Source organism: Myodes glareolus, chromosome 7 (genome assembly GCF_982192425.1).
Source record: "Myodes glareolus chromosome 7, mMyoGla1.1, whole genome shotgun sequence".
Classification (NCBI taxonomy): Eukaryota; Metazoa; Chordata; class Mammalia; order Rodentia; family Cricetidae; genus Myodes; species Myodes glareolus.
In genome coordinates this window covers 2,057,279-2,110,180 of record NC_142032.1, presented here as the reverse complement: position 1 = coordinate 2,110,180, position 52,902 = coordinate 2,057,279, and the positions used below count along the sequence as shown (strand labels likewise).

The following is a 52,902-nucleotide window of genomic DNA, read 5'->3' as shown; positions in this document are numbered from 1 at the left end:
CAAGGTCAGGTCCACAGAGTTGAAGCAAAGGTTCATTAGTGGGGATAAGGGAAGGGCCCTGTAAGCCTTGAATGAGACCATGTGAGATATGTAGGCAGTCTGGTACGAATTCGAGGCTTGTAAACACTGTAGTGTATCTGAGAGCATCAGAGGTGCATCTGCTGTCTCTCTGTCCCTAGCTTCTTGAAGAACTTTCCTTTGTTCAGAAGCCGGCTCTCAGCCTGCCTGGGTTCGCTTTCTGACTCTGCTGTGAGCCCTGTGGATCTGGCCAGGATCTCTCTTTGCCTCAGTATCTTCTTCTATGAATGGGCACATGATTGCATAGGCTTCCTGAGCATTGAATGAAGTGTGAGGCTTAGCATCATTTCAGGTCATCATGGCTATGCTTCACTGGGCAGAACTGGTCCCCCAGCACCCTGCCTGTCCAGAAAAGAGGACTTGTTCTCTCTCTCTCTCTCTCTCTCTCTCTCTCTCTCTCTCTCTCTCTCTCTCTCTCTCTAAGACAGGGTTTCTTTGTGTAGCCCTGGCTGTCCTGGAACTCAGAGATCTGCCTGCCTCTGCCTCTCCAGGGATAGGATTAGAAGTGTGTGCCACCACCACCTCACTTGTTATTTCTCTCAGTAAATTCATTTTATGTGTCAAAACCAGAGCAGAACGTGAGGGTAGGGTCTGTGCTTCGGAAGAACAATCTCTGAGGTGCATGGTAAATGAAAACCCACCAAGTTCAGGGTTTTTAAATTAGCGTAGCCCCCAGCCCCTAGGTCTGAGAGTTGTATTGGTCTGGACTCCAAATCCCACCATCCACTGCACCTGCACCTAGAAGGCACAGGTGAGAGGCACCAGGAAGGATGTCCAGGGAAGATGTCCATGTCCAGGGCCAAGGAGGATGTCTTCTGTGACTCAGCCCCTTAGTAGTCACATTTACTCAGGAGAGTATTTCTGCCTTTTTTTTCATTTGGAGCACACATTATCTTTTCAACTAAAAACAAAAACAAAAAAAAAACAAACACAAATTCAAATATCCAACTCTGCCTCAATCAGTGATAATTATGCCATTTTGTAAAAAGTCCAAATTTTGAAGGGATCACATAAAAATATGGTGCTATCCCATTGCTGGGTAGTGGAAGACTAATGCTCCCCAGGAAACAGTTTGTTCCCTAGTTCAGTGTTTCTGTGTCAACATTTAGGCACCTGTAAGAATATAACTCAAGCAGGAGGAAAACGAAAAAGAGGCCATGCGTTAGGTGATACACAATACCCAATGAAGAAAATGTCACACACACACACACACACACAAACACCACCCCCAATAAAATAAAAGGGTTCATGGTTATATATCCAATAATCAGAATACTTTTAACACCCACACCAATAACCAAAGGGTGTCAACACACACACACACTCACACACACACACACTCACACACACACACACACACTCACACACATGAAGGGATTCTTCTAGATATCCAATTACCAGCACTTCATACCCCCACACCAACAACCAATCATAACACCCCCAACAAACACAGCATTTCACAAATATACATGCATGCTTTCCCAACACAAGTGATTCCACAGCCCCTACAAACCTCTTCATTCATGCACCCCACCCACCAACACAACTCTCCGGGAGACACCCTTCACCCCCATCCCCAAGCTCCTGGATTTGCTTGCTGCTGCTGCAGATACTTGAACACCAAGACATTAGCTGCGACTTTCTTTTCAGATTAATGAGCAGAAAAAGATTGGAAGAGGGAGGGGGCGAGAATGGTGAGAGAGAGCAATTACACCCAAATCTTTTCTCTGTTGATTAGGGATTCCTTCTCTAGCCTGCTTTGGCTCTGGCTAAATCTTTTTCTAATGAGATGTGGCTTATCCAGATCAGGGCGCTGAGAAAAAAGTTGCAATTAACTTTAAGAAGAAAAGGAGTGAGTGAGAAAGAGAAGGAAATGTAGTGGGGGGAGGGCCAGGGAGTGGGGGCAGGGACTGGTACGGTGGGCATGGCCTGTCATAGCCACTGTAGAGCAGGCTCCTGGGCAGGTGGAGTACCCTGGCTGGCCTCACTGAGAGCCCACAACTTGCATCTTGGATTCTAGTGTTTAAGAAGGACCCTTATGAAGGTTCGCAAAGCCTGGATCGGGTCTCTTGGCTACTTCCAGTTCAAGGCAAGGGTGGGAAGCGGTCACCTCTAGTCTAGGGCTTTTCCCCTCATTGCACCAGGTTTTCATTTGTGCACTCAGCCTTGAAAAGATGTAAGTCTCTGACCACTCATTAGATAGATCAGGTCCAAGCCAGTTCTTGTCTCAGGAGCTTCTGGGAGACAGCTGTCTACTAGCAGCTAGGAACCACCATTCTTAAGTGGGCTTCAGATATGAGAGCTGAACTCTAAGGTCTCCCTGGGCTGCTTCACTCTGCCTACATGGGTCCAGAGCCACTTAGAAGGTCAGAGAAGAGGAACTAGAGAGATGGCTCAGTGGTTAAGACCACATACTGCTCTTACAGCACCTGTGTCGGGAGGCTCATGACTACCTGTAATTCCAGCCCCAGGGAAATCTGAGTCCTCCGTCCTTGGCGGGCACCTGCTCTCATATGAACATACATACACATACATGTGCATGATTTTTAAAAATTAAATAAATCTTAAAAAGATGGAAAGGGACACTTTACTCTGACATAGAAAGAAGCACCCAGGTCTGACGCCCTTTACACAATTGTGTCTCTAGGTTAAGATTGGCCAGGCCAGTGCTACAGCCTAGTAGTTCCTCCTCTCTGGGGACCCAATGTTGCCTCCTATTAAGGAAAACAAAGGGAAGGATGGTGGATTCCAGGGCCTTTGCCCTCCCTGGGTCCAATGGAAAGCACAGACATTGAGTCACTGTGCCTCTGTCCCCTGAGACTTTCACTCTGCGCCTTGGGCAGCCACAGGGCTTGGTACCTTCCTGCCAGACCTCACAGGAAGATCCTTGTCAGAGTGATGGATATACAGCAAGGCCTGCGGGCATCTAGCCTGGCACTTGTGTGTGGAGGTCTCAGATGAACAACTTGATATCAGTGCCAGCCAGGCTGGAAACCTTGAGTGTGGGTCAGTTGGGGTTAGGAAGAGGGGGTGGAAAGAAGGCCAGGAAGGGGTGTGGTTCCCATTTTCTTTGTCCCTGACAGATACACACAACCACATAGACTAAGGGGCCCAGGAAGTTCCTGCACAGCCATGTTCATTTATTCTGTCCAGTTCATACTGCCTTCCCAAACCTGAGGGATTCCCTTAGTGAACCAAGGCTTTTGGGGCACAAAGTTGCTGAGAAAGTGAAGCTGGACCTTTCTAACTCTTGCCTTATTTGAGTTGCTTATTTGCTGCCCAAAGAAGAGGGGCTTCTGCATTGAGAGGCTACCCAGTGCTTTTTTCTGGAGGGGATGTGCAGGTGATCTTTCATCAAAGAAATCAAGGCGATGAGTGGTACTGGGGGACAGATCGACTAATCTTTCCTGTCCCTAAGTTCCCGAGACGTCACCTTCAGGCCTTGGGAATCTTTTCGGAGCCTGCTACTAGGGTCCCAAGCCAGTTTTTCATCCCCCACCCCCCGCATCATATTAGCCCCTGGGTACAATCTGGATCATCTCATGTCTCTCTCTGCCTGCTGCCAACGGAGTTAGCATATGTGCTAGACACCTTAGCTACAGTGCTAGGTTAGACATTCTTCTTAAACATATAGTAAGGTCAGATGAAGGGAAAAAATAGAAAACAAAACACAAAACCCCCGAAACCAAAATTGGACACAGAAGGGCAGCTGTAGACTGAACAGGAAATGCTGGCCCTAGGCTAAATGAAACAGCTGTCACCATTGTTCTGGACCGAGAACTGCCTTTGCAAACTCCATGTGAGCCGGGCTCAGAAAGCAGATGTTAATAATTACAGCACATGAAACCGAGGGCACAGGATTAGGAAAGTGACGAAAAAGAAATGGTACCAGTAGATTTATAACCGGCCCAGGCAGATCTTCTCAGGTCAGCAGGGAGGGGGTGGGCGGCAAGCCAGCCTGGCTACAGATGCCCCCACCCACTTCCTATCAAATATAGCCTCTCCGCCGCCTCTCTGATCATTCTAGAATTGAGGACTTGTTAGATTATTTAATGATAGTAGTCTAGAGACGTTGCTTCAGGCTGCCTTTCCAGGAATCCCATGCTTATCATCACCAAACGTCTCTGACCTATAATCTCCAGGACTGGAGATGTTGCGGTAGGTAAAAGTCCAGGCCGCACAGGTACTGGGACTTGAGTTCAAATTCCCAGAACTCACATAATGAGGCATAGCGGCATGTGTCCACGACTCGGGTGTTGGGGATGAGACAGGCAAATCCTGGGGGCTCGATGGTCAGTCTGTTTAGCCCAAACAATGAGTTCTAAGTTCAGTAAGGGATCCTGTTTCAAAAATAAGGTGGAGATTGCCAGGGGAAGATGTCTGACATTGATCCCTGGCTTCCACGCACACACATGGGCAAGTGCATCCCCACACACACACCTAAACAACACACAGAAAACCCCAACTGTCAAACGAGGTCTCTGGACAGACAAATGGCCAGGAGAGCGGTTGATCTGCAGAAACTTTGGAGGCTACAAAGCTAAGCAGCCACCCTCAGAGCTTGAACTGTGACTGCCAAGTTCACGTTTAAAATCCAGGAGCTGTGGGCAACTGAACTGGACTCACTGTCAAGTTAGCCAGCTCCTTGTGCTGTGGAGAGGATAGGAAATCTGGGAGGGTGTAAGGACCTCTGCAGACAGCCAGCGAGGCAACTCTCTTGGGCTAATAACATAAGGAGAAAAAACAGCATCCACACATTTGCTGAACCTCCCTCCATGCTTTCCCACTTGAGCTTGAGCTGTAAAACCAAAGAGAACAGAGTACTCACATCCAAAAAAAATCAAACACAAAGCAAACAAACAAACAAAAAAAGCTTCCCATCCTGCCGCCCGTCAGAAAGGACGCCTCTCGGAAAGGTTCGAAAGAAGGTAAAGAGCATGTGTTTGCCATCTTTATGCCTGATATGGAAACCATATGCTGAAGTACACTAGCAAACACACTTAATATAACACTCTCTTTTATTAAATGTGGTTTTATAAACGCTCTCCCCAGCCAGGGCACCTTTGCCGTGCTGGAGGCTGGAACTTGGCAAAATACTCTTCCCACTGTTACATCTATTGATACACATTTTTTGAAAATGAGTCTCGGACCCTCGGAAAATAGGCTGGTTCTGATTATTACCGCGAGAGGCAAGGGGCACAGGAGGGCATCTTTTTCCCTCTGATAAATTAAAAGGACTGTAACGGGTGCTTTCTGTAACCTGTAAAAGGGCAGAGCCATCTGTGATTCATTTAGCAGCTCCTTACAGAAGATTTATTTGATTAATTCGGGCAGAAGAGAGAATATGGATTTTCCCCTTCTCGAAAGGCACATACACCCTCACACATGCACACACGCACCCACCCATGGGCAGATATCTTAGGAATGAAAAATGACTAATCTTGTTGTTGGAACTGGTGGATGTGGGGCCTCCGTGGTGAGCGGTTAGCTCACAGGCCCAGGCCTGGTGCCACTGAGGACTAAGTGGAGAACAACACCAGGAAGCCGGGTTGCTTTGATGAAGAAGGATCACTTAGTGCCAGGTACTCCCCGAGCCCCTAGGATGGGTTCCTCATTGCAGGGTCTCAAGGACCCCTCCCGGAAGAACTTACCCTCAGTTTACTGGCAGAGGCACTATACATGTCCGGTCTGCCTTTGCCTCCAATTCCATTTGCTTTTTCTATTCTTGATACCGTTGAGCTACATCCCAGGCCTTCCTTGTCATTTTGTTTTTTAGTACATGTGTATGTACAGGTATGTTCACGTCTTGGTACATGTGCCCATGTACCCGTGGAGAACATGCATCTGGTGTCCTCCGGCAGGTGCTATCCACCTTGTTTTGAAGTATAGTCTGTGACTTGGCCTGGAATTCACCAAGTTGGCTAGGGAAGATGTCAAGTGAGCCCCAGGGACCCTCTAGCTGTCCAGCGAGCTCCAGGGGCCCTTCTTGCCTCTGTCTCCCTGGCACTTGGATCTAAGCATGTCCCACCACACCTGACATTTTTACATAAGTTTTAAGGATCCAACATAGGTTCTCATGCTTACACAAGTACCTTAGTGGCTTAAGAAGCTCCCAGCCTTCATTTTTGTTTTTCTAAAGATGGAGCTTGCTTCCTCAGTCCTCCCTGATCTGTCTAGGTGGATGGAGACAATAGCATGTGCTTTTCTCACAGTGAACAACCTGATGATTGGCTAATCTATCTTAGCTGCTTCATGACCTGCGAGATTCAGCTCTGTGTTGATTAGCCTTTCAAGCTAATTTCTGATCTCTAGGAGTACTAGCCTCCTTTATCCTGGGAAGTCTCTGACTTACGTAACACAGTAGAGGACTGTCGCTTACCGGTGGATGGAAGCAGCCTCGGAGAAGACAAAGAGAAGAGCAAAGACAAGAGGAATTATAAAATCATACAAGGTCTAAGCCCAAGAGAACCATGGCCAGTACTGTCAAGAGCTGTAATACGCAGGAAGTTGAGGTGCCCTGGCCTTTCTCCTTTGCACAGAGCAGACATTGCTAACTGATCCCAGATCAAAATCTATTCAACACAGCTCTCTAGACAGCCTCTACTATTGATTCATAGTCAACATATGAGTCAGACGTAGTTCACAGTGTCTTCCAACTGAAGACTTCACATTGGAGAGGGATAAACAAGAGCCCAGAGGAAGCCAGACCCACGCCTAACCTCTCTGGTTTTCCACCCACTACTTTTCATATTCATCAGCTGGGTACAAGGGTCATAAACCCCAGTATTTCCATAACTCCCGCTTCTGCAGCAGAGTCTCATAGACCCTTTTACAGTTGGATAGAAGGGGCCTCCTAAGAGATGGCAGAGGATCAAACCGGTGTGGGGCGGGGTGACCTGAACCAGCAACATTGCAACACAGAGTCAACAATACTAGAAAGAAGCAAAAAGTTTCTGTCTGAAAACTTGGACCATGAATAGATACTCCCCACTCTCACTTGCAGGACCACAGGAAATTCCTGGACTAAAGGCAACCAGGATGTCCTACTAGTTTTAAGTATGACAATTTGTTTCCCTCTGCTTGGCTTTAGACATTGCTGCTTGGCGGAGTTTCCCGCATAGAATTTGTGAATGGAGGACTTTTTTCCCCCCAAGTTCCTGCTGGTTCCTAGACTGCTTCTCAGCCTCAGGTGGTTCCAGGGGTGCAGAGAGCCTCATTCAGTTCTGCTGAATGTTTGCTTGGCTGAGAACCACCTTTCCATGAAAGGAAACTGTGGTCCAGGGCTCTGGTCCCAAGAACCCAGGGTGGGTCTGAAACATGGTGCATTTTGAAGGGAGGTCATTTCGGCTCCATACTAAGGCATACTAAAGACATTTTCAGTGCCCTGCTTAGCAAGTCTGTTGAGTCTGAGATAACAGCAGCTCCTGGATTGGCCCCGCTGCCTCTGCCTGTTTCTGCTGCTTCTTGTGTATGGATGTGTGCATATGTGCATGTATGTGCAGGCGTGGCTCCATCTGACACTCTCTCTCTCTCTCTCTCTCTCTCTCTCTCTCTCTCTCTCTCTCCCTCCCTCTCTCTCCCTCACTGACCTGGAACTTGGGAAATTGTCACTGCGTGAACCCAGGGATAAACCTATCTCTGCTTCCTCAGATCTGGAATTGTGAGTGTGTGTGAGCTCTGGAAACTTGGTACATTTACTTACTGTGATCTCTGTCCAGCCCTTACTTCTGTGACTTCTGAAAGCACTTTCTTCAGTTCTGTTTGAACTCTTAATGCCCACTTCATAACAAAAAAAGATTACAAACAAAACCATACTGTAGCTCAGTCTGGCCTCTTGATAAATGCATAAAAATAGCACTGTTGGGGACCTAAGGAATGAGGCCTTTATGGGCCTCAAACTATATCCCTTCTTAGGTTTTATTAATCACACATCATTTGTTGAATAGAGACATTAATCTGCATTTCAGGAGAATGGTTTTCTGGATTGTCATTCTTGATGTGGTGTATCTATACGGTGAAATGTTATTCACCTGATGATGTGTGGATACACTCTGCAATGCTTATGAGCTTGGACGATATATTAAAGAAGACAGACACAAAAGGCCACATGTGTGCTTTTGTTCATGTGAAATGTATAGAACAGGTAACTCCACAGAGATAAAAAGCAAATTAATGGTTGCTTCGGGTTGATGGAGGGAGGGCAGGAGAGGGATGATCACTATAGGGTACTGGCTTTCTCTTTCAGGTGATGGGACTGTTCAAGGGTTGGCTGTGGTGAGGTTTTCATACACTGTGTATTGCAAACACCACTGGCAAACACCACTGGCTCACACTTTGTGTGACTTTTTACATTGCTATGACAAAATACGTGACTACAGCAACTTAAGGAGGAAGGAAGGAAGGAAGGAAGAAGGAAAGAAAGAAAGAAAGAAAGAAAGAAAAGAAGGAGGAAGAAAGGGATGGAAGGAAGGAGAAATGGAAGAAAGAAAAAAAAGAAGGAAGGGAAAGAGGAGGAAAAGATGAGAGGAGTGAAGGAAGGGAGGAAGGTGGAAAGGAAGGAGGGAAGGAGGGAAAGGAGGAAGGAGGAAGATTTACTTGGGCTCATAGATTGAGGGTTTACAGTCTGTCATGGCAGGCAATACATAGTGGGAAAGAGTGAGGCAATGGGTCACATCAAGATCACAGGCAGAAAACACAGAGGCAAATGATGTGCTTAGCTGGCTTTATATGTTCTCGTTTTCTTTCAGTCTAGGACACCAGTTCATGGAATGGTTGTAGGAGGGAGGCTGCTTGTTGGTTCCCAAATGTTCAGCCCCAAAATGATCACACAGAAACTATATTAATTAAATCAGTGCTTGGCCCATTAGCTCTAGCTTCTTATTGACTAACTCTTACATATTAAGTTAACTCATTCCTATTAATCTGTGTATCGCCACGTGGCTGTGGCTTACTGGCTCAAGTTTCAGCATCTGCCTCTGGCGGGGCTACATGGCTTCTCTCTGACTTCACCCTTCCCAGCATTCACCTTAATCTTCCCCACCTAGCTTCATTCTACCCTGTCACAGGCTCAAGAAAGTTTCTTTATTAACCAATGGTATTCACAGCATACAGAGGGGAATCCCATGTCACCTCCCCTTTTCTGTTTAAATAAAAAGGAAGATTTAACTTTAACATAGCAAAATTACATACAACAAAGCAGGTATCAAGCGAGAATTACAGTTTTTAATCTTTTATCATGACTAAGGAAAACTACATTATTACTATCTATTCTTCAACTTCATCAAAGACTCCAGAAGGATACAATATTATCTAAATAGACAGAAAGTACATTGTAAGCAACTTCCAAAACTCTAGAATTGACAGACATCTCACTGCCTGTCCAGTCACCCAAAGTTCTTCTGTACCATTGGCGCATCTATCTTCAGCCTACAGGCCCGTAGTATCCAGCAGACTTTTTTCATGAAGCAGGAAATTTCAAAGATAGTTCTTCCTATATTGGCAGTTTGTCAGTCACTTTCTTCTATGTTCTGTGGAATGTTTGACAGACTTTTTCATGTAGCAGAAACCCCAAAGAACCATCTCACCTTGAGGCAAGTTCAGCCGTCATTTCTCTGTGGGTCCTGCATGTTCAGTTTTTACAGCATACCATGAAGCAGTCCAGGCAAGAGCAGTTTCTTGCCCAAATGGCTAACGAACTCTGTGAAGAGCCTCTTTGATGCCCATCATCCTCTTGAGGTATCTTGGTGCAGCCAGGAACAGATGCATCTCACTGTAATAAAAAGTCCTAAGTTCTTAAACATTTTAAATGCCATATTCTGTAGTCTTTGAAAGATTTTAAGAATACATATCTAACTGTAATATATCTCTTTAGATCTAAGAAACCTAAAATGACTCCAAGCTTGACTATTATAGATGACTCTCTATTAACCTATATATCTTAATTATACATTACATTTTTAAATGAGCACAATACCTTAAGCAAGAGCAAAAAAATATATATAACAAAATTGACCTAAAACTTGTATCAATAGAGCAATATCCATACAAATGCAAATCTCTATATCATATCCCCCTTTAAATGTAAAGAAACATTTATAGACAATATTTGGGAATTTGGGTGTAGGTCTCTAGACTACTTCGTGCTGATTGGGGCACTGTTAATCAGGTCTTTCATGGTGTATCCTGTGTGCTAGGTTTATCTCAGTCAGCAGTTGGGTGAAGTAATTTTTTGGGGGTGTTCATGGGGACCTTTCAAGGGATCTTGGTTCATCAAACCATAGTAGTCTGGAAGGAATCCACAGGTTCTCATCTTCTGTGGAAACAAAAGAAGAACCTCTTTTCCAAAGCAACATATCCTTAGACCCATATTTTGAAGGCAAGATACATTTAAAGTATATATGTTGGTTACTTAGCTTCTTCACAGTCAAAAAATTCAAATAAAACACAACAATATACGTAATCTAGACTGTCTTGTATATTCCATCTTTACATGGCTTATTCTTTTTTACTTCTTTTAATCTATGACTGTCTGTACTCTGTCTCTTTAAAGACTTTACCTTTTTTAAAAAACCATTTACTTCTTTTTATAACTTCCTATATATTTTTTCTTTTCTCTCCCAAGCCTACATAAATTTATTCAACACTGTGATGCATTTAGAAGTCTTTTCCATCTGACTTTTCCATTTGCCTTTATTGTATATCTTTAATTCTTTACTGTCCAGGAACACTTCTTAAAATGCTAAGTGCTTCTTATGAACTTAAGCTATGCCGTTGCTAGGGGAAATATGACACTTCCTGCTTGCCCTGCCCAGCCCAGCATGGTGGAGCTGCTCACCACCTCTGAGAGCCATGCACAATGCCCCATCTCTAGGTACAATAGCTAGTCCATGTTGCCACCAAGCAAGCCATAGCATATTGCTCACAAATCCTATTCAAATGCTCAGTCTCCTGAAAGAACCAGAGGCCATGGTGGCAGCATGGCCCAGAAAGCCAGCATTTCAAAATGACGTGGCTTTATGTCTGCTGCCACTGAATCAGGAAAACCTCTCTTAAAGGAGCTGCAGCATGCTGCCAGCAAACATCAAGAAGCTGTGTTAATCTCTGTATTTTTGTGTCTAGAGTTTGTTTCCAAGCTCTCTCAGGTTTTAAAGTAGATTTTAGTTGCCCATGTGGGTGCCAATCTGCAGGAGAGAGGGCGTTTGTTGGTTCCTGACTGCTCTATCCTGAAATAATCACAAAAAACTATATTAATTAAATCACTGCTTGTACCATTAGCTCTAGCTTCTTACTGGATAACTCTTACATCAGAATTTAACCCATTTCTATTAATCTGTGTATTGCCATGTGGCTGTGGCTTACTGGCTAAAGTTCTAGCATCTGTCTGTCTCATGGCTTCTCTCTGACTCCACTCTTCTTTTTCCCAGTATTCAGCTTAGTCTTTCCTGTCCAGCTTCATTCTACCCTATCATGGGCTCAAGACAGTTTCTTTATTAACCAATGGTATTCACAGCATACAAAGGGGAATCCAATTTCAAATGGTGCCACCCACATCAGAGCATGTCTTCCGCTCAGTTAAAGTTTTCTGGAGCACACTTACAGACATGCCCAGAGCTGTGTCTTCTCGAGAATTCCAAGTCCAGGCAAGCTGACAGTGAAGGGTTTTCACACAAACTTCAAATGGATACCCAATGCAATATGTGGATATCCCAAATGATGTTATTTTATGAAGAAATTTCTTACTTTTTGCAATGAATGTCGCTATAGTGGCAAAGGATGATGATACCATGACAACTTGTCCCACCCAGAGGTATTCTGGTGAGAAAAAAAAACACATAACTGTAATATGATGGGCCAGCTTGTTGGGGTTTCTGTCCTGCCCAGTACCCCAACAGCCGGCAAGCAACAAAGAAAATCACACATAAGACTCCATAAGGTTATAAACTGATTGGCCCATAGGGTCAGGCTTCTTGCTAACTCTTATAACTTATATTAACCCATTATTCTGATCTATGTTAGCCATAATGGCTCCATACCTTTTTCAGCTGGGCAGGTCACATGCTGTCTCTTCGGTGGTCTGTACAGGAGTGGCTGAGAGAGCTTCTGCTTCCAGAATACTCCCAGTCTCTTTGCTCCACCCCTACTTCCTGTCTGGCTTTCCCGCCTATACTGCCTGCCTGGCCAATCAGCGTTTTATTAAAATATGATTGACAGAATACAGATAATTCTCCCGCACCACATAACACCAGTAGACCAAACTTTCAGATTTCTGCTTGGTAGAGGGGAAAGAACTTCCTCTATCAAAGGGCTGTTGTCAGGGGAAATAAGATAAGGTACAGCCAGCATTTAGAGTCTGGCATGTCACAGGCTCTCAAGAGGTGGTAGTGGACATTGTCCTTATATGCTAGAATATTGGAATGGAATGGCCCTGGGGTAATCTGGTTGGAAAGAGTCACCGGAGGTCACGCCTGAAGCTGTAATATTTGCAGATCACCTTCGCTGCATCAGCTTAGGTCCTGCGTGACAATAAAAATATATTTACACTTCTCCAAAGATGCTTTTATTCACACCTCTCACAAGGCTGTGAACATATTTATGTCAAATAACAACAGTGTTATTGTTTTTGAGCAATCTGAAGTATCTTCAACGAGTGGTGGCAGAGGAATTAAAATTTCCCTGATTCTTGTAAATCACCCATAAGCGCTTTTAGAAATTGGAATGTCTACGTATGAGGGACACTGGGCAGAGTCAAGGGCTGACCCTGGATCTGTCTCTGCCACTCATCAATGGTGTAACATAAGGAAATGATTTCTTGGGGCTTCAATATTTTCACTTATAAAACAAGAAGGTGGTGATGGCAGTGGTGGGAGCTGTTTCTGAACAGCCTGTGACAATGATGCAAACATTATCACCAGCCCAGTGAGCAGGACCAGACATCCTGAAGAATCTCCTACACACTAGATCTGCTTCTGTTCCAAAGATGTGGAAAGAAGCTGGCAGCAAACCTGCTGGAGAAACAGCTTGCTTCTTGTTCCATCTAATTATCGATTCTCCACATGATTCTGGGTCTCCAGCATCTCTTTTACCCCAAATTTACTTGTGTGAGTCCTGGCTTGGAAACAGCAGCCATGGAGATGTATTCCAGTTAGTATGAGACCATTAATACAGCTCTCCTCAGGACAGGGATCCATGGAGATGTATTCCAGTTAGTATGAGACCATTAATACGCCTCTTCTCAGGACAGGGAAATTTTAAAATAGAGACAGAGAGAGGAAAACACCCTGTGAAAATGGAGGCAGAGGTTGGACCCATGTTGCTATAAGCCAAGGGACACCAGTAACTGGCAGAAACTAGGAGAAAGTTTGGCAACAGAGTCTCTTTCAGGGGCTTTCAGAAGGAGCTAACCTTGGCTTTCTAGCCAAGGAGGTACCAGTCCCATCTTCAGGGTTGGTGAAGATAGTCATGTGGCCGAGATTGTCATGTGTGTTGGAATGTTGGAACGTGGACACTCCCAATGAGGTTATTTGACATCTGACACCTCCTTCATTTACAACGCTTTGAAATGTTACCAGCTGGACAAGATGGTGGTTCTCATTCTCTTGTGATGATCAGAGCTGCCCAAATGATGGACCAAAAGCTGTACTTGGCTTTTATAATAGGAAAGCAGGGCATATTAAGTGTACTGTCATATGAACTTTAAAACAGTTCTTGAAATGCATAAACACATGTGTCTGTGCATGTGTGTGCGAAAAATAATTGAACACATTCTCTGGGAGAGGAAAACCCTTTGCTTTCAAAATACCTTTGGATACAACCTCTGCTAAGACCTGTGATTGGTTCTCCTAGACAGAGGAGGTCCACACTCACTGCTAGAGACAGACAGTGCATAGGAACACAAGATGATCCTTCTTCCTGTAATAATAGTAGATAGCATCAGGAAGCATTTTAAGTGTCCTGCGATAGGGACTTCTGACTGATACCCAGACTGGCCAGCTCAGGGCTCTGCAGGAACACAGACCAGCCAGTCTTTCTTTAGGGCCACTGGAGGGGGACTGATGCCATGCACCCTGTGTTGCACTTCTCAGTGTATATCACTGTCGCTGTGCCTTGCATGGAATATTGGAGCTGAACTCCCTAGAAAGTGCTTTTGCCTGGTCTGGGCTGTGTCCTGCCTCTTAAGACATGTTTCTGTTGACTGACTTTATTGACCTATGAATATAAAGTGTCTCCACCGAGCAGGTCTGAAGACATCTTGAAGACCTCCAGTGTGGGTGGCAATGAGCCTACAGCCACTAAGAGTGTGACAGACAGCACCATGCAGAATCCGTGAACCACCCAGGACGGGAGAGCAGCAATGCCTGAGCATGGGACTGAGACCCAAGAAGCTTCAAAGTAGCAGTGGTCTGGATGAAGGAGGGTTTGTATTCATAGAGTCCTTCCAAATCCTTATATCCTTAGCCCTGGAGTGGGGAGATCTTGCCAGGCCTGGGGACCTAGGACTCTTCCCTGCAACACAGGTTGCGGTGTCCCAGACCTTCAATGAGGCCCGTCCATCCACACAGTCACAGGAACGATATGGAAGCCGTCTCAGAGGACCCTGCCCACTTCTGTTCCTTGTTGGAACCACCCGCCTACACCCCCTACTGCTTTTGATCTTCCTCCCACTCGGCTTGGCCCAGCTCGGAGGTCTCCTGCTGCGTTGCCCCAGGATGGGTCCCCAGCTCACAGGGTTTCACTCCCTCTATCACAGCTCAGATCTGACCTCCTGCCTGCTGCACTGTGGCAGTAGGAACCCTCTGAGGTCCCCAGGAGGGAACAAAGGAGAAAGGTAACTTGGGGCTGAACCGCGGAGGGGTTTGTAGGCTAGGAACAAGTTAGGTAGATGTATTTTGATGGTCAGTGAGAATTGCCCCGTCCCTGGCCTCCTGAATTGCACAATAACGGAGTGATTACAGACAGTGGTCAGGGACTCAGGCTCTGGTCACTTCCCAGCTGAAGCCATTTCCTGCCAAAGAGGGCATGGCCGAATTCATTAACCTCTTGGTGCCTCAGCTCGCCCATCTCTAAGATGGCAGTGGTAAGAACAGCTTGTTACTGGGTTCTTAGGTGGCCCGATGTCATCACGTGCGCGTGAGAGCTCCCGGCTCTGTGAATCTGCCCTGAGCCACGGCTGTTTAGGAAGCTGCCATCAGCTAGCGTTGGAAGAACACCAGCAGCCTGCTGGATGCGCAGCTGCAGTGAGCCTCCAACGCTCTTTCCTGCCTTCTGCACGACAGGCCTCTACCTCTCCTCTTAGCATTCATCTTTTCCTTCCTCCGCTGGCCCCTGGCCCAGTCTGGCTCTGATGACCTCAGAGGGACCACTGTAGCTGCTTCCCTCAGCTTCCTGCTCATGCCTCATTCTACTCCAGCTTCCCTACTTGCGGCTGCCCGGGTCCCTTCCTTTAGTTTTGAGACCCTCTGTGATCTGACCCTTGTCTGAAGTTCTCAGAAGAATGAGAACCTGAGAAGTCTGAACCCAGGTTCAAATGTGAGTCACACTACATCTGAGTGGTGAAGTTTTGATTTTTCTATTTATGGAAAACAACAACAAACAAACAAGCAAAAAAAGATGGACCATACCTGCCTTGTCAACCAGACAAGAATGCTTGAGGTGAGGTGTGGATGGTTGTAACCCAGACAACAGATTGCTGTTTTGGGACCTCACTGTCTTCCTTTCTTCAGGGATTGGTCCATGCTTTTCACTTCCCTGTAGGGTCTTTCTTGTCACCCTGAGTCACCATTGTCCAAATTAGTTTTTCATTTAGAGCTGGTCACACGCTGTGTTTTGAGAATCTTCCCTCTTTCCTCCATTGGAAGTCATTTTCTGTTTGTATTTTCTGTGTCTGATGCAACCCAACTCTCAGATGCGCCTTCCTGGGTCTGCATTCAAACCCCTCCTCCATTGGAGTTGCCCTGTATTTCCCATGCATCACCCACCCACCCACTCAACGGGTGCTGAGGAGCCCTTGCTCAAAGGGTGGGAAGGTGTAGATGGATGAATGCCCTGAGGCAGGATGGGTATAAAGGGATGGACCTGAGATGGCAGCTATCTAATAGCCCCCCCCTCCCTCTCCCTCCTCCTCTCCTTCTCTTCTTCCCTCTCTCTTTCTTGATTGCATATTTTCTTGCTTTTTGTTGTGACAGAGACTTTGTAGCCCTGGTTGGCTTCAAACTCAAAATTCCTATGTAATTGAGGATGGCCCTGAACTCATGATCCTCTTGTCACTATTCCGGAGTTCTGAGATTATAGGCGTGTGCACACACCGGGTTATGCAAAGCACTGAGTGCTGAGGAGTAAACCCAGGCCTTTGTGCCTGCCAGGCAAACATGTTACCAACTGAGCTACATTCTCAGTCTCTGGGTAGCCATTCTCAGCATGTGGCCCAGATGTTACACACAGGATGAATCCAGAGTACTTAGAGAAAAGGGATTCTGGTGCAGAAATGGAAGGAGTGGTCAGAGAGGGGCCTCGTCTAGGCCATGCGCAGACCAACTGTTTACTTAAAAATGTATATGTTGCTCACTCCTTCAGGTGAGGACAGGAGGTTGACATGCTCCCAGGGGCATGACACTCCTGCTGGAGATTCTCAGAAAGTGCCTTCTAGAATGGGATATGGAGGCTGGGATCCCACCGGAGCAGAGTCTCTGACACAGACCAGGTTCCATACATAGACACACACAATGAGTTGTGGGGAACTGGAACACCATATGGAACAAAAGGCCTTGGGGACATTTGTGATTCCATAGCTCTCTCCCTGGACACAGTAAAGCCCATGGCCCCAGCAGGTCTAAGGTCGGTGCATCCTGGAATGAACCCTCTTCACTGTCCCCAACTCCTATTCCTAAGCCACACATTCCTCCAGCTGTGCTCTATCCGAAGCAGTTTAATGCCTGATGTCTATCTCCATATGGAGCTCTGTTTTACCATGAGGCCTTTGGAAAATGATTTTCTTTCTTTTTTGTTATTTATTTATTTATTTATATCTCTTTGAAACAGATGTCAGCCAAAGCTCCCAGCCCAAAGGGCAGGTTCAAGGCTTCGAGATGGGTCTGAATGTCCCTTTAACATCATTCCCTCTAATACCCCAATATACCTCAAGTCATTACCCTGTTTTTATAAGACGTTCTGAACCATATGTTCGGGAACTAATTAGGCATACAATTCAAGCCCTGGGATCAGGTGGCACTCTGTTGAAATATCTTAACCTTTCATGATTATCTTAATTTAGAGAAAATTCAAAACACATTCGGAAGTCTCAGAAAATGAAGCAAGTAGGAATTTACTGGCTGCTTTTCTTGATGTTAGGATCGTTTCTTTACAAGCGCAGCCCAGGTCTCCCGGGAAATTGTCAGGACTCACTCACAGCTTGCAGAGATATGACGGGGACTAGGCCTCCGTGACTTTTTCCAGCTTGTGTCGAGCAATGCGCAGTTCCCAGCTCCACTGTCATCCATGCATGAGACAGAAGGAAGACTAAAAGAGTGGGAACAGCGCTTGGGAGCTTTACCTCCTTTTCTGATAAGGCATACAATACATTGATGAGAAATATCCCTGTAGTCTGTATTGTCCGGGAAGATTCATAACCTGCACTCACAGAACTATTTTCCCATTGGCTGTGGGGAATGACAGATAGGAGATTCTATATATGGAATTCTAAATCCCAGGTTTGTTCCGGAACCTCTAGGAGGGCTGGGGTTCTTGTATCCTTTGCCTCTGTGTGGTGTGACTGCAATGTATATCACAACGTATATCAATGTATACCACAAGTTCTTTGAGCTGTTTTCTGGACCCATCTTTCCAGAGGTCTGCTCTGTATAGCCTATGCTTTAAAGAACTCCTGACAATAGAGGCCCAGATAGTGCTGGATGACTGGGTCCGCTCCCAAAAGCCACTCCTTTTTGATGTTCCTTTGACAGTTAAACTTGTGGAATAAAGTTTCCAGCCAAAGTACCTGGTCAAATTTAAATTTCTGATAGGTATGCGTAAGTCCTTTTATAACTCCAAGTGTATTCTAAGTACAGAAAAAGAGACGATTCCACCAAATAACTGCTGGCTACAATTCTAAATCTCAGGTTAACTGGGAATCTTGTATTTTATTTGTTAGGTCTTGTAGATAAACTTCAAGATACAGTCTAATGGAGATGGTAAGTTTTGAGGTTGCCAACAAGAAGCAAAATTGAATCAGACCCTGCACTGGTGATAATTCCTCGTAGACCTCAACCCAGCTCCATGAAGTAGGGCCTGTGAGTGACCCGAAGCTCAGAGATGTCAAGTGACTCCCCTAAAGTTTCCCATCTGCATGGCTAGCCCAGCTTTGCTAGACTTCAAAGCCAGGACCCCTTCGATGCTACCCCAGTGCCAAGCTGATGGTTATCTTTCCTGAGTTCTCATTTTCCCAGCTTGCTCTGGCTCCTCTCAACTTCTTCCCCATTTTTCCCCCCCACAAATGTTCAAGGAGAGATTCACTCCCGTCAGATCAATGTCACTGTTGTAATGAAAACCACCACCCAAGCCCACGGAGGACGAGGTCTGTGAACCCTAATGAGAATGGTTCCGATTATGTAGAAAGCAACCTCGTGGTTATTCTAATGTTACAAGTAAATATAAAACATTTAGAAATACTTGGCCTGGCCTTTTTTTTAAGTACAGATGTCTGAGTCTCTGCCAGTTTGTTGTTAAAATTGCTACGGTGGTTGGGTACAAAGATTGCTGTGGAAATAAAAGCTGATGCTCTCCGGACACCTGTTTTGACTTTGCAGAGAACCTGGTGATGATGAGGTCAGAGTGGCTCTCGCTCAGAACTCCGATATTCACAACCCAGTCTCTGCTCTGCTGAAGAATCACGTGGCGCGGCCATTGTCCCCTGAACCTCCAGCCTCAGCTACTGCCATCCTTTCCCTCACTCTCCAGGGCATCTTCCAACTCACCCTGCATGTGCACTTGCCAGACCCTTGGTTAGGGGCTCGTCCCCTGCTCTTGTTCTGGCTGGTAGCTCCTCTTCCTCCCCCATCTTCTCCAGCTCCAGTCACGGATGTTACACGGCTCCATTGGATTCCTTTATTTCCTGCAACTCTCTGACCCCCTCTTCTTTACTTCAAGTCTTGCCACCAGAAGGTAAACTCTACCAAGGTGGGGACCCTAATGTTGTGCCCATCTGCTTTGTCACCCAACACCCAAGGCAGCGTAGAGTAGATACAAGTTGCTCCGTAAACATTTGCTGAACAAGTGATCCATCCGGGCACCCAATGTCCTGCACTCCTCATCTCTTCTGAGGTCATATGGGGAAGTAACACCCTCCATACACCCACCCTCCACACACCGCACTACTCACTGAGAACCCCTCCTCCAAAGAGGAGATGCCGTATTTCTGGGGGTGTGCTCAGAACCACATCAGGGGACTCCTCGTCGCAACAGGATTTCCCTACGGTAACAGGTTAAGCAGAAGTTTCAAGGTTCACAGGCATCAGTGTGACCCTAATAATCTTCCCATTGCAAGCGGATGTGTAGCTGAGACATGCATGCAGAATGCAGGCACTGCTGAACAACTTTGCTTGCTCCGTGCAGGTCCTTCCCTCGCTGCAGTGGTTCCTCTCTGTGCAGCTGCCTGCCATTGGTCCTTAATATTTTATTGCACACATGCTGTGTTTCCTCCACGTTGTCCCCTCCCTGCCTGTTATCTGGCTATAGAGAGCACCCTGCCCTGACAGCACACCCTCAGACACTCGTCAGACATCCAGCCTAACATGGAGGTCACCATCTTTCCCTTCCAGTCCTGCTTTGGCTGCTGCTTCTGTCACCCTGGAACGCCTTTGTTCTTTGTCCTCATCGCCTTCTGCATGAGTCTGATTTTGGGATGCTTTGAGAGAAAGTGCTGGGCTCGTTCCTCTCTCCCCAACAGAGTGCTGTTTGCTAATGTTGTTGAACTGGATACAGGATCTCATAACTTCAAGTCTTCAGCTCTGAGCCTAACACTGCAGTGCCCGGTGCTATGGGTGATAAAGCTATACCTTCCCTACTCCACAGGGAGAGGTAACATGGTTCAACATGGCTACTGGATCAGGCACTCTAGTGTGTGTGAGAGAGAGAGAGAGAGACAGAGAGAGAGAGACAGACAGAGAGAGAGAGAGAGAGAGAGAGAGAGAGAAAGAGAGAGAGAGAACAAGTCCCACCCTGTATTGTAAATGTGGAGGACAGAGGACAATTTGCAGGAGGAGGTTCTCTCTTTTCATTACGTGGGTTCTGAGGATGAATTCAGATCATAATGCTTGGTTGCAAGCACCCTTACCACTGAGCCATTTCTCTGGCCCCACCTTGTATTTTGAGATATGGTGTCTCTTTGGAACTCAAGAAGTAAGTTAGGCTGGCTAGTTCACAAGTCCCAGGCATCAATCAGACTGCCTGTCTGGCAGCTCTGGAATCTAAGCTGTACACTATCTTGTCTGACTTTTTACATGGGTTCTGGAGATGAACCCAGGTCTTCACACTTAAAGGGCAAGCTTTTCACCAATGAAGCACCCAAGCCAGTGTCTTCAGGACCTTGCTACTTTAAACACCCAGAAAACAGCTCTTTCCTTGTTTCATTCAGATGTTTCCCTGTTGGGTGACCAAAAGCCCAAGACAACTATTCTTAGGTTTTCTGCACACATATCTCCCATTCCTAACTTGCCTGAATATTTTATGCCAAAACTCAGTTCTCAAAATTAAAAAAAAAAATCCTTCAGAAATTCAATTGCTAACACTGAACACATGAGTTGGAGAACTGGAGATCTGGGTGGAAACAATACCCTGCTTTTGCCAGGTAAAAGCTGCCACGTACACGAACACGCATTAACATTTATCTCAGGCGGGTCGTAATTAGAGCATGCCACTCACACAGGGTCCTAAGCCACTTGGAAAAGATGGCAACAAGGCCTGGAGAATCACACACATCGGAAGCCAAGGATCCTCTCTTTCTGCGTGATCTCGGAGACTTAGAAGTATTCTGCAAGCAATGTGGCTTGGACCTGAAGCCTGGGGCATGCAACACAACTGAAGCCACAGGCTAAATTTAAACACGCCTCTTGGGTGCAGAATCTGGACCCATTATTGGAGACACAGATATGTGTCGAATTTCTACATCTGTGACACACGAGGTGGTAAGCTAAAATCTAGATGGCTGACAATCTTTCTAAGGCTACTATCTCAAATAGAGCCTTGGTTAGTGTTGGGTCCGTTGTCATGTTTTCAATGACAGATGACTGTCAAAGAGGGACTTCATAAAAACGTTTCCCCAAAGCCCTCGTGGAGGACAGCAGCAGGAGGAAACACTCCATCACTAGCAAAGTGACACTAATGTATTCTATTAGATTTGCTTATCATGTTAAAGAGCGTATTAAAAGGAAATGTTTGGAAATAGGATGCCAAGCCGTGGGGTGATGGATGGAGAATTCCTAATTTGGAAAAAATGTGCTAAGACGACATGATTGATGGGAGTGACCTACTTTATTTTATAAGAAAGTATGAGTTGCCTCAGGCCCATTGGTACACATATTTGGAAAAAGTTGTGTTTTTTTCCACATTAAGTTTTTATTAACATTTTCAAAAGAGCAAAAGCACCATAGAAGGATGTAAGTCTCGACTTGTCAATGCAGATGTGTTTGTAGTGACTTGCTTGCTGGAAGCACTTCCCAGCAAGGCACACTCCTTTTCAACAGAACACCTGATGGGGAGAAACGTAACACCCTTTCCCTGATAAAACTGACAAGGAAGGGGTATTATTTATTTGTTTATTTATTTTATTTGACGTTCAGACAGATCTTCCGGTCTTTGGGTACTTACAAGTAGTGATCCTGGAGTGATTTACATCTCCCCAGGGCTGAGACACTCTCTGCTGCAAGCAAAGATCATGGCTGAATTAACCATTTTGCTTCATCCTTAGATGTCAGACCCCAGAGCTGAGGATCAGTCTTCATTAAACAGATCTTCATTTGGGAAGCCGGAACCGGGACTCTACGGTTTATTTCAGGTTGTGGGCGGCCAGAACACAGCTGGTGGCAGACAGACACACTGCTACCATTGAAGTATTGTCGCCAGCTGGTTTGAGAACCCAGGAGACACCTTTGGTGTAGTGAAGAAGGCAGAATCTAAAGGAAAGATATCCATAGTAAGAAGTGGAGGTGGGAGACTTATGGCTTCTCATCTTTATTGAGGGCTTTTTATCAGCTTGTAACAAATGACTGGGATTGCTGGATGCCTCAGGTCCTAGAAATTTCACTTCTAGAAACTTCTTGTAAAGAAATCCTTTAAGAAGAGACACAGTGTATCAAAACTTAAATGATTTACCTGTTTCTGGTTGGAATGGCTGACCATGGAAAAGGCTACAATTCTCTCCCGAATTAGCCCATGCATTTTACACAATTCCAGTACAACTCATGATTAAAATTACTAGAAGACTGGTTCTAAAAATTATCTCAGAGAATAGATGCATGAGAATAGACAATTTTTCTAGAATGAAAAATGAGAGGAAACTGTCTTAATTGATTTAAAAATATATTCTATGTTCCATTTTGCTTGCTAACACGTCTGCTATTTCCACAACATTATTTACTAATGACTTTCACTTCACGATCCTGTAGTAGGTCAAAACAATAAAATACAAAATCAAAAAGGAGGTAGAGGCTGTTTTCCTACAATACAAAAAGGTTAGATGGTAGCAACATGGTATTGTAATAACTATTTACTTGTTTGAAGGGGAAGGAATATTTGTTTTGTGCTTTGTGACACATTCACAGAGAAAAAAATCCAAGTGCATTAAAGATGAACACACCGCTTACGGAAACAAAATGTACAGAACAGGTTATGGGGTGAAATAAGTCCAGAGTCTGAGAGTGAGGACTTAAGAAAAACAGACCTCAGACCCCATCGTAGGCACTTGCCGCCTGGTCTGACCACTTGAGTTTGATCCCGTGGTGGAGTGACAGAACTCCCCTTGCATCAGTCAATCAATCGATCGATCAGTCAGTAAGTATATTAAAAATGGAATCTTTTAGAATAAAAAGACCATCAAAAACCAGAGGCCCAGAGTCACAAAAACAGAGAGTAAAATAATAAATGAAACCAAAACAAGCGCCACCACTCCAAAAGAAATGTTGGAAAGATGGAAGCAAGCTTTCTACAAAGAAATATAGAGCAGCACTAAGCACAGCAGTGATCAAACAAGCTAAAACCAGAACAATACATTTTCACCCAATTCTAGTTTCTGTCTAACAATTGTGTGTGCATGTGTGTCTGTCTGTCTGTCTAACAGGTGTATGTATTCGTCAACAGTAACAGGATGGGAGAGGTACCTTTTAAGCTTGACTTTTGGCTCTTCTATCATATTTTTTCTGATCATATAATTGTTGTTGTCTTTGTTGTTGAGACAGGGTCTCATGCGGCTGGCTGGTTTCAACCTCACTCTGCAAGCCAAGGAACTACTGATCCTCCCTGTCTCCACCTCCTAAATGTTGGGTTTCTGGTGTTCACTGCCGCAACCAGCTTACATGATCCTGTGGCTAACCCAGGGCTTCCTGAATGCTGGGCAAGAACTCAACCAGCCACACCACTTTCTAGACTCTCATATATTATGTTTATAATAAAAACATTATACGCACATGGCCATTTTGCTTGGAAACGTAGGGCAACCTTTTCAGAGTGTCTGGCATAGAAGACCCAGAGCTGGGTCTACTGATGCTCAGGCTCTTGGGGTCTCCTAAGAGTCTAGTCTTTCTACTGAGAAGCTCACAAGACCACAGCATAGCCTCTCCACCAAAGGAGACCCCAGTGCCCTGAAAACCCCATTTCTGGAACACCTCACATAACTGACTTGATCAAGAGTGTTGTGGAGTCTCCTGCCACAGTCTAGGGTGACTTTTGGCCCCAACTCCTCACTTGGTGTCTGGTGTTTCTGGACTTTTGTTACTGGGATCAAGATTGGCTGGGCCAGTTCTCTGGTGCAAGGTTTGAAGACTCTCCCAGAGGGGACTGTCTTCTCTCAGGAACTGTCTACCCTCTACACACTTGTCAGTCAACTGCAGGTGTCTTTGGTTCCCATTTGTATCCCACAGTCTACTAAGGGCACAGACGGTGAGCATATGACAGTTTGCTGAATCAGTGGACTGGCCAGGGAGACCTTGAATCCTGTCTCTAGTCCTCTCAGATCTAACCCCAGGCCATTTCTGTTCCCACCCGGGGCTCCTTCTTCCCTTCTGCAATATAGGTGTGATGTAGTCCATAAGGACACGAAGCCATTTTGCATGGAGAGGAGCATTGCCAGGCTTCCTTTGAGAACTAAGGCACTGAAGATTAGAGGCCAAGAGTGATACAAATAGTAGTATTTGTCCTCTAGAACCGTGTAAGAGACAAACTTCTGGGCTTATCTCCAAGGGAGTTTGTATATGACTAAGTTGGATGGGAAGACCTACCCTAACTGTGGGTTGCCATCTTCCATAGAGTTCAAGACTAAATAAAAAGGAGAAAGCAAGCTGAGTACCAGCATTCTTCTCTGTCTGCCTCCTGACTGCCCCCATGATGATAGACTGTACCCTTGACTCTGAGCCAAAATAAATCTCTTCCTCTTTAAGGAGCTTTGGCCGAACACTTTGTCATAACCATGAGAAAAGAATCTAATGTGTGGGGAGATCCAGAGAAAGATTGTCGGGGAGTGTGGAGGAGCACATCCATGCTTCTGTTCTGGACTCATCTTCATCAGCTTCTGGCAGATGCCCAGGAATGAATGTATGGATGGATGGTGACATCTTCCCATAATTTTCCATCATTGAAATCAGAAGTGCGGGACTAAAAATGATTTTATAGGTCACACTGTCCTATGTCTTCTCTCAGAAACCCCGGAACAAGGTTGCAGAGACCACGCTTTAGAACAGGTTGTATGCGCTGGCTTGAAGACATCAGCCAAAGCTAGGAATAACTGACTTGGCATGGTTTGAGAGACAGGGGAACCCTGGGGAGAACTACCCCTCATCTAAAACCCACACCTTGATTCTTCCAGCCCAGTCACTCCTGGGAGAGGTCTGATACTCTTATAATGAAGTCATATCTATCACAAAGATCCTTGGGGCGACTTAGCTGAGAAATAATTACATGTGTCTCAGAACTGGGAGAGCAAGGGTTTCCATCCAACAATCCATGATGCTCTTTAAAAAAGGGTTTCACTATAAACTAAAGCTGGGGTGGGGAGAGGCAAGGTTTCCAAGCCAGGATGCCATGTTCTAATTCCTGCTTTTATGTCTTGGCATCATCTCATTTGTATGTCTATATCACTGTGTAGACATATTAAAGCAACATTAAAGGAGATTAAAAGAGGAACAACTGACATCCATAACCATACCGCTGTAACTAAACTGGTCACATGCCTGTTCCTCCTTGCTTAACTGCACAGGCAGGGCGTGAATGCTTTCTCATTGTCAGCAATTAAACAATCAAGAAGTACATGGCGTCACCAGGAAAGCTGCCCAGTTTACCGCGGACTCTCTAGGTCCCTTTTCCTGTACTAGGGTCACTCTGCTGCCAGCTTAGTGCAAATCTCTCCAGAACGTTTCTACACGCTTCCATCCAGGTCTGTGCATGCCGCTGGGCACGCAAGTGGTATTTGCATTAAGCATTAACAGAATCATATTATGTATTGTTCTAGAATAGTGGTTCTCAACCTTCTTAATGCTGTGGTCCTGTAATACAGATCCTCGTATTTTGATGACCCTCAACCATAAAATTATTTCTATTGCTACTTCGTAACTCTAAATTTGCTACTGTTTTGAATAGTAATGTAAATATCTGTGTTTTCTGATGGTCTTCGGTGACCCCTCTGAAAGGGTCATTCAACCCACAAAGGGGTTGTGGCCCACAGGTTGAGAATGCTGTTCTAGTGCTTGCTTTTTCTTCCCTTTAATCGGTCTTAGAGATCTTCCCATGATACTTCAGAAAGCTACTTCCATTTTCTGTCTTAAGGAAGGATCCTTACTGTTCATGGAAAATCTCCCATTAGTGGATATGTAAGTTGCTTTTACATTTTCAGTCTCTGAAACTGACTCCATGGATCCTGCAGCCTTGAGCTTTCTGCTTCTCTGCCAGAGCCGGTCCTTCATGAAGTCATCCCACTGATCTGCTGTAGAAAGTCATGAAGAAATTTCTCCTCTTACATTTCCAGTGCCCAGAACTGTGCCTCATGCAGCACTTTTATGCAGGAAGCATTTGCTGAATAAATAATCGACCATTAGCAGGAAGATATAGTTGCAAACTACTTTTACAGCTGATGCTTGTCAGAGGCCCACAGCTTACAAAGACATTTTGATTTCCTAATCATAACCAGCCCTCAGAACTACCTTATGAGGTCATGACTTCCTGATGAACTGTGGCCTGAAGTCAGGGGTTGGGAGGCAAGGGTCAAGGTTCAAATCCTTGTCCTGAGATTTCCTGCGTCAATCCTTGGGGAATCTACTTAACCTTTATGGGCTCCAATTACTATTTTTCAAGTATTTATTACTATTATAATTTTGTGTGTACAGTCTCTGATTCTCTCTGTCTCTGTCTCTCTCTGTGTGTATGTATGTATGCACACAAACTACAATGCCCATGTAGAGGTCAGAGGATGGGCTTGGGTATCGGTCCTTCCCTTGTTTGAGGCAGTTTCTCTAGCTGTTTTCCTTTATGCTGCATTTTCCAGGCTAGCTGACCTGTGAGTTTCCTGTGGGTTCTCCTGTGTCTGCATCCCATGTTTCTGTCGGAGAGCTGGGATGAGAGACAGGTACCACCACATCCAGTTTTTATATTGGTTGTTCCAAGGATTCAAACTCAGGTCATCAGGTTTGTGCTGAAGGGTTTTTATGGGATAAGGCAGCTCCCTGGTCCCAGTCCTAATTTTTAAATACGCAAAATAGGGAGGGCGAACACACAGATACACACATAACATACATGTACACACATATACACATATGTACACATACATACACACACCACACTCTTTCCCTTGAAAGAGACGCATGATATTTAAATGTGACATTCTATACCAACTACCTCATGCCCAAAAAACTCAATAAATAATTGATTCCCTTTGTCCCTTGTCCCACAAGTCCTTTCCACCTGCCTAGAGTCAGTCACCAACACACTTAGCACCAAGTTTGGCGGCCCCTGAGACACCCCACTGCTTTCCCCGAAGAATCTCCTGAATAGCCTTGCTTCATCTCCAGGAGTGTCTTGGAAATGCCACAGGAAGCATCTGCTTGCCTTGAGTCATTGAGATGTAACAGCGGCAGCTTTCTCCTGAGTGCTTTTCATCTGGACACCGATCCCATTAAACAGCGGCTGACTGTCTAGTTCCCCAGCTCGCTCTTGAGGGCCAGCACTGTGATTGACTAAATTTGTTAATTGCAGGTCAACTACAGATTTCCTTGTAAATGGTAAATGCTTCATTGGTGGAGTGAAAATGACCTAAAACTTCTACAAATATCTGATTTTTAAGTGATCCCATGCTTTCATGTTTCTAAAGGTCCAAGGCCTCTTAACCCAGTCTGTTCTATGACACATCCTGGACACCCTGCCAGCTTCACTATTCGGCATTTTGGGGGGGGGGGGGAACTGGCCTTTTCTTTCTTCCCCAGAGCCTGGTTTTTGCTTTTCTCTCTGCCTCTCCTCAGCAAGACCCATTGCAGACAGTTCTTTCGGGTCATAGTCATGTGGCCTTTATATATTTTTTTCCTTTTTCCTTTTGTAGAGGCAACTTCCTCACACTACTTTTCAAATAGTGCAAAAGTAAAAGCCATCAACATGCCCAGCAGCCTTGGAAAAGGAAAAATAGCCGTGGACAGCAGTGACAAAATGTGGCCTCTCCCACCTGTGAGGCGGCCTCTCCCACCTGTGAGGCGGCCTCTCCCACCTGTGAGGCGGCCTCGCTTACTGTGCACCAGCTGGGTCTCCTCTGCTAGGCAGTGGTCTCCTCAGAGGTAGAGTATGGGAGTTTTCATCCTGAATTCCAAATGCCAGCCAATGCCTGTCACGTACAGATATATCGGGTGGGGGGCAGTGAAGGAATGTTGCTTTCGCTTTTTTCATAGTTTCTGTGGGTATGCTTGTGCTCCTATCAAGCTTAAAATTCTGTAATTTATAAGGAGATAATTAATGGGCCCGTAGTGGATTTCTAACCGCTTGATGTAATTTGTTTTTATGAAGGACAACACAGAGTATGCCAGGTACTGACTACAAAGAGGTCTCTGGAATCCTTAGCGGTTAAACCCTGTTTTCCTTCTTGACCCGACTTGGACTCTGGAGAAGTGCAGTGCGGGGTGGAGGGTTTGGGGGAAGAAATCAAAGGAGAGGGGGGTCTGGCAACTGTGTCCCTTTGAAGGATGCAGCCTAGCTGCCTGCCCTCTCCATAACTGCAAGGGTGGGGTAGCTTTCCAGAGCCCAGCATCTGACTGTCTTCTGGTGAGTCCTTCCTTTTCCAGTATGTTCTTTTGCTACAGTATTTGTCTAAGATTCTTTTCTTTTGCAAAAGTATAAAAATTCGCACTAAAATACTTTAACGTCTTAAGTGTGATGAGTTTTGCGTTTTGGCAACTGCATGCATCTGCTACCATTACCCGAATGAATCCAGCTAAAAAGTGTTTCCGGGCCCTGAAAAGTTCCTCCAGAAGTCTTCCCGGTCAGTCCCATTCCAGAGTCCCATAGCACTGGTGGCTGTGCTGGGTATAAGCTTCATGTAAGCAAAACAACTTGTTCCTTCCCCTTCCTTCCTTTTATCCACTAGAACAATAGCAAAGCATGTAGACATAATCTAATTTATTTTCCAAAATGTCAAAAGTTAACAACCTCAAATGTAGGGCAGTGGTGGCTTCTGGGTAGGGGGACTTTCAGAGACTCTTAATGATTTCTTTATTCAGTCTCGTTTAATGTAAAACTATACATCTAATTTTAAAATAACAAAGAGAACAGTTTTTCTCACAGGGCCATGGCTCTTGTAGAAAAGTGGGCACCAAAGTACATCAGCCCCTGGTCAGATAGCTCTCTGCTTCCGGTTGGGGTTCTTGATTTTGTTTTTGAACACAGAACAGTTTGACCAAAAGATTCTTCCTACCTCAAACTTTTTACTTGTGAAAAAAATTATATACTCACATATCTTAAAATCTTGGCTGTACATTTGAGTTCTAGTGGTAGCAGAGTCAAACGGTAGCAGAGAAAAAGATGCAACTGTCTATCAAACCGATAAATTCCCCTGGAGACCAGCTGACACAGGTAAGGGGTGGTTTCCTCTCCTGTGTCCTTGTGACTGCAATACAGACATGTACACATGGAGAAGGGGCAAAGAGGAGAGGCATAAGTACTTTGCAAGTTGGGAATCCTGACACAGTGTTTGTAGGAACACTCAAAACATGAAGGAGGAAAAACAGCCTCCTGACTTCTTGGCAGAATGGGAAGTACAACTCCATTGGTTAAATGGTCCCATATGCGGTAACCACCAAAACTGGGGCGGGTGGGGGTGCTTGACACAGGCTGCAGGGTGATGCCAGGACTCTATATAGCCCGGCTAGACGGTGGGCAAGCTGAGAACCTCATTGAACCTGTCTCCACTTCTCTAAAATGGGGTGATGATGGCTAGTGGGAAAGGGGATACAAGTAGTATACGCTGTTCATGGAACAACAGCTCACTGGCTATTCTGGATTAGGAGTAAGCGCTCTGGGATCCAGGCTCTGTATCTTAGCATTACCCACTTTGTTTGGGGGAAGGTCATGAATTGGAATCAGGTTACTTTCTTACTGGGGAGACATGGACATTTTGTAAGTGAATTAGAGGAATGGGCAGGAATTCCAACTCACTGTGTGTGTGTGTGTGTGTGTGTGTGTGAGAGAGAGAGAGAGAGAGAGAGAGAGAGAGAGAGAGAGAGAGAGAGAGAGAGAGAGACCTGGGGCCAGTGTGACTATCAGAGCCTCAGTTTTTCACGTGGAAAATGGGAGTAGCCTCCAATGGCTTTGATTATTGTTTCAATGCATTGTTATGTGTATTTTGTGCTTAACTCAGCGGCTGAGACAAGAACTATCATTGTTAGGAATGGGTTATCTCTCATCTGAGATGTCCTAGCAAGGACAAGAAAAGAAACTGACCTTACCCTATCTTCCAGCACACCTGAGCAGATGCCCTGTAAATCAGGGCCATGGGGGCTCAGAACAAGGGGCTTTGATGCTTACACAATTAGAATGGAGTTTTCCACCATGCTGAACATGGACAAGATGGATCACCTGGACTGAGAAAATGGGCCAGATACGCCCGAGGCCATCTGGGGGAGTGCTGCAGCCACATGGTTGGCACTCTGCAGCTCTCCTCATCTGGAAGGCCTGTTCTGATGCTCCAAGGCAGCTGGCCCAGAGAAGGCAGCCCAGAGAAGTAGGGGTTGGTTGTTTTGTTTTTAGCAAAGAGAGGTCACAATCCTCTTCCTTCCCCGAGCTCATTTTAACCCCACCTATGGGCCCCTTTCGGATCTCCTTCACATCCACAGGAACCTTTCTCCAAGTCTCAGAGGCAGGCTAAGGGCCTCTCTAATCCCTGGATTTTTGCTAGACATGGGGAGCTGAAGCCAAATTCACTGTTTCCTGGTACAAAATGTTTGCAACAGGTAACCATTTGGGAGTGGGGATACTTGTAAGAAAAAGCAAGTTGGCTAACACAACGCGCACCCGTTTGCTGTTTGGGGAGTGTCTTCAGCTTTCCAATCCCAGACTAACTTCCCTTCACAATACCCAGGTCTCTTATCTACCACTTTGCTGTTCATACTGGAACGTTTGGGGCCTTTCTCATCACGTGCTTGATGGAGCTGCCTACCTCTGCCGCGGCCCAGATGAATCTTTTTATTTTCCTTGGGCCCACCTGTCCCTGCCCTTGCTGAGAGGGCGCTGTGGGGGTTGAGGGTGGAGGGTAGGGCGATCACGTGCTCAACCGTGATTTTAGCCTTTAATTTCTCTGAAAATCAGGCTGGAATTGAAAAGCTTTGGAGTCGGGCTTTACAGTTTGGGGTTTAGAGGGTTGCGGGACTGCAATGGGGCTCTGAACCGCAGCAGAATCTTCCCCGCTTGGAGCCCAGCTGTTTATTGCCTGGAGCCCGGAACCTGAGGTGAGAGGCCTCCTCCCCTGTTTTCCCAGATGCTCCAGCTGAGCATGTGCTTCGCTATTCTAAGTAATTTTTAATTCATGGCATAACTTTGGGAACCTCTGAATAACCATCCTTAGAAACACACCAACTCCTACAACTCAGGGAGTAGAGGAGGCTCCCTCTACCTCGGGAGTGGTTAGACCAGAGCGCCTCTGCTGTTCCTCACTGCCAAGTCCTCTTCCTGGAAATGCAATCGGACCCCAAGGTATTTTAAAGTTGGCTTCAAAGCGGCTTCGGTTAGGACTTTGCAAAGTTAGATGAAAACAAAACAAAAACCAAAACATCAAATACTCGCTTACAAAGAGATTAAACACACACACACACACACACACACACACACCACGCACTCAAATACATAGAACATGCAAATATCTACAGAACAATGTATAATTCATATAATGAATAAAACAAATACTAGATAATTAATATGAACATAAAATAACATAGAAGTTAGATGCCATAAACTAAACAACACTCAGGGAAAATCAATACGTATTATGTAGTAAACAGTATATAATGCAAACAAAATAAGTTATAGGTCCTGTGTGTGAAACACAATGATGAGGTGTGCTGGAGCTTTATATCTACGTCACAGAAAGGAAAACACCTAGGGCTAGGTCCTGCTGCGCAAGCTGAGTCCCCAAATCCTCATTTATCCTAACTCCCCAGAGCCTACCCTGTCTCCAAGATGGATTAAAATATCCCTCCAAAGATTAGTTTCTTGTTGGGATAACGGAATGGCAGGATTTTTTAAAAGGATCAAAATCTAACTGGGGGGAGGGGACAAATTTCATAAATGCAGCGGGAGGGCACACTCGCATGGTCACCTTAAGCCTGTTTGGTCCCTAGAGCATATGTCTAAGTGCTCTGCCGCGCAAAAGTAGTTTAACTTGCCCTTAACCAACGTAGACATTTACAGCCAATTTAAACCTTGAAATGAATCTTTATTTGCAAGATCTGAATGCTGGAGAGGCCCTTCAGCGCGGCGATCGAAAAGGCAGTTTCGAGACCCATGGACGGGTTGAAGGAATTTCAAAGCAAAGTAAAACGCACAGTTAGAAAAATTATATTAAGGGCGCTCTCAAAAGTAAAGCGGTTTATTAGGTGCTGCGTGCGTTTACTCTTCCCAGGAAGGAGAAATTAGAGAATCACTTCTAAGGAAAGTTACCGAAAGGACGCCGCCAGAAAGGAGGAAACGAAGTCGAATGGGGCGGCTAGCAGCCTGAAACACTGGGAATTATTTTTCTTCGAAGTCACCCAGGTCTGGAACCTCGATAACAGTCGAAAGCTGTGTGTGTGCCTAAAGCAAGAGCGCCTTCTGTTTTCTAAGGGGAAATTGGAAGGCCTAGAACTGCCGCGGGTCTGGTCCGCCACCCGGCTCCTGAGTCCGAGGCCGGAAGGCGCCGCGGACAGCGCCCCAGCAGCGAAAGCTAGGAGCGTTTATTTGCTATCACTTTAACTCTTGCTGACTGGTTCTCTTCAAGCGCCCTGCGGCGGGCGGAGTGTTAGACAAGCCCTGTAGTCTGTAGCTCTCACCTCAGAGTCAATATTATCTCAGATGGGCACAATAGACTGGAATGAAAAGCTAATATTGAACCAATGCGGTCTCTGCTCGCGCTGCCGCGATGCCACTCTTTGTTGCGCAGCTCGGGGCGAGCCTCTGGCAGCCCAGCTAAGCGGAGGGCTTCGGCATTCTGGGACCCTCTTACGGCGCTGGGGGGCAGGGGTGTGTGTTCACTGCTGGTCAGAGAGGCCCAGGCAGGCTGCAGCTGCTTCGGCACCCTCAAAGGCCCTTCTGCACCCCCACTCCCTGGCGGCCTCTCTTCTAACAGCTAGTAGTTGGTAGTGAAGACCAGAGCTCCGGTGGAAAGAGAGCTGCACCGCACTTCCCTGCGCTGCAACAGGGTGATGCAAACAGGAAAGTCAGGCCCAGTGAGTTCAGTTTGTATGTACCAGGGGCCCCTGAAAGCTGTGAATGTGACTTGGGGCATGGGCAGCTTGGGCACGGGAGCCAGAATCATGAGCCCTAGAAAGAGGCCATAAGGCCCTGTTTCAAAGTCTAGAGCTGTTGGTAAAGGGTAGATACTGGAAGGGGATGGTGTTTTCGGGCATCTCAGGAGTCTCCGCGATGGGTAGGTGGCCAGAACTGAAGCACTAAGGAAGTCTGAGCTACTGTCCCTTTTTGCCTCCTGCTCAGGGCTTACGATGTTCTGTGAGCACTAGAAGAGTTTTCAAGACCCCTTTTGAATCTCCATCGGGGAAAGACACAGGCAATAGGACTCCTCTCCCACCCACAGGTGTGCAGAGGCACATCCTGTGACTCCTAACTCTTGGGCATTGGGTTGGGAAATGTGACTTTTAGGACAGATGGTGGGCCAGTGCAAGCAATCAAGGGCCAACATCACAACGATGCAAGACGGCATGAAGAGGCCTTGTGACTTGGGTCAGTTTGGGTGACCCATTTGAGGATGGGGTCTCTTTGCTGACCTCTCAAATTGGCCAGAGTGTGCTCTGGAGACTGGGTGGCAGGGTGGCTAGGATTCTCAAAGCTCTTTGGGGACTAACCAATGCATCTAGTCAGGAGATGGCAAGGTGGCACAGTGTGGGACCCTCAGTTTTCTCACCTGGAAAACGGGCATCTTACCATTCACCACACTTTGAAGTTCACTGACTCATGGGTGTGAAAGGACATTCTTCAAGCCCAAATGCCACACAACAGAGGATCTGTTTCCCAAGTTTTTGTGGCGTTCTCCCCAGCTTTCAAGGAGAGCTCAAAAGCAGTTGGGAACAAAGTTGTCAGAGAGCCCAGGAAGGTGCTGAAAGACTCTGTACACACACCCTGGACCTATATGTGCCTTGGAGGAGCCACTTTAGGGTGACTGGGGGGATGCCACACTCTTATCACACAGAGGTACCTGCAGACAGAGCTGCTTCATGTCTTGGGCAGTCACCTGGGCAAGCCTGCCCATGTTCCCTGGCTCCTGTGTCCTTGTGTGTGAGAAGAGTTGCTTTCCTTGCCTTGCTTGGCCTTAATTTGAAGATAACTGATGGAGAAAATGGTGACACCCCTCCTCGCTTGATTATTTCTTTGCTTTCAATAATGAACCATCAGGGCTGTGTGTGCTGAGGATTGATGAGCCCGATGTTCCTGGTGTGTCTCCTGAGGTAATGTGGCATTCTGGACCTAAAGGTGGGGTTTACAATAGAATGGTTTCCAGAGATCCAGAAACTCACGGTCTCTCACTGACAGTGCATCTTTCCCCCAGAAGCCAGGATTCGGGGAGACTCTCTCTCTGTGGTGGGCACCTCCAAGTCTGCACTTTGAGCAGTGTGGCCGAGGGTAATGCTCCAAGGCCGTCTACATACCATCCGGGTTTCCAGGAGATTCTATGCAGTTTCTACTGCTACACCTCAAGAGAGGAGCTTGGTTGCTCTGGAAAAGATGAGGTCTGTGTGTGTCTAGTGGCAGGGACGGGATGGATCACCAAAGCCCCTTTGCTGCGGCACAGTCCTATCTTTCAGGTTTGCGGATAGTGATACTCTGGCCCCTGTGCTGTAATCAACAATTCCCCCATCTCGATCTGTCCTCCACCAGCCACAAGGGGGCGTACATCTAGGAGAACTGCACCCTGCAACCCCAGTTCTAACTCTACTCAGGATCCCCACAAGGCCCATTCTCTAAGCCACAGTGGTTGGGCAATAATATCTAGGTTCTCAAGCATGGAGTTGGGGTCACCCTTGCGCAACAACTGGTTATCTCCCTGGCTTAGGCGGTCCCAGTCGCCAAATTCTTGGTAGAGTGGAACCTATCCATTGCTTCCTTGCTCCCTGTACTACAGGAAAGCCTAGCTCTTAGAGAAGGGGAAAGTACAGCAAGAATGAACTCTAGAGCTGAGTTGAAGCCAATGAAAGCAGGTGAGATGCAAGATCAAGTCACCCTCCCTTCCCAGTAGCCAAGAGCCTCCTCAGAGATTCTCCTCTGGTTTGGACTGTGATTGGTGGCAGTGGGCGCAACCCCTAACACTTTCAGCAAACTCGGAGGGCGCTGCGCCCAAGCGCCTCGCTTGCCACTAGGCGCCGCTGCGCACACGTGGATCGGCACTCTGGGTCTCCTCGCTGGCTCCGCGAGAGAACTCTGGGGAGGATGCCAGAAAGGGATTTACCGTGATAATTTTAAAAAATGTTTTTAAGGTCTTAATTCTCCTTTTTGTTTTCCCACAGCCGTCCTAGCTTTCAGAGGTGGAAGAGACCGGGATAATAGTTATAGACCTGGAGAAACTTTGTAACCAGCCCTAGTTTGGTCCTTCTCAGGACACCTTACACAAGCCTGGGCCACTGGTGAACAGTGTTGTTCACCACGCTGGGGCACTACAGGGTCCAAACACCAACACAGCACTAAGGAAAATGTAAAGAATGCCGAAAGCGAGCCAAGCTCACCTACCCAACGACCTGTAAGATACTGGTTCTGCCTTTGGTGATAACCACATCCCAGGAACCCCAACTCGCTAGAGCTGCATGATGTTAGCCACCCACCCCAGATATTTCTGGAGCCTAGCACTCACGCAGGTAGAGTCGAGGGCTCAGCTTCTCTGCTAGTAGAGGCCCTACAGGAAACTCAGAGTCGCAAAGGGTTATCACAGATCCCCAGAAATCTTTGCCCTTTGATACAGAGTCAAAAATCAGGCTGTTCTCATCCCCAGCACCTCCTGGAAGAAGTTCATGGCCTTTCAGGGCAACATAGGGGAGCATGCCAGGGGTGAGGTTAGTGTGAATGTCTTTGTACAACTTTATTGTTCAAACTGTGAGGCCCTGGCTGGGTCCAGAAAATGACAACAACATCCATGAGAGGAGTCGATTTTCTATTAATGTTCATTATGGGCTCAACACTGTCCGAACAGTTTGCTTTGCCTGTCTCTCGCAATAATCCAAAAATGCTATTGCACTGCTATTTATTCCCATTCGGAGGAAGAGGGGGAAAAAAGGCAAAGACAGTAAATAGCTTACCGAAGGTGACACAAAGAAGCTGTGAGTGCAGTCGGGGGAAGTTTTATTAGGTATAATTATGAATAGAAAAATTCACTTTGTACTGTACAGTTTGAAGACGGGTTGTGTAATTACCTTCATTCTGATAAAGAACACTTTGATCATGCTACCATCCAGAAACTCACCCCGCACTGTACTGTCTGCTTCCTAGACACAAGGGTTGTATTTTACATAAAACAGAATGAGGGCAGGGGAGACTGAGGGGTTGACCCAGGTCGTTCAGTAAGAGACAAATACAAGATCTTGATCACATGTGTCTTCTAGTCCTCTGCCTGCAAAATCTATGATGTTCAAATCTCAGTGACTTGGGGTAACCCCAACAGTTTGTACAGGTACTTAGCTAAACAGCTCCTTCTTGGGTCCTCAGTAAACAAAGAAGGTGCGAATTCTGCTAGGCCAGAAGTCAGCGGTGTCTCCCTCTAGGAGCTCTGATTTCCAAGACGGACTTGAAGCCCAGAGCCCCGGTGTGCCTCTGCTGGGCAGTGTGGTTAATGAGTTACTCTCTAGTTAATTCCGCCACACGTCCAGGGCACCTCGGGCTGGAGGCATGAATTAGCATAGATTACTGGGCTTGTAGGGCTTCTGCACCCTGCCCGACTCACAGGAACCTGCTTTTCTTCTTCCGTGGAGGTGGGCTGAAAGTGGCACAGAGCCCCCTAAGGTTCAGGTGCTTGAGACAGAGGTACTGATTTCGTTTAGAATCCAGGGACCATACCCGCTGCTCATGAGCACTGGCCACCTGCAGGCCACCCAGAGTCCACCTCCAGTGGCAATCCTAGTGGCAGATGAGCAGTTTGCAAGAGGCTGGTTGGTGTCTTGCTGAGGATAGATACCACGAAATCGCTGAAATGTCACTTCCTCAGGCAAGGGGACCCTTATCTGAAGCCAGTCGCTCATTCCCTTAGAACATTTCCCCAGCACATCCTGGCCAAAAGAGGTGAAGCATGAACAAGTACCAACTACATATGAAGCACTCAAGGCCAAACATTTTAAACCCATGCTACGGGGATCTCAATCAAATCTGCCAACCAGGCTTGGATTCCTTGGCCTTCAAAGTCAATAACTGTGATACCCTCAGCTAAATTCACAAATGCTAACTCAGGGGTAGGGTTGGGGTTGAGGCACCACACTTGGTTCCACAGAGTTTCAGGCCCATTTTGACGGCCCAGCCTCATCTTCTTGCCCTCCTCTAGAGGATATGCCGTGTGACAAATGGGTGTGTTTGCTCCTAGTTTCAGAAGCCCCCAGTTAACCCCCCAGTTCCTGTGACGCTTGCTTGGCTAGGCACACGCTAAGACTTCTGCCCTTCTCAGAGCTTCAGACTTCAGAGGCCTGAGCGCCTAGAGGCCTCTATTTCCACAGTCCAGATAAAACCTGGGAGAGATTTCTCAGCTGTATTTGGGGGAGATAGTTCAGCTGGGAGGACTGTGTGGCCTTCAATTCCCACCGTTTCCATAGCGCTGTATCTAATGCCTACAATATTTGGGTTTGACAAAAAAAAAAAAAAAAAAAAAAAAAAGATAAAGACACAAGGCCACCTAGAAAAGAAGGTGAAAATGGGCCAGGACCAAAGGACTGGTGGTTCGGGGTCTGAAGTCCAAGGCAATGGCTGATTTATACCATTGTGAGGGCAAAGCTGAGGCTCACTCCTGTCTGCAGGGTTAACCGTGAGTGTGTTTGCACAAGCTGGAATACTCTGGGGGGATTCGAAGTGAAGGAGCAGCAAAAGAAACTCCTGTGGTCTCCAAATTAATCTGTCTGGAGCCTCAACAACACCGGGAACTCTTTTTCTCAACTCCCACTCTACCTAGAGGTCCCTGAGCTTCAGCCTTCTCAGAGGAACACTACAAGAAACACTCAAAACCTAAACAACAGCAGATGAAAACCGGGAAACAAACGGGAGGGAGGGCTGGCAAGGAACCCATTATTGTCGGACTTCCTGGCGCGTCCTATGGCCCAGACCCTTGGTGGAATCAGATGGTTTTCACACTCCCTCCAGAGGACTTCACATCTCTCTTCTGCAGAGCTAGTTCTCCCGGGTCTCAGGCAACCTAGTCACCAAACACAGACATTTTATCCCTCTTAGGATAAATGGCTTCGACCTGGGAGTAATAGATTTAAAGGACGCCAGAAAAAAAAAATTTTATCATTAATTGTAAACGTGCAAAATACCTGCTGGTACTTCACTTTAGAAGAATGTAATTGGCAAAGGGTGGATGGGTGGGGGAGGCGGCTGATGAATAGATAATAGATCTTTAACCACCAATAAACAGAGAGCAGCGCCAGCAGGCTGGGGGATGTGATCATAATTATGCCACAGCGTGAGCCAATGGGGACCGGAGAAGTCGGCCCTAAAATCATCCCAAAACCGAAGGCGAGCTCGAAAATGCGGACAGGGCCTAGGACCGGAGACGAGATCCTAAGTGCCTAGTTGCGAAACCTAGGTTTGCAGAGCAACCCAGCCCCGGGACCACAGATGTCAGAATAAAAATAGGTACGGTACTGATAACAACAACAATGGTAACAATGTCAACACTTCTAACGACAACGGAACGAAAACACAATCACCACTTCAGCTTCTGACCTAGGACCCAAGACTCCTTTCCCAATTATCCCCACGTATCCCAGAAAGAACTGTTTTGGGGAAGGAGGTGAGTGCCCTCAGGACAGGAAAAGCAGGAACTCTAGGGTGAGAACTGGAAGTCCACTGCTACCGTACAAGCACAGCTGGCTTCTCAGGTTTCTACTTGCAAACGAACCAGCCGGGTCAAAGACTGCAAGCGCGTGGACCCTGAAACCTCGAGGCTATGCTTGGTTGGAGGGGTGGGAGGACCCCCCTCCTCGCGCCTAGGAAACCTCGGGAGTTTTGCTGGGGGTGGGGATTGGTGTGAATGAAACGGGTTAGCCCTAGTCCGCAATCAGTCCCCGCCCGCTTACCCTCGCCGGACTCCCGAAGCCATCTCAGTGACCTGGACGCCAGGCGGCAGGGGACAGCCTCAGTGGAGCTCAGGGCGTGAAGAAATCTGCGCGTCTGTCGGTGCTTCGGTCCTAGCAGCTTCGGCGCCGGCGCCGCAGGTTTAGGATCCAGGGGTCCGCAGCAAAGGCTGCGCGGGCCGAAGACTCTGCAGGGACCCGGGTGCCCCGGAGGGAGTGGTGTTAGTGCAGTTGGAGGCGGTGGCTGAGGGGGAGGAGGTGGGGAAAGAGGAGGAGGAGGAGAAGAACGAGGAAGAGGAGGAGAAGAGGGAAGCGGAGGAGGCGAAAGAGGAGGAGAGAAGCCGCAGCGGGCGCCGAGGGAGCGAGGAAGCTAGCCCGGAGCGACTGGCGAAGGCACCGAGAGGTCGGCAGCCGAGCGGGCGGCTGGAGGCACAGTTAGGGCAGCGGCGCCGACTCCGTTCCACTCTGGGCCGGGATCCAGGCCTCCGGGTTCCCAGGCGCTCGCCTCCCTCTGACGCACTTTAAAGAGTCTCCCCCCTTCCACCTCAGGGCGAGTAATAGCGACCAATCATCAAGCCATTTACCAGGCTTCGGAGGAAGCTGTTTATGTGATCCCCGCACTAATTAGGCTCATGAACTAACAAATCGTTTGCACTACCAGTGAAGAAGCGAACACTTCCATGGATTGTCCTTGGACTTAGGGCGCCCTGCCCGCCTTTTGCAAAGGAGAGAAAACTTTTTTTGCCTCCCCCGAGAACCCCCCTTCCCTGCCTCTAACTCCAATCTCCCCCCCACGCCATCTCGCTCAAAAAAATATTACCCCAATCCACGCCTGCAAATTCTTCTGGAAGGATTTTTTCCCCCCTCTCTCCAGGTTGGGCGCGTTTGGTGCAAGATTCTCGGGATCTTCGGTTTTGCCTCTCCTCCCCCTCCCCCCTCTTTTCCTTTTTCCTTTCCTTTCTTTCTTCCTTCCTTTCTTTCCTTTCCTTTCCTTCCCCCCCACCCCCACCCCCACCCCAAACAAACGAGTCCCCAATTCTCGTCGATCCTCGCCGCGGGCAGCGGGTAGCGAAGGCAGCGCGCTGCGGTCGCCGGGAGCAGGGAGCCCTGGGCGCCCGCTCCTCGGCGCAGCATGTTTCAGCCGGCGCCCAAGCGCTGCTTCACCATCGAGTCGCTGGTGGCCAAGGACAGTCCCCTGCCTGCCTCGCGTTCTGAGGATCCCATCCGTCCCGCGGCGCTCAGCTACGCCAACTCCAGCCCAATAAATCCGTTCCTCAACGGCTTCCATTCGGCCGCTGCAGCCGCCGCCGCGGGCAGGGGCGTCTACTCCAACCCGGACTTGGTGTTCGCCGAGGCGGTCTCGCACCCGCCCAACCCCGCCGTGCCGGTGCACCCGGTGCCGCCGCCGCACGCCCTGGCCGCCCACCCCTTACCCTCCTCGCACTCGCCACACCCCCTCTTCGCCTCGCAGCAGCGGGACCCATCCACCTTCTATCCCTGGCTCATCCACCGCTACCGATATCTGGGTCATCGCTTCCAAGGTACGTGCCACGTCGCGGAGCTGAAGCGCGCCGTTCCGGTTGCCTCCTTAACGGGGCCGGGCCTGCTCCGGGTGGGCTCTCCTGGAGGCCTGGGAAGAGGTTAGTCAGTGTGGTGAGTTCTCAGACCAGACAGCTAGGGGCCCGCGTGGCGTAGGTCCCCAATTTCTGAAGTCGAGGTTCGTTTGGGTTATTAACTTGTCCACCACTTAACGTCTTGGAAAGGGGTACGAACCAGGTGTCCGGTGGTATGCGCCGGGGTCGGGCTGGCTGGGATCAGCTGCCTGCGGGCGAAGTCCGCTGTCAAGAAGCCCTGATCCCACAAGGTCCCCAGAATTCTGGTCCCCTGAACCGTTTCCCCGGCCGATCTACTGTATCTCAGGGATTCAAATCGGGCCACATGGCCAGGTTTACTGGACTGTTGATCTCCGCTCTATACCCACTCCACGCCCCTCCAGCCCAAACCAGAGACTTTTAGGTCTTCAAACCCTTTATGTAGGCAAAGGGATGTTCGAAACCTCAGCGCAAACTGTTTCCTTCTTCCAGCTCTGGAGGCCCAAAGTGGGGCGGAACAGAGCAAGTAGAAACCTCCGCAGCTCCACTGGCTCTCCCCTTGACCTGTTTAACTGGGGGATCCCGCAGGACGCGGCGGGAAGGCAGGTTCCGGCTGGTTTCTGTTTGGTTTATTTTTTCTTCTTTAAAAAAGAAGAAAGAAATTAAGAAAAAGAAAAGGGAAAACAACGTAATCGAAAGAAGGCCCGACAATGGGAAATTTGTTTGGGCGTCTTCTTTTTTTTTAATTTCCAATTTATTAATTTTGTTTGCTTCTGGGTAGGGATTGGTAGGAAAGGTAAAACTTTAGGAAAAGAGTATTTAGTTTGTCGATGGAGACCAGAAAGCACCCAACTCAGGTGGGGCAGGATCAATACCAAGGGGCTGCGTTACTGTCAGAGTCTAGAATCGGGTAGCTGCCACCTCAACATTTTATATATACACATATGCATATACATATGTATATACATTCAAAAACCCTCAAACAAAAAGAAATAAACAAAAACACAAACCAAAGCAATACACCTTTCTCTTTCAGTTCACTACTGAATTTACCTCCACTCCCGCTGGGAAAATCGGATGTTTTTTTATTGTTTGGGTTTTGGTGAATAGATTTACTTTCTTTAATAAGAAAAGCCGAAATACCCCAGACTTGCCTTCAAAGTTTAGGGCTCAGCTTCCCCATTCTCGGCCAGCTATGTTTTTGGTCTCCCTGCCACATCAGGAGCAGCCGGGATCTTTGTGGGCCGAAGGAACATCGCGGCCGGTACTTGCGACTCAGTCACCCCTAGTCTCCTGTTCTTCCACTCTCCTCTCAGCTTTCTGCAGCCCAACAACCCCAGAACCGAGTACTCTAGAGGCAGTCTCCTTAGAAACCGGGCATCCTCGCCTCTGGCCCGGTTGTAACGACTAGACCGGCCTCTGCAATTTCCCAGCGAGACAGCAGACAGAAATTCTTGAATAAATTCGTGAGAAAACTGTGGGTAGAGTCCCGCCGTTCTTTCCACGCTTAAGTCAAAAATTTAAATAGGCTAGAAACTAGGCAATCTCTTATTCTTATTTTTGGATGGTGGGCATCAATCTCCTCGCCCGGGATCTCCTGACTTCTGCTCCCGACACACCCGGCATGAAAGTATCCAGGCCTGCGGTGCCAGAGCAGTTGCGGAGCCCGCGGAGATTCGGAGACTGAGGACCTCAGAGACAACCGCTAGTTGGGTGCCGCCCAAATTGGAGCCCCGGGGACCAGGGTCCGGCGGTTCAGCCGGTGTCCTTTTCAAAAGCCCAGGGAATGCCACTGGCCCGGCGGGTTGGGCGCTGCGGACTAGTCAGAGGCCCAGGGAACTACCCGGGCCAGCCCGGCTCCAGAGAAGCCTACGACTAGGGCCTGGGAGGCCCCCTAATGGTACTTCTGTTGTGCACCCTGCAGGGAACGACACAAGTCCCGAGAGTTTCCTTTTGCACAACGCTCTGGCCCGAAAGCCGAAGCGGATCCGAACCGCCTTCTCGCCGTCCCAGCTTTTAAGGCTGGAGCACGCCTTCGAGAAGAATCATTACGTGGTGGGAGCGGAAAGGAAGCAGCTGGCGCACAGCCTCAGCCTTACGGAAACTCAGGTGAGTGTGGCCCAGCAGCTAGGGTACCCCATCCAGATCCAGGCAGACAGTGCCCGGTACACCCACCAGTGCTGAGCTCCGAGAGGGTTCGTGGAGTGTATTTCCACGCCAGAGCTCCGAATTGGTAACTTTCCAGGTGCTTGGCGTTGTTAGGGCAGTATGAGCTGCAGGGATGAGTTCGTTCTTCGGCTCCGCTGCGCAGGCCCCGGGAAATCCAAGCCAACCCACCTCTGTAGTTTTGCTGAGAGTTTTGGTGAGACTCACGGAGGCTCAACTGGGATATAAGATATGGCTAATTGCAGCAGGGTGTTCTGGTGACTAGGGTACAAGGCTGGCGAAGGTAGGGAATGGTTTTGATACAGGTTCTGAAAGATTCTCCACCCACCCGATTATTCTTCTTAAGGGAATGTCGGGGAGTCAGAAGCCGGAGGCCAGGCAGGCTGGGCAATCCTGAAAACTAGACGGTTCATAGAGAGATAGCCTTAGGGGACACGGCCTTCCCTACGCAGCAAGTGTTGGCAGCCTAGCTTGGGTTAGTCCCAAGGCGGGGAGGGGGTTTCAGTCTACAGTAGGAGCTACCGGGCTCCCAGACGCGAGGCAGGGTCAAAGTTCTCAGCAAACAGTAGTAACGTTTGGGGGCAGAGTAAGTTGTACTGCTTTTTCTGAGAAGCTCAAATCGAGGTTTTTGTTTTTGTTTTTGTTTTTTTAAAGTTTTCCCTCCATAGGGTGTGGGGGGGGGGAGAAATAACAAGAAGACCTTGCGGGTTTGTGCAGGGCAGGCAGGCACAAGGCAAGGCCCAGCTGATTTCTCCTGGACAGCCTGGGCAGCGGTGGTCTTTGTCCGCCTCGCTGCCCACACTGCCTGGAGTCTTTGTGTGCGTGTCAAGCCCTGAGCACACCGACGCACGCTTTGGGCAACGCATGGGTGGGGGTTGCGGGGGGAGTGAACCGTCCTTCTCTTTAATTAGCAAACTCAAAGCAAATTAAACTCAGCCTTGCTCAGACTCTGCTTTTTCACGGGGTGGGGCACTTTGGGGGACAGGAGCATTGGGGAGAACAAGCAGGACCTCATGGAAGTCTTAAAGGTGGGAGTGAAGTGGCATCTCAGTAGCTCAAGGGCTCTGACTGGGCCACCGCGATCAGGGCACGGGCTGCAGTTACTACTGTCTTCTTCCTCTGTAACCACATTGCTGGGCAAACTTGGGCAGAGCTGCTGAATAGAGCGTCTCCTAACTTCTCCACGGGGCGCTTGATGGCAGCTGACTTCAACCTCAGCGCTTCAGAGACTCTTAGCTGCAAATTCCAGGGAGGGTCCAGAGGGAAGAGATGTGGCTGAAGTTGAAACTGACCCTACCCTGTTTGGGGACTGGATAGAAGCGGAGGGAAGAGGCGCTCTTCTTCTCCCTCCTGTTCAGTTTCTTTTACTTCCTTCCTAAGTCACAATCTCCCTGAAGCGTTCACTTCAGCCAGGCCCCGAGTGAGGCCTGTAAAGTCGCTATCCACTGGACTTCTTCTAGTTCTGCTCACCTGCCAGTATCCCCCAGCAAGGCCCGAGTACAGGCAAACCCCTATCTTTTACACAGGCCTTGGCCTGGCAGAAGAGGTGCTATATTTAGGCAACTTCAGACTGACAGAAAATAGAAAGCCCATTAGGCCCGGCGGAGACTGAAGTCTTTTCTGCAATCACTGACTGGGCAAGCAAGAAACATACTTTATTTTTTCCTTATTTAATTATTTTTTAAACAAAGTTTTGCATGCTTTGCAAAAAGCTTTTGCTCTAAGTGGGATGTGTGTGGGAGAAATGACTCAAATGAGAGTACTGTGGTTCTTGGGAAAAGGTTCCTTGGTAGGTTTTGAAGGAAAGGGGACTAGGCTTCTCACCTGCAGTCCCTGCTCTCAGGAGATCTAGGAGTGGTCAGTCCTTATGGTCTGTGTCTTGGGGGCTGTGGTCAGGCCTGGGCAAGGGGCAGGCCTCTGTCGTTTGGTAGGAAGGCACCGTGAAGCATCTAACGATGCCCGCTTGCCTTTCCCCACAGGTAAAAGTATGGTTTCAGAACCGGAGGACGAAATTCAAAAGGCAGAAGCTAGAGGAAGAAGGCTCAGATTCTCAACAGAAGAAAAAAGGGACACACCACATTAATCGGTGGAGAATTGCCACCAAGCAGGCGAGTCCGGAGGAAATAGATGTGACCTCAGACGATTAAAAGTACAAACCTAATCCCACACAAATGGACAGCATGGAGCAAAAAAGACAGGGAGAGGAGGGGAAGAAGGAAAAAACCCTACAAAACAAAACCAAACTGCACACACATTCACCAAGAAAGGGAGAAAGGGGAATCTGAGCAGTGGCTCGCAGCAGACTTTGGACAGCGAGGGCACTGGACCGAGCACTGCACACGCACGCACGATCGAGATGGCAGAGGACGGAGGCCCCTTCATCAACGTGCAACCCTCGTCTAAAGAGGCAGCTGAGTGAGTGAGAGAGACAGAGACTGGGAGGGAGAGAGAGAAAGGGGGAAAAGAACGAGAGAGAGAGAGAGAGAGAGAGAGAGAGAGAGAGATTGAATGAGAATGATCCGGTCCTTGTGAGGCAAAGGCACATTCTGACAAGAGAAGCTGTCAGTCAAATGCCAAACCAGGGAAACAAGATGATTGGCAGGTATTCCGCGTATCAAAGTCCATTTAGAAATGATAGTGATTTTTAAAAAAGGCACAGGTCTTTTAATTTTGCACTTCACAGTGTTTCCCCCATCTTTAATTAGAAATAACACAAAATTCCATGTCTAGCCCCATCCTACACCTGTTTCAAAAACTTGAATTGCATGTAGCAGTTGTTGGGCGAATGGTGTCTAAAAAATGAATTGTAATTTTATTTTTCTGTTAAAGACAGGTTCTGTGTATTTTTATTTTTTTCTGAGAAATGTGCAGTCTGTAAAAACACTTTTTTGATACCTTCTGTTGTCAAAGTGATTGTGAAAGCTAAATGAAGTAGGCTCGGAGATAGTGGTCCTCTTACAGAAAAATGAGGGAGCAGGATTGGGATGGAGGGCGGGGGAGGGAGCCCCTGAGAAGAATCAGGACTTATGCTGGGGTTAAACAACAGCAGCAGCAGCAAAAACAATAACAACAAAAACCTAAGTTAATTCTATTTCTTGAATATTTCCTTTCCTAACATTCTGAGACTTAAAACCACCAAAACAACCTTTCCTTTCAGTGGTTGGAGACATTGACTGCAACCATCCAGCCACTCAGTGTAATGGTCATTCAGAACTTTAAGACTGTCTATTGCAAACGTGGAAGGAAAGACTGTAGTTAACGGGGTGGTGGTAGTGTGGCCAACAACATGGGGGTTTTCAAGCACTGAGCTTCTCTTCCAAGACCATAGACTTACTAAAGAGGGTGACAAATGCTTCCTTAGTGTCTTCTATACCAGAATGTAAATATTTTTGTGTTTTGTGTTAATTTGTTAGAATTCTAACACACTATATACTTCCAAGAAGTATGCCAATGTCAATATTTTGTCAATAAAGATTTATCAATACGCCCTCAGAGTAGTTGTCTTGGGAAATTGAAGTGGATCTTTACAAAAGTAACTCTCTATGTCCAATGTGGTCCTTCTTCAACTAGGTTCTAGAGATCCTGACTCCCCACCCAGAAAGGAGCCACACTGACAGGTTTGGGGGAGCACGTATTTTAAAGAGATGTGAATGGACCAGGGAGATGATTAAGACGATCAAACTCTTTTAGACGAGGGAAAGGTGAGAAGTTGTCCAAGCAACTTCGTTGAAGGAGTTTAATTTCAACTCAGGCAAAAAAACAAAACAAAACAAACAAACAAACAAAAACAAAAACCTAAAAGAAAACTCTTACTCCTCTTTACCTCTGTTTTCTTTCTTTTTTCTTTTCTTTTTTAAGTTTAAAATGTAGGATGAATTGAACAATATTCTCCAGGAAAGCTCTTATAACCCGAATTCTGAGGCTTCTAACTTTTTTTCCGACTTCAAACCCCTTAAGGACACATTGTCAACTTCCCATTCTCTTCTTTCCCTCCTTCTTCCCTCTTCTCTCTTGGCTCTAATTTGCTGAAAGTGATGGGGATGAGCCCAAAGGACCCAGACGCCTTATAAGGCAAACGTTCTGAGAAATCTTCCACTCTTAATTTTAACACAGAAAAGAAAAAGTTGTAACCATTCTCAAAGAAAACTTCGCTCCCTTTCCCTCCCCCTCCCCCTTCTGGGGGTCTGAGGTTGTTTTTGCATGCTTCATTTGCTTCCTATCCTGATACGCTGCATTAATCAGTTTTATTTCCATTGATAGAGAAACCTCGTCTGTTCTGTTCGAGCTACAAAGCGTCCTGTGAGCTTTTGTGAAAGTGCAAATCAGTTTAAGCAATTATCATACCAGGAATATGAAGGGAAAAGAGGAGGCCTTGCCCAGTGGTCTCCTTTAATCTCTTAATCCACGGATCCAGGGGGGCTGCCTGGACATAATTTAGGACAATCTCCCCCACCCTTTACACTGTGATAAGGCCAAGTTACAATGCAGGGCAAAAATACAAGCTTTGTTAACATCCTGCCTTGAAAAGTTAAGATTAGACATTCTGTGCACGAGCGGGGAGTATAGGGCACCATGGAATCTTTTCTTTCTGTTTTTTTTTTTTTATCCCCTCCTCTAAAGTAGATTTCATTCTCGGCTTCTCTCCCCTGCCCCCGGTATCTCTGTCACCCTTCTTGGTCTCTGGGTAGACCTGGTTGCTCATACTCTCAGCTTATAGAGACCCTTTCTCTGAGGTTTGTGTTGTGGGGACCGCAGGCAGAGAGATACTTTCAGGAAAATACAGGTGCAACCCGGGAATTCCATAAACTCGCTGGGACTTACGCTGTCTCCACAGTGGGACCATGGCCCTGCTAGAGTTCTACCCAGGGCTTGGCAGTTGCGACTCCTGAACTATATACATCCTTTTCGCTTGGACAAGGGCAGGTTACGTTTTTCATTCTGTCCACCTTCCCAAATCTAGAACGACTTGAGTATAGAATGTAGTTTCGTTAAAATTGAGGCTGACACTTTCATAAAAGAAATGTCCCATCTCGATAAAAAGCTTTCTGCAGTAACCATATACTTAAATTTAAGCACAAGAGAGGGGGTGTGGTGAAGAATTTTTTCCTAAATGTCCTATACAGTGGGACAGCAGTAAAATCATCAGAGAATACTATTAGCTTTGAGGGGGGAAAAAACCTAAAAGCTTTATTACAAACCAAGCTTTGAAAATAGGGGGGATTAGGCGGCTGAAAGGGTCCCACAATGGTAGGAAGAAAAGGTTTCATGCTAATGAGGTTAATGCCCTTTGTATCTCGGGCCTCCACATCTTCATTACGCGCTATCTCCGGCTGCACCGAGCGGCTCAGAGAGCCGCAATCCACTCCAACACCCCCCTTCCCGGCCCAAAGAAGGATTTGATAGCCGCTCTGTTCAAACTAGATAATTATATCTTTTCAAGTCGGAATTAAGATAAAGAAAGTGAAGCAGAGGCGGCTCGCCTTGATCCACTGCAAACAAATTTGGCGCACTTTCGAGTCCTTCCCCCCGCCTCAAAAAGGCAGGACAGTCAGCTTATTAGCCGCTCGTTTGCTTTATTAATTCATCTATTTAAAGTGGCAGGATTAGAGCGTCTAATGTGGGCGCGGGCTGCCGTGGCGCTGAGGAATATAAATATTTGCGAGATGCCATCCCACGATGCCTATCTGGGCGTAGGACTGGGGCAGGGTGAGCAGGGGGCGCATACGCTTCGCGGCCTGGCCCTTTTGCTATGCACTCAAGTTTGGCGGTATCCCGTGGGAGTTGTGTGCCCACTCGTGTTTCATAGGTGCCAGGCCTGGATGCTCCTGGGCTCTATGCTCTCTATGTGCATGGTATTCAGGGCTGTGCTGCTGCTGTTACAGAGCATAGCCAACTGTATGCTGGTTGCCCCACGTCTTCCTTGTGACTTGTAGGTTATAAGCTGATGACATATTTGTGGGACTTTCTCCCCGTGAGTCCCCCTGTCTCCTATGCCAAAAGGATGTTCAGGAGACCAGGTTTTCAATTTCCTTTTTCCTAATAGGGTCAAGTGGAAGCGGGCCAGGGCTACATTCTCCTGTGACACACACCTGGGCTGAGTGTTTCTTCCTTCGAATCCGTACCTTCCCGAAGCAACTAAAATCATCCGGTGCTGGCAGAAACTTTGGATTTCCAGCAGTCGCTGTTCCAAGCTAACGTTCTGGGTGTATGGAGTTTCAGCTCCCTGGGACTCTGCTCCTGGCAGTTGAACCGAGCTGGAGCGGGCGCGTTGGCTACGGCCCGGAACCTGCCGGGCCACTTTTGTAGTAGGGGCGGACTGTGGCAGCCTGAGAGGCAAGCAAAGCCGGCCCGGCAGAAAGGGGGCTCTGGCCTGCGTGCGGCTAGGGAAACCTCAGCTCCTCCCAGTCCCGCCTAGAGTCTCAGAAAACAAAGTCCCGGGCACACTGTAGAGTTGGGGAGGAGGATTCTGGAGGTTCGGAGGCCTGGCTCTGGGCCCCGCTAGGTAAGATAGGGGTCAGGCTGGACTGTCTGCAAGTGGGCAGTAGCAAGTCGGTACACCGGTGAGTTAAGAGAAGGTTTGTGAGTGTACATTTGCAATAGGTGTATGTCTCAGTCTACCACACAGCTGTATTTGTGAATTGTGGAAACTCAATCCAACGTTCCCATCTAGGGCTCTAGTCCGTGTGTGGCTATCGTTCGCTTTAGTCAGAAACCGAGGGTTAGTGTTCCCTGCATAGATTGTGCCAAGATGTCCGTCTTTCCTTGTGATCTAGACTGTTTTGAGTTAGTACCAGAACTTGGAGCCAAAGCGCTGCGGATGAAGTGCCTATTAAGGTTTGAACTTGCAGATTATTAGATTTGTGACCAGGTCTGGTTGCACAGGACATCTGTGAATCCTGTTCGTTTGCATTTTAGAGGATAGTGCGGTGTGTGTGTGAGAGAGACTTGTGGGGACACTTCTTCCTGTTTGAGTGGGGGCGTTCCTTCAATGAACCTCCTTGACCAGCACTTAGAGTAGCATTTCTGTATCTCGGGGTCTATGGCTAGGAAAAGTGGCGGCTTGGGCTGGGGTGGTGTTCTCGAAGTGCACCACCGGCTCCTGGAGTTCAGAAACAACAGCGGTTTTTCGTAACTGCGCATCTATTTCTAGTCCGGTCTCTATTATTTCTGCAATCAGCTCTTGATTTATTTGGGTGTCGCCTCGGAGCAGCTGCGGGCGAAGATGTGGGCCTACAGTGCTGGGCCACCATGCTGGGAGGGATACCGAGCCCGGATGCAGAATTTGCAGTTCAGCCCCCTGATTTATTTTCCCCAACCAGCCTCATAGCGAGGGGGAAGTGGGAGTTTTGAGAACCCTGTGACCCCAGCCGTGACCTGGCTCTGGGAGGCAGCTTCTCCAGGCACGACCCTGTGAGCCAGGAAACCCGAAGCGGTGCCACGCTTGAAAGCGAAAGGTCCATTCATCAGCCGCGCCTCAGCGTCTAATTGGCCTTTTGTTCATTAGAGCCTGTTGCCCAGCGGGGGATCTTGGGAGAGCCCCCGCCCCCCGCGGCTGCAAGTCGGGGTGCCTAGCAATGGCTGGGGGCCGGTGCCTGTGCTGCTGCCTGAGGTCTCTACGAGGGCAAAAGCCATCGCGCTCCTCCCGGGGGCGCCAGAGCGCGCCAAAGATCACAACCACGTGCAAAAATGCGCTCCTGGAGCCCAGTCTCCATGAGTCCTGGCCTGGTCCTGTGGCTGCGGAAGCTCTGGCTTCCTCTTCCTTTCCTTCCTCATACCTCTGCAAATCGAGATGTCCTCATGTACTTTAGAGATTTCAAACCTGCCTTCCAACCTCTCCCAAGTTTCCATCCCAGAAGCAGCGGTGGGGCTGGCTTGAACTCACACCCCCGCCTTCTTTCTTCATGCTTCCAGTTCCTTCATCCTGGCTCATCACCCACCCCAGAGACTTTGTGCTCCTCTCCCTAGGCACCAACTTGTACTGTCCTGTCGTGGAGCCGGCACCCCACTTCACTGAGAAGGGGACTGAAGAGAAATTTGGACACAAGTCAGGAAGATGGGAAAGACCCAGTGATCAGATGGGGGAGGAAAACTAGGCCTCTACCACTCCAAATTCCTTATCCATCTCCAAGTCTACTCACCCATCTCCCATCCCACACATGATTTCCAAACCAAACTTGAGCGCCCCACCCAACTCTTACTGACCCTCTGTGCACTCTCCAGAGGACCTCTAGGTAGCACTGGGCTTCTCAGAATACACCCAAGGACCAAGACGCACCTGAGGGGCGCCAGTTGTGCCTAGGCTGGGGATTGAGGGTCGCTTTTGGAAAATGAGCCAGAAGGACCAGCTTTGCTTGGCTGTGGACTGGTTATCAGCAACTCCCCAGATCTCGGTGACTGAACCTATATATAGGACCCGGAACTGTTCCTGTCCCCAGCTACCTCCCGGTCTATATATAGCCCTGGTCTCCACAGCCCCGACTGGACCCTGACGTCAGGAAGAACCTGATCTTGCCTGCTTCACTCCTGCTTCTGAAACTGATCCTTGAAATGAGAGAACAGAGTCTACACAATTCCCATGGCCTTGACATAAGGTACAGCGATAAATATACACCACTAATGAGCAATTACCATATAATCACCTTCCAATTAGCTCGCATAATGATGAATTAAACATTCTAGCAGGCGGGATTAGGTTTCTTACTTTGTATATTATTTACGAAGGCTATAGCTTCTGCAAAGAACCAAATATCAAATTAGATGGGGAATTTTCACTTGGGGGTTATTAGGTATTCAGGCCAACGGCTGTGTTCTGGTCACTCAGTAAAGTGAGACCTCCTGCAAGGTACTGACCAGTTCCTTTGGCCGTTTATTTCCCGGTTTCCTCTCTCTTTTTTTAGGTTACAATTCCTTTTCCTCTCCCCCTTTACCACCCTGGCCCTTGGGGTGGGAGGCACAGTGACTGTGGGCTGCCAGGGCCAGGTAGGGGAGCCACATCAGTATAAAAGGGAGGATGGTAAAAGGTATGGTCCCTTCCAGCGACTATCTCCAGGACCCTGAGCGCTCTAGTACCTGGTTCCTTCCGTTTCTTTGCAGCCCAGGATGGACGCCCCCGAGGGGGCCTTTGCTCTGTGGGAGCTATTTGGGAACAAATGCCACTTCTGCAGAGCAGAGGCCCTGACGGCTGCTGCCCGTCCCAAGGAGGGCTCCCCTAGGTACCCCAGCCTTCCTAGGGTCCCTTAAGAGCCTCCAAGCGCTCCTTTTTGGTTAGTAATCGCCTTTCCCGCCCCAGGTACAGGGAGTGGAAGTGGGGAGTGGGAATAAGGAAAGAAACAACAAACCTCCGCCCCGCCCGCAGCCACCTCTCCTGTTCGGAAATGAATTTGGGCAAGAGATTAGTTCCTAATCTGATCTAGCGCTGCTGACATTTGGGAAGAAGATGAAAATGGCAGCTCAATTTCATTGTGAAACGGGGTCACTTCGCGGGGCTCTACTCCCCAGAGAACGTGGGTGCCCCTCCTCCTTCCCAAACCAGAGGAAGAGGAAGAGCCCGCGAGGAGCTGGAGAGGTCAGTGAACTGCTGGACTGGAGGCCCCCCACCCCGGGTTCAACTTGGGGTCGTAGGAGGCAGCCAGGGCTGGGCAGACTTCCTCTGTGCACCGCCAGCTGCCCGTAGGGCACCTGCTTGTGCAGGCTGGAGAGCTGCTGGTTCTCCCTCTGGACTGAACTGGAGAGTGGGAGGTGAGGAGGTTTCAGACTTCCCCAGGAACGTCATTAAAGGGTAATGTCCCCAGAGCATTCAGGATGCTTCTCCTGTGTTCCTTGGGCAAGTAGGTCCTACTTGGAAGGGATGGATCCTCTGATAGTCCCTCCTAACATTGGCT

At 47.7% G+C, this 52,902-nt stretch overlaps 1 protein-coding gene and 1 long non-coding RNA gene across 5 annotated transcripts; one reads left to right on the top strand and one right to left on the bottom strand.

Moving 5' to 3' along the window:
- Positions 1-9,145: 9,145 nt before the first annotated feature.
- Positions 9,146-40,193, bottom strand: LOC125393518 (uncharacterized). 3 transcript variants are annotated; one of them, XR_015003361.2, is made up of 5 exons: positions 39,267-39,406; positions 21,934-22,238; positions 19,448-19,537; positions 11,818-11,889; positions 9,146-9,847 (listed from the first exon to the last, which is right to left on the bottom strand). It is a non-coding gene; the product is annotated as an uncharacterized LOC125393518 (long non-coding RNA). The 3 variants fall into 3 exon arrangements; XR_007229831.3 differs by lacking the exon at positions 19,448-19,537; XR_015738311.1 differs by lacking the exons at positions 9,146-9,847; positions 11,818-11,889; positions 19,448-19,537 and adding an exon at positions 40,084-40,193 and having other exon boundaries at positions 21,579-22,238; positions 39,267-39,451.
- Emx2 (empty spiracles homeobox 2) lies at positions 39,977-46,505 on the top strand. Of its 2 annotated transcripts, XM_048424200.3 has the most exons (3): positions 39,977-40,804; positions 42,780-42,964; positions 45,001-46,505. In XM_048424200.3, the coding sequence occupies exons 1-3, from the start codon at positions 40,396-40,398 to the stop codon at positions 45,166-45,168; spliced, it is 762 nt and encodes a 253-aa protein (XP_048280157.1). In that variant the 5' UTR covers positions 39,977-40,395; the 3' UTR covers positions 45,169-46,505. The 2 variants fall into 2 exon arrangements, with proteins under 2 accessions (XP_048280157.1, XP_048280158.1); XM_048424201.3 differs by lacking the exon at positions 42,780-42,964.
- The last annotated feature ends 6,397 nt before the right edge of the window (positions 46,506-52,902 follow it).

Coding starts and splice junctions, on each gene's coding strand:
- Emx2 (XM_048424200.3), top strand. CDS start 40,396: ATGTTTCAGCCGGCGCCCAAGCGCTGCTTCACCATCGAGTCGCTGGTG. Junction 40,805..42,779: donor TCTGGGTCATCGCTTCCAAG/GTACGTGCCACG, acceptor TGCACCCTGCAG/GGAACGACACAAGTCCCGAG. Junction 42,965..45,000: donor TCAGCCTTACGGAAACTCAG/GTGAGTGTGGCC, acceptor CTTTCCCCACAG/GTAAAAGTATGGTTTCAGAA.